Below are 65,433 nucleotides of genomic sequence, written 5' to 3' on the forward strand. Positions count from 1 at the left end.
TGAAGTGTGTTACTTCACTATGTTACTAATAACCATCTATGAGTTTGGAGGAAATCCTCCACAAGAAACACAGAAAGTAACTTCAGCTTGTGTCATATCACAAAATGTCACAAGTCTAATAAAAGTGATAATCATGTGCCATTAGTCCCAAACAATGGCTGAAAATGAAGTAATCTCCATGACTAAGAAAAGCTTTTCAATCTTACATTATTGCTACTCACCTACATGGAGTGCATCTGGATGTCTTCCTTTCAATCTTGAAAAGTCAGAGAGAGTGCAACTTTTCATTGCTATTCAGTAAATATGTGAAATGACAGATACCTGTTGCATGATGGAACTGTTGATGGCACAGTACTATAACACTGAAAAAAAGGAAATATATATTGTTTATACCACCTTCATTACAGCCTCTGATAGGGTCAAGAGGTGAAAAAGAAAAAAACCGAAGTAATTCAGATGGTTCACTTTAACGGAAGAGTCTTACTGTACAAAGCCTGAGTAAATAGAAGGTGAAAAGATAAAAAAACTGGCATCACTTAGCTACATTCCGGTTATCATTGCTGCTCTCTCTGATGTTTATGAATATAAACATCAGTATGTGCAGACTAATACAAACATATGAAAAGTGTAGCTGTTTGTGTACTTTTCTTGGACATCCTTTCCTTCATCCATCCTACCACAGACAGGATCATGCAAAGCACTGTGGATGAGTACTCTCCACTCTGTTTTGCTTTCAGTGTACAAGACTTTGGTTCTGTCCCGATAAATATCTATGAAGCAGGAAAGGAATTTGAATTTATAGTGACCCTAGAGATGGATACAATGGTACTATTAATCTACAGGAATTATTGCCCTACCTTGTAGCTGGTAGTTTCTAGGACTTGTCATTAGCCCGCTAAGCACCAGGCTAGCTCACTTGAACCTGACTAATATAAAACAGTGTGCATGACATGTTGAAGAGAGTGCAAGGTAAACCCTAGACTCCATGTTGGAATTTCTGTTTCTAACATACTCAAGAACCACAAAATGAAACAATCCAAAATAATTAACTGAAGTTTTAACACTGTAAGAAACAAGGCTGCATTGTGTGTTTATGTGTCCAACTTGGAATTGGTACTGTTCTCCTGAATGCCAGAGACCATAGACTGACAGCTTCAAATCTGAAGGAAATTCTTTGCTCAGGAAGTGGTGGCCCATGTCTATAGCAAAGTAATTCAACTTTCATTGCACTATTAAGTTCTACAGGTAGGTACGAGTATGGTTACAGCTATGACATCCCAGTTAGCCATCAACTTGTTACAGATATAAAATGTAGGGCAATTTTATAACACCTTACAAACAACAAACTCTGCCATTTTATAAATATTGTGCCTGTTCACACAGCCCCCTACAAGCTTGGTAGTATCCCTAGCCCCTTCTACAGAGAGCAACATTGAGATCCAGAAGCACACAAGGGATATTTACACAGGAAAAACGGCAGATAGCTGCCAAATTAATCAGAATTAGACCTTAATTAGATGGAAAATTCAGGTCAGGATGAGATAAGAATTCAAATCTCGTGGGCACCAACCAGTGCTTTATTTCTAAAGTTGTTGTGCATTTTTAAGATAGCAGTCAAGCTGATTTCCCTTTAAGAGAAATGACTTGGCCATCAAATAAGGATAAATTATTTTTTCAGATATGCATGATGGATCTTGGTTCTCTCTCCCATACTTCTAGATCTCCTATTGACGTCAGCATGGGATAGACAGAAAGATTTTTCCAAACAGGGAAATGGAGATTATTGTGGCAAATACTCTAATGGAGTCTTCGGTGACAAACCAAGTGACTATCAATAGGATACAGAAATAAAAGAACTCCTCTACCAAGCCAAACTGTGATCTCTTATAGTTACTGTCACTGAGATCAGAATCCGTCTCGCTGTCTCTTTTACACTACCAAGGCAGCAAGCAGCTGCTTTGTGCAGGAACAGTGATCCAGTTCTAGAAATCTCCCAGCGGCAACACTATCCTTTGTATTCACAGCCTCCCGGTCTCAGTGGAAGTCAAATTCTACCTGCTGCTGATACAGGAACACACATTGCCTAGGAATAAAAATGATTCAGAACAAACTCAGATTATCTTAATTATCAAAATTCAAACTCATTATTTTATTACTGATTTTTCTACTGGGTTTGTGTAACTGTTTCATCTCAGTATTTTTTGCATTTTGCTGTTTAAGCTATAAGCTTCTTAAAGGGGGACAGGGGAAAAAAAAAACCTTGACATAATACCATGAAATCAAAGAGCAAGCTGACTGGAAAAAACAGTTACTATATTTAAACTGCATTATCCTATGACAGAACTGCAGTTTTAAAACCTTTTCACTTTGATACAGCATTTTTGCAGTATTTTAATGTATCTTAGTAGATTTCAAGTGGCTGAAACATTTTAATAACTGTAATTTAAGAGGAATAAAATAGTACTGTAGGAGGAAGAAACAATGCCCCCATTTGTCACTCATGAAGACTTGTATTTGAAATCAGCTGGGGTAGTAAGAGCAATGAGTTTGGTGGTCTCAACCTAAGCCCCATTAGGCAATTAGCCAGTCTGCAAAAATCATGACATAATTTGGCACAGTTAAGCAGAATAGTATAACTTTGTCTATGACCACTGAAAGAGATCCAGGTCTGAAATAGGAAGGCTATTGCAGGTCAGCATTCAGGTGTATTGGCTCAACAAACTGGCATTTTCTGTAGTGCCTTTCTGTGCTGCGTTTAGCTCCAGTAAAAACTATTAATATTCTTTGAAAATTGAGCTACAAAACATATGTTTTTGTGTACAGCGAGGGACAATTCACATTATGACCAGTAACTACTGTGAATCTGCTTTGCAGCAATAGGGGTGACTTCATGTTACTGCAATTTGAAGGAAAGCATCCTGCAGTCCTTTCTCAGGCCAAATTCCCATTTACTTCAATTAGTAAGCATTACAGGAACCATTTTAATGCTGCTGCCTGATGTGTTGGCTGCTGCTTCTAATATATTACAGTGAAAAAAAGATAGTAGGCCAAATGTATGAATGGTATACTTCCATTATGTGAATGGAATTTCATCAAGGCGAAAGCTGGCCCATTTTGTCGTGTTTCTTTCCAAGGTACCGCTCTAAGGGGTTCCACTCTAACAACAAACTGCAACTTCACTTTGCAGCAGCAAAATAAATTGGTTTCCTTCTTCCTTAAAGATGGAGAATGTAAAGCTATCTGCATCTGCTGGAAGTATTAATCGCCTGGAAGCTTTCATGGGCTCGCACTGCTTAAGGCAGAGTTGAGGTGCCTTCATTCTGATTTGGGTCAAGATAACCATCTTCTTTAAGAGACAAGACAAATTTCACAGGTAACTTTATGAATCCTTGCATAGCGATGTGAAATAACACTGATTTCAATTCACAATTCTAAATTTGTATGATACCAAGTGATGCCAAAATTAGCAGGTACTGCTTCTGCTGCAGTATCTACATGGATATTTGTAGTTCATTCTGCGCTATGCTGTCTAGACCAAGCATTGTATCTGCAAATGTTTTTCGAATGTGCAGCTGTCAGAAGATCTTTAATGATTTGGAGGGTATCACCTGCAAAGAAATCCTCACTGGTCAGCTAGCATTGGTCTTGCACATCTGTGGAAAAACAGGGAAGCAATCGTGAAGGAAATGCAGAGTTTATTCTGCTCTGGAAGAGAAAGACCTGTAGAACAGTCCGTAATTCAGTCATTCTTCTCTCAAAATTCACCGAGCCATAACAGAACACAGGACAGAAATAAACACAGGCAGAGGACTATGCTTTCAGGTTCTTTCCAGATTTTATGTAGGGTCTATGTTCAAAAGATGGAAAAAAAGGGGAAGAATCCAGTCCTCTATTAATGGATGAGAGAGAAACAATGGAAGTGGAGTTGTCAAACTGTAGCTGAACTAGTAAATCCCAGAGAATGCCAAGAGTTCCCCAGGATTCGCTAGAATGCAAACTCTGTTCACTTTCCTAGTAGCATTTCTGACTGTTAACAAGTTAAGACTGAAAGGACACCATATCTACTTTATTATACACTCTGCCAAGCTCTAATTGCACATGCCACGGTTCTGGTATGCTTAAAATAATTTTCCATAAGTCTTTTTGGAAACAGGCACAAAAAGGAAACCAACAATGACATACAAAGTATATCACAGGGAGAAATAACTATGAAATATGACCCAGGTTTCTTTCTAATATCAGTTTGTTTTGAAAATTGCTACTGATGCTTAATTGTATTGCTCTTTTACAACATTTAAAAGTAATACTTAAAAATAGTAAGAAAATGAAATGCAGGACTTTCAGTCCTTTACAGGTGCTCTTGTATATGAAGGCTAGTAAAATATGCTTGTGTGTAAAAACATTGCTCTGGTAAATGTATTTTTACAAAAAGCTTACATATAATGCAGGCTGTGTTAACATGGTAGAAGGGAAGAAACTACTCATATAGACGTATTGTGCTGTTAGACAGTGAAATACGTTAATTCAAGTAACTAGCGTTATTCCATATATGATTGTGGAAATTATGTATTTTTTAATGTTGCATATGCACATAATACAGGGACTGACATTGAGTCTATCATGCAGAGGTGTCTGAAGACAGAGGTACGTATGTACATACTTGTGTGTTAGAGGATACTGAAAACTTAGGTGTGGGTTAGGTGGGCCTGTGACAGGCATCAATCAGCAGTTTTGTTGGCATTGAGTGCATATTTTTGAAGACATATTGTTTTGTAAGAGTATTAATTTCAGATGCATGTGCACTTTGTGACTTCAGTTATGTTTTGGAGATGATAGGATCACATGTTCATACAATATCAAGAAAAGTATTAAAACTATGTAAGAAATGTACAGTAAATTATATAAATGATATAAAACTGTCATGTTGACATTCTTTACCTCTGTAACAGTTAGGGTATGTCTATATACGTGCAGTGTGAGGTACTGGTATGAGAAGCAACATAACTGTATTCAAGCAACATTTGGCCATGCTGATTAATCCTGCTGATAAAATTAATACAGGCACGGCATAGAATAAGTAATTGTCACACCTGAACTAGATCATCAGATCTAGCTCATGAATTTTTATTCAGAACTGCCCTGTCAAGTGTAGACATGCTGTCAAGTTATCCTTATCTGGACATTGGCTAGTTACAGAAGAATCTCTTCTAGGGCAGTTGTACTTTTGCTAGAAAGGATATAGGGCCACACATAGCCTAGAACATTGTAATTTTATACTGGCTGTCCCCTCTCCTTACTCCTTTTGCTAATGCAGAGGTAAGACTAAGATATTTTCCTTCCAGATCGGACATACAGTTTCTTATAGTGTGGTACTGTGGGTGGATGGATATGCAGATTCTATGTAGGATCTGCATTTATGTAAGCCAGCACACATGTAGAGATCAGCTTTTATATTTGCACATGCATATACAAGAACATCACTTGGCACTGAGTCTTTTAAAGGAAGGTATTTATATTGTGTGCTCAGTTGCTTGCTGTGCGTCCTGTATGTGTTGCAGGTGTCATTAATGTCGGTGCTGATCTCTCTGTATTGTGTTCATTGAAGTTTCTGTGAATTATTGGGTGGGATGGCTAAATCAGTCAGTTTTCTGTGTTCTATATTGGTTTGAGAGTCTGTGTCAGTTATTGAGATACTGTGCCGAGGAAAGCTGGTATCTCACACCACACATGCTGCTGAAATCACACTGTGCAGTTTATACCTCCTTACGTTCTCTCTGTGCAAGCCAGGGCTGAGTGTGCGTGCCACTGTTATGCTGGCGGGGCAGCGTCCGATGGCTGCAACAGGAATTAGGGAAGTTGTGCGGAAGACGTTGCTCGGTGTCAGCGCAGGCCTCGTCAGAGCAGGGGCAGGACCTCTGGGGAACGAACCCCTTCAGTGCTAGCATGGAGGCACATAGCCCTCACTTCTCTCTCTCACCTCTGGCGCGCTCAGGGCTGGATGAGGCTCCTGTCACGACACAGGGGGGGGCAGCCCCACACTCACCCTTTAGCTGCATGAGGCTCCTGTCACGACAGAAGTGAGGGCAGCCCCCACAGGCAGGCTGACATTCCTGTCACGACACGCGCCGGAGCAGCTCCGCGCCAGCCCCCTGCGCTGAGGTGCCTATCGCGACAGCGCGCACTCCGGGCGGCGGGCAGCTCCCCTCAGCCGGCGCGCGCTGCCGCCAGGGCAGCCCCGCTCCCCCTCAGCCACCAGCCGCGGGTTGAGGCCGGGACAGAGGGCGGCCACGGCGGTTCACGCCGGGGCAGGGGGGCGGGAAAGCGGCCACCCCACCTGCGGGCCTCTCCCACGGCGGAGCGGAAGCGCTCCCGCCGCCGCATGAGGCCTGCATCACCCGCCTCCGCCTCCTCCTCCTCCTCCGAGCCGAGGGCGGGCGGGCGACCGCGCTGCGCAGGGCCGCGCCAGGCGCCGCTGCCACCGCCTCAGCGCCGCGGGCGGAGCCGCGCCTTCCTCCCGCCCCGCGCCGCGCGCCCCGCCAATGAGCGGCGTCCACATGCCGCGGCAGCGAGAGGGGCCCGGGCGGCCCAGCTCCCATAAGTTACATTAGAGCAGCCGCCGCCGGTGCGCGACCGGAGCGAGCGGGAGCCAGCGGCGAGGCCGGGCGAGCGAGCGAGCCCAAGCCGAGACGGGGGCAGCGGCCTGGGCCGGCGAAAGGAGGATCGGGCTGCTGGAGGAGGAGGAGGAGGGCGGAGGGGCGATTCCGACCCTTCCCGGCGGAGGCGAGGCGGGCAGCGGGGCAACTGCGCCTTTTTCTCCCGTCCCCACCTCTGGAGGCGAGCGGGGTGAGGCGTGCCGTTATCGCCCTCCGCGGGGGCGGCTCGGAGCCTGCTCAGGCGAACGGAGAGGCCGCTCGGCCACCTGGACGCGGCCCATCCCCGCGCAGGCACCCGCCGAGCCCCCCCGCACGCCCTCCCGCGCCCCTGAGGCGACAGCGGCTCCGGGGGCGCGCGCCGCTCTCCTCCCTCTCCTCAGCCGCCCGCCCGGGGCCGGGGTGCGCCTGAAGCCCCTCTCATCCCCGCCGGAGAGGCGGCTCGGCTCCCTCGGAGGGCGTGTGGGGTGGCAGGGGGGCGGTGGCTTTTTTTTTTCGGCGGCTTTCCCTTCTTTTTTTCTTTTTTTATCTTTTTTTTAATTTTATTTTTAATTTTTTTCCCCCCTCCCCCTCCTGCCTCCTTCGGGAAGAGTGAGGCGCTGAGGTGGGCTCGGGGGCTCCTCTCTGTTGCGGGAGGGGGTCTATGGTTATAGCACGGGGGCGGTGTGGGAGAGAGCGAAGGGCTGAGGAGGGGGCTCGTCGCCGCGCCCGCCGCCGCTGAGGAGGAGGAGGAGGAAGAGGCGAGGCACCATTTGCTGCTCCCTGCCCCAGCCATGGAGAACGCGCACACAAAGACTGTGGAGGAAGTTTTGGCTTATTTCGGCGTCAACGAAAGCACCGGGCTCAGCTTGGAGCAAGTCAAGAAGCTGAAGGAGAAATGGGGCTCCAACGGTAGGTGAAGCGGCCCCACTCCGCCCGCCTCCCTCCGCCGCGGGGATGCTGTCGCTGGCACTGGTCGTCTCCCCCCTCTCTCTGCTCCCTTTTCCACTCCTTTCTCTTTTTCGCTCATCCTTCTCGGGGCCCTGTTTTCAAGGCCTAACGTGTGTGTATTTGCAAAGCCGGCATCTCTTACAGGACCCGGAATAGGAGCGAGAGAGAGAAGATGGCTGACTTGAACTCCACCTCGTGGGTTTCTTTCATACCCCAAGCTCACAGGGCTGCTTTGGGAAGGAGGATGTCACCTCCGTTTCCTTTCACCTTAACGGTGGGAAATCTTCTTCCATTCTGAAATGAAGCACTGTGGGTGTTTTTTGGTTTTTTGGGTTTTTTTTTTGTCCGTCTTGACCTTCATTTTTTCCCCTGCTTTTTCGTGCCTTTCTATCCCTTATTTTACATTCTTCTCTCGAGTCGAGGCACAGAATTCAGCCGATAAGGTTTCATTTTTTTAATCCTTATTGCTTGGCCTACCTAGTCCCTCCTGAACTCCCATGCCGTTGAGTCAAAATGAAAAGCTATGAGAAGATTATACGGTGGTTTTTTTTTTTTTTAGCTTTAACACTGCTTTTGTGCCTCTTGAATTACTAAATCTAGTTGCAGGGAAATAAAAGGGATAGCAGAAATAAGAAAATAGCCTTAAAATGGAGGAAAGAATTTGAAATATTTTGAACCAAGTTTGGTGGTTTGGGGTTTTTTAAGTGAATGTGGAGGAAACCCTTTGTCGAAAGCGTTTGAAAAGCATTTTGAGCCTTTGACCCTTTGTGTGCAGCAACAGCAGAAGTCCCACAGCTGGCTGGAGTGATGACTTGGCTGAATTATAACCCTTAGCACGTTCCGGCTAACCTGTATGTATCTTAAAATGCAAAACATCGGGCCTATTCAGATGCTCTAATGAAAAGAGCCACCTTAATGGGGCTTTCAGTATGTCTGTCAAATCCAACCCAGTTGAGTGTGCAATTTGGAAACAATATCTGGTGGATGCCTTATAATGCTCTAATGTGTTTCTTCAATGATTTCTTCTCTTTGACATGATTCCTGGCAAAATCTTCGACTGACAGAGTTACCGGCTGAGGAAGGTAAGCATGTTCATGAAATCTTCTACTAATTCTTGTTGATAATTCATAATTTTTTTAATGTGCATAACTAAATGGCTTTGTTACATATTGCAGGAAAAACCTTACTCGAGCTTGTGATTGAACAATTTGAAGACTTACTAGTTAGAATTTTGTTGCTGGCAGCTTGCATATCTTTTGTAAGTACGAATTTTTTTTATTTCTTAGGCTTCTGTATCGCAGAATGACAGATGTTTCAATGTATAGGAACTGTACATACTGAAGTTATTCTCTTTCTCAAAAGGAAGAAGTCTAAGATGTGAAGTAAATTGCTCTCTCTTAAATTAGTTGCCTTGTGAAGAGGTTTCTGTATGCTAGAAAACAAAATTTCAGGGAATCTTTCATTGCATGAGTCATAAGTACGTAACTACACTAGACAGGTATTGTAAAAAGTGCTTCTCATTCAATCCAGTTTGCTTATTTGAGGTGGGATTTCCCAATGCTTTTGTTGGCTTTGAAAGCTAACCTTGAGTAAGTAAGTGTTTAACTGGACCGTTCTTCTTACCTTTGAGTTAATCGTTATCAAGCTCAATATATAATCATTGGAAGACATTTTTGGATGCAATGCAGACTGTAAATAGAATTTACATGGCGAATATTCCAGTTGCCTTCCCTTCCTGATAATAGCAAGGTGACAGTTGTTGCTTTTGACAGTGACAAGAATGATGACGGCTGTGATGGCACCATTGTTGACCAAATTTGGTAACTGACCTTTGGATAGTCTAGTCATTAAATGGACATCTTGCTTTGCATACAGGATTACAAGAAGAAGAACACTTTTAACTTTTTTTTTTAAAAGCATGTTTAGGCAATGTTTTTACATAAATGTGTAAAGGATATGTGTTTGCTGAAAAACTGGAAAACTGAGCAAAGGCTAAGTATAGAAGGAAGATGAAGGCTGTATGTCGTGGAGCTGGACAACAGAAACAAAAGTGTGCAGAATATTAAATTGGTTAGGTAGAAGTAAAAGTTTGTAGTAGACTTTGCCCTGGAGTTGTAATTAACTACTTTAAAAAAAAAAATGCAGCTCTTTGGGGGGAGTGGAAATTGTGGTGACTCTTTAGCTAAGGGCAAGCTAATTAGGATGGCCAAAGGAGAACGTACTCTGAAGCTGTTCTGCTTGATGGGGGAAGGGTTGCCCTGTTGCGGCTGCTGCAGTAGATACTGTATTGCTGATCCTCCACCAAGAGAGGCTTCAGCTATCCCCACACTGACACCTTTCAAAGTGCTTTGGGTTTTTGTATGCATATACCGTTACCAGCTGAGGAATGATTGGTGGCATTGATCTTGACCACGGAGACAAATGTGCCTTACTCGCTCTTCTGTTTCCTGGGGAGGAAATCAGGCTGGCTATAGAAAATTGAATGAACAGGTCATTCAATTTAAAAGCTTTTTTTTTCCCCTCTCTTCTTTCCCATTTTCCCTTCCCGGAGGGTGAGAAGGGGATGTATTTTTGTTCCTGAAAAGTCAGGAATGTTTCTCTCATTTCATGAGATAAATGACAGTACAGAAGTTTGTTAGCCTTTCATGCCAAGGTACACTATTTGTTTTTATTATAACCAAGTAAGTGAAAAATCAAATTCACCAAACTTTTAAGCTTTCATTGCTGAATCTGAGTAAGTATGATACCAGACTGACATATAACATACACTGCCAAGGCCTCTTTGAAAACTTGATTAGTAACTGGATTCAATTTTTTTTCAGTAAGCTTAATTTTGCTCTCTAATTAAGAGGAGACTGTAGTCTAATGGAGTATGGGATAGATCTGGGTTCTCTGCTTCTGTGCAGCTAGCATGATATATGACCTTGGGCTACTGCTCTGTCTTTTCTGTCTCCTATTTAGGAGTTAGAGACCCACTACAAACTGATGTTAGTAGTAAAGATTTTCTCTTTTTGATGAAATGTAAAAGAAAAAACTAGATACATTACAATTTTGGTACTTTAAAAGCACTTCCCCTTTGTGTTTGTTTCTCGCTTTTTCCCTGCTCAGAAGGTGATCATCTGTTGCCTGTTTTTCTTAGGATTTAACACTTGATGAAAGCCTATCAGAGAATTCTGTAGTAGCTGTAAAGAACTGTTGAGTATGTTGATATAAAGACTGTATTGCAGCAAAAATTGGATGTAATTAACATCACCTGAATTTTGGTGTTCCTGAAAATGTTTGAATAGAGTACGTAGCTGTGTTAGGCTTGTGGACAGTAATTGTTCCATGAGAACACTTGAAGATATTACATTAAAAACTGGAATTATGCATAATGCTGAGATGACAAATTATGCTAAGTCATTCTTCCGATAGAACAATTTAATGCTGTCAGTGTGTTTATAATGCTATCTTTTACAAGCCTTAGAAATTCAGTTTTTCCATTCGTACTGTTGCAAGGCATGCAAAACTCCAGTACCTTAGAGATCTTGAAATGGATAATTAAACTTAGAATGGAGTCAGTTAAATTTGCATTGGTTTTGGATGTTGAGTAATACTGTTGAGAGCTGCTCTTTAATGAATTAAGACTTCCAGCTTTCTTGGGGGCAGTGTCAGATCCCACAGAATCATACTGTGGAACTTAGGGAAGTGCTGATTCTCACTTCAATGACTGCTTTTTACTATGGTTTATTGTTTGATAGACTGTAAAATGTAGCACTTGAGTAGAAAGTAGGACATCGTATAGTGTACCAAGAGAAGTAAGGTTGGATAGTGGCTGCTGTTTGAAATAACTTTCAACTGAAGACTTCAAGGCCTGGTGTATGTCCCAAAGGGAGTTTTCTACAAGATGCTCAAATAAGTACTTTTCTTTGAATGACAAGGGGTGGGAAAAAATGGCTTACCAAGGACTTAAGAACCAATGACCCCGAAAGCTCCCAAGTCTTTCGAGTTACTAGTGTTGGAATTGGGCATGAATATATAGCACTGACTAATTTTTTTAAGAGTTTTTTTAGTGTGTCACTGAAAACTTACTCTAATTTGAATTTGGTTTTTCTGATGATCAAATGGAATATGTACTTTGTGCTAATGGCACAGCAGATATATGTGTGCTTTCAGGAAAGGCATAGGTGCTGTTAGGGCAGTGAATGTAGCAGTGTTCTTTACCAGCTATACATCATCAATTAAAAAAAAAAAAATGTTGAAGATTCAGGTATGAGAGAATGGATCTCGAGGTATATAGATTATTGTTTTGTGTCGTGAAAGCTTTTCTGGTAATTGTGTTGTGATCATAAATCATATTAGATTCTTACTATTATGACTGCACAGAAACAGCCATCATTAACATTGAGATCTGCATTACATTTTTGTGCAGAAACATCCCCTCTTACATACAATATAAACTTCTGTGTTCAAAGTGCCTTTTGTGTCCTCTACTTCCACACCCCCTGTCAGGTATGTGTCAGTAAAATAAATCAGACTAACAGCTGAATCTGTGTCACCCTGGCTGATTGTAGGGGTCATATGCTGCCTGTTTGTTGGCTGTAGATACTATGTCCTACATTCCAAGTCGGAACTGCTGTTACAGATGTGCCTAGTTAGTAACAGCTTAAATTCTTACACTGTTGTTTCTTCAGTATTTTTATTGGCCTTAAGTATGGCTTTTGCAGAGAAACAATATAAATAATTTTTGATGGTGAGTAAATGGATCTATGCATAGGCTTGGACTTTGTCTTGGTGTTGTGTTGAATCTGTGAACCCTATGCAGAAATAAACCTGTAGAGTGTATCTCAGCAGTTGAAGGGCCTTTATAGCCTGACTTTCTAGGTGCAAGCAAGAGGATGTTTAATTTTCCATGAGCTATGGCTTTTAATTCTTGCTGCTTCTGGAGCATGTACTCAAATCTACAGTATTTACATAAAAGAACAGCTTTGTTTGCCATATAAATGACTTTGACAAGTTGCAAGATGTTACCTGTGTATCTGATTTATAATAATTCTTCGGTAAAGTATATATGCTTTAAACAGTGATGTATGCTTAACCATGCAGTCTTATCTTTGCATCACACTTACAGTGAATTTTCTTCTACAAGATGCAACGTAGACTATAAACTCTACCAAAAACTTAAGTATTAAAAAGATGGTTAAATACAGCATCCTAAGAGCATTCCTCTTTTTTTCTTTGCTTTTTTTTTTTCCTTCCCCCAATTATTTCTTTGATCCTAAGCTGACTTAGAAGTTAATGTTCTGGGAATGTTTTCTACTAGCAGATATCCATGTTTAGATTAAAACGATATATTGTGATTTAGTCCAGAGGTTATTATAGCCTGTAAATTAGCATGAGTACAGCCTAATCTGTGTTAAAACGTGAGCAAAACTACTCTTGGAGTAAAAAGATGTGCCAGGAAAAATGTTGCAGGCTTTGTCCTGAAATCACCCCAAAAGCTACCTGTAAAGGTCAGTAGCAGTAAGTATGTGGCACAAGATAAGGATTTGTTGTAGCACATTACACTGGCATGCTTTTAGCTAAACTCAGATTACTCAATAGCACCCGAGATACCAACTGATGGTTAGGGGTGAATAAACTGTGAGAGGTAGTTGTGATTCCATTTTACTTTGTGGAAATTGAACTGTGGGTGCTATATATCTTTTTTTTTTTTCCTTATTGCTACACTAATCACAGGAATGTGTTTGTTTTCAGAAATACGGACGAGCATATCTGATGGGTGCTTACAATCTGCTAACCCAGCAAAATTCTTAATTTTGTACTTATATTTGTGGTCAAGATCCTACATCCACCCCCTTGGGTAGCAAATAAAAAAAAAATCTCTACTGAATAATGGAACTAAAATCAGGAAGTTTTTCTTTAGTCTGGTGTTCAGTATAACTGACATGGAACAAGTATCAGGACTACTAAAATAGTTTGCATCTGCTTAATTTTAAGCTAATTTGTATTGAAAAGAAAAATCACTAAAAGAGGGTTTTCTGAGCAGTAGTTAGTATACTCTCCAAAATACACTAAATCTTAATTCACAATATCCTGTGAGAAGAAAGCAGTGCGTAGTTTTATATGACCTGTTTTAATTAGTCCAGGGTTTCTTTTTGTTAGAATGAGACCGTACTCTCCCAGCTTGCTTCGAAGTTTCCATTGTCAAAATGAAAAACAAACAAAAAACCTTGTTAGGTTGCTGACAACAAACTGTTTGCTTTTCCTCTGTTAATGGTAAGCGGGTGCAGCCTGCTGGGCAACAGAATTCTATCTTGAATAGTCCATTATTTACTCTTAATTCTGGTTTTGTTACTTAATGATAAATAGTCAGCTGAGACAACTTGCCTCCATAACTTATCTTACAAAACGGAGATACTTAAGTTGTAGAAATGCAAAAAGCTGTAGGTACACTTCTGTTCTTCTAGCTGTTTTCATCAGTAGTCACTTCATTGCTGGCTAACTTCTGCATTGTACCTCTGCCCCCTTTTTACAAATAACCATGAAACCAAAGTGCTATTTGCCTATCACTGTATATTTTTTGGCTTAGTGTCCTGCAGGTCCACCCCATTAGGCTTTGATTAAAATAGGCTTCTGCAAGCTATTGCTCTAGCAGCTCTAAAGCAAATACGCTGAATGAAAGTTGTCCTTTAAGCTGCTTACGTTGGCTGTTGATATGGGACTTTTATGTCTTGCTATTAATTTCCCTTACATTTTCAGACTTGCAATTATCTTACTTCTTTTCCTACTCTTTTAAGTTTCTTAAATACATGGTAATTCTACTTATTGACCATACTGCCCCAACAGTACATTGGAGATCAATGACCTGGAAATTAAGCTGTTCTGCATGTGAGTCTTAAAGTGATTAGGGCTGAAATATTGTGGGGCCCTTCTGAGTAGTAATCAACTAAAAGGTCTCTCATTGTAAACCTCTCCAAGGTCTTAAAATTGTGCTAGTGGAACCTTTTTGACAAGGACTCAATGCCTTGGACAAGAATTGTCTAGTCTCTAACCAGGCTTCAGCATGTAATCTGTTGTTACTAGAAACGCCTGGTTAAATACTTGTATTCCTTGTTCTACTTTCTCTTTGTTTTTTACTGTGGTTTTGTTTTTACTTCAGGCTACTATCAAATAATAAACCTGATCTGTTACAGCAATATATGTTGTGTATCATGAGTGTCCTAAATGGAGTATTAATATAGCTGTAGTCTGCTGTAACAAAAACAAGAACTCACAATGTATTCTGTTATTTATATGTTTATAAAACATTCTAGAAATAAAGCTTAGATTGTTCCACTGTAAGTAATTGTGTGGAAACTTTTGTGTGTTGTTGGCTTTCTAGGATTAACTAGATACTTCATTTTAATCTGGTCACAGATTGATAATTTTGCCAAAAAAACGACAGTGAAGATCTAAAACATCAGATCTTTACTGTCAGGATCTCTAATTTGAGTTCATCTGCTCTTTTTGAAATAATGGCTTATTGAAAGAAAAGATCCCTTGAAAACTTAATTTTGGTTCTCCTTGACATACTTGGATCTTGCTCTCCTTGTAGCTACTTTCCTTACCTCTTAAAGTTGCAGGCTTTCTCAGTGTTATTTTACAACACATGTGGTCTTCAGTCTGAAAAGATCATGGTTTAGCATTGTGTAAAGCAGATGTTTTATTCCAGTTAACCTTGTAGTGCCTGCTCTGTTCAGAACATCACAAAATAATTGGATGTACTTGCTGCTTTGGAAGCAAAATGGGCTCTACAGAATTCCAATAAAGGGAGGGAAGAAACAGATACTAAGCAGCTTTTCTGATGGCAGCGTGTGACCTTGTTATATGCTAAGAAAACTGAGAATGTACCATTAGCCGTTTCTGTAGCTCCACTGGAGGCAGCAGTGCTGGTGCAGAGTAAAAGCTATCCATGATGTAAGGGGTAATGCGTGGAGTGAAGATTACAATGTCAACTGTGTGACTGCTCTAGCAGGTCAAATGGCAGTTGTTGTTACTGGGGATTGGAGATTAGTGGTGTGGGAGGAGGGAAGAAATACCAAGATGTAGAGAGCGTAAGAGGTCCTAACTAAATCTCTTCTCCAGAGGGATTACATAGACCCTCAAAATGTTGTGTTGCCAGTTGGAATGTTTCAGTCTTATTAACCATAACCTGGATCTTATAGATTTATCCTTTGTAATAAAATTTGTTGTTGCATTGAATTTGCTTGACAGTCTGTTTTCTGCTTGAGGCTTTCATGCTGCTGCTCCTTCCTTTTAACATCCTGGAGTGTTTCACAATTGAGCAATAGCTCTGAGCAGCGTGTTGGTGGAATTATGGCCCTTGCTTTAGTAACGGTTTGCTCGCTGCAGTCTTGTAGTGATTCAGAGTGCTGTTGCCTGACTACCAGCCCTAATTATCTCAACACGTTGTTCCTATTTACTGTCACTTTCCAGGCTTCCTGTTGCTCAACATGTTGACGAAAAAGCTCTTCCTCTCTGGTCATGTTAGCTTGACTTTTCTTCAGAAACTACAGAACTCTGCAGAGGCCCTGACATATACCCATTCAAGTCAAGTGAATGGCAGAAGCCCAAAAATAGAGTGTAATTCTAAACTGTGTGAATTAAAATAAAACCTATGTGGAGCCTTTTGTGCAAGTCCTCAAGTTGCTTTACTTTTAAAAATCCAGTTTTACTTTGAGTTTTATCAGCTACTCAGGTCAGAATTCAACTTCACATGTAACTATACAATTCACTTAGATGCTTCAATAAGACACTACTTGTATTTAAATAAGTAGATGCTTATTTTTCATATCTACTTACCGAAAACTTGTAGAGCTGTTTTAATTTGTGTCTCTTAAGTTATTGCTAAAGAACACTTAACTTGGTTAAAATTCAGATTCTGGCAAAGTTTTAGTGTTCGAAGTAGTCAAACTAATCGGTCTGCATCCTGGTTTAGACAGTAATGAAAAATTTTTTGAAACTTTTTACTGCCATAGCTGTTGTCACAACTTCTTCTTTCATTTGTGAAGCAAAAATAGCAATACGTTTCCCAAATAAATAGCTTGCCCCTTTAAAAGAAGAGCAGCCTTGGACATGAACTTTGTACTACTTCAGTAAAGATTCTTTTTCTCCTTTTCCATTGCATATTGCCAACTCATTCATGAACTACATCTTGGAAGATTGAGAGGTTTCAAAAATTGCTCAAGTCTAAGCAGTTGAACCTCAAGCTGAAATTTACTGGGTCTTAAGTTTGCAAGGTGTATGTGTAAATCAGTAATTTAAATCATTGTGTTTCTCTTACAGGTCCTGGCCTGGTTTGAAGAAGGTGAAGAAACAATCACAGCATTTGTAGAGCCTTTTGTAATCTTGCTTATATTAGTAGCCAATGCAATTGTGGGAGTGTGGCAGGTATGCAAATATTTTTGCAACATCAAATCACAAATGTTTTGGGTTTTTTTGGTTTAAGAGGTAAGACTGTACAGTGTAGTGTCAGGAGCTTCATACAATGCAAGTAATATGTGTGGCTAACTTTAGATTCCTGAGAGTCAACATACCATAAAACTTCTGGACAGAAAGTCTTGACTTAAAGGTAAAATGAAAGCTTCAGAAGTACTGCCAAAAAGGCAAAGTGCCCATCAGTGTGTTTGGCCACAGACTGGTGAATACATGAACTAGGCAGTCCAGAATGCAGGCCTGAATTCAGGAAATAAATCAAATCTTGCAAAGCTAAGAAACAATCCATTGGATTGGCTTGCAAAAAAAGGGGTTTTGCCCCAACTAAGGAACAAAGGATGGAACACTCGTAACCTAGTTTCTTGTCTGTTTCCTCTTGAGCCAAATGCTATGTTCTAGTACATTTATTAATACATTTAATACAGTATTAGTTCTTCCTATTCAATTACTGTAGTACCTATTAAGTGTACATCTAAAAACTGCATGTCTGTCAAAAGGCAGAAGTTTCTTCGGAAAACAACAGCTAAATACAATGAAATTTTTCCTGTGTTATCAGCTGTGAGATTAATTAGATGGCTTTTTATAAATTGCATTGGCAGTAACATATTCTAACACTTCTTGAGATGCCAAAACAAAATTACTCATAAAACTTTAGTTTACTAATTTGATCACTTCAGACAGCGCATGTTTTATTAGAATTGTTTTTCTGCAGATAAAAAGTATTCTAGGATTTTTAGGGTAACGTAAGTTCTTTGTAAGGCTGTTTTTGGTGGTGTTTTTTTTTTTTTTAAAGGGGTGGTGTTAATGTGACATAATTACTTGCTATCTTAGCAAATTAGGTTTTATGCTTTTTTAAAAAAAAAAACAACCCAAAAGTGCCCAAAATAACAACAAAAATTAAGAGGAGGAGCTCTATTAACAGGTTAAAACATGTTAGAGAGAAGCCTACACCCTGGAAGCCACCAGAATTGGCATTGAGTGGCATTGCTGCACATTCCTGTGCTCTGTTTTGTGCTAGGACAAGTAAACTGGTTGAAGACTAACCCTCAAAAAATTCCATTTTTAGCAGTATCTAGCTTGCTGTACAACTGGTAGTGCTGGTATGGAGGGAAGAGGTAATGTCAATCAAGGGATGATATAGCATTGCCCCCTTAAGTGTAATTTTCTATTCAAATCTTCGTAAAGCAATTGTGCAAGAATTAATCTTTAACTTGAAACTTTGAGTTAGAATTCTGCATGTAGTAGTAGTAATTGTAAGTATGAAATGTAAAGCTATCTGTATAGTTTGGGGATTTTCTTGTGTAGTTGTATACCCTGTTGTAGGAAATAACCAGATTTTTTTGGACATGATAGTGTGCAAAGAATTCTCTCTCTCTCCATGCAGTGAACTCAATTGTGAAACAGAATTGCTGTACAGATTAAATGACTCATTCCCTTGTTTTAATGGACATGGAAAATAAGTCACAGTACCCAGTCTCCACCCATGAATGTATCTGTTTCTGCAGGTACTAGATGTGAGCCACTGAGTCATTGCCTTAGCTCTGCCCTCCTCAACCTTTCCTCTCACGTGCCCTTTTCCCAAAGTGCCGTCTGCTAGTACTTCAGTGGTTGGCAAGACAGTCTAACTACCATAGCTTCAAGCAAACTGGGAACAAAAAGATAGAGCCTAACACACTGAGCTGGCTGTCCTAGCTGAATCTTGTTTAATTCTTTCTTATTTCTCCTTTTGAAGGAAAAGTTCCATTTAACTAACCTTCCATTTGTGGGACTTTCTTTTGTACCTTTAAGGTTTTGCCTAATGTTAACTCTTAGTTAATCCACAGAAAAGCAGTATCAGCATTATTGTGCTGAGAAGCAGAATTAATTTACCTGGTGGAATATGAGGCTATTATTAATTATAGATTTATAGGTCTGCGCTGGTATCTCTGCATTGCCTGGCACTGAGCTGTGCCATGTAAACATTAGTCCTTCAAGGTAGTTTTGGTAATGCTGATTTTCAGCTGCATTGTTATGTGGAAGTACCTAGTACCTCAGCCTTTGAATTTCTGAAGATTAGGTTTCTGCTTTGACACATGCAGGAGGAATTTTTTATTGTCTGGAAAAGCTGGTACATATTTGAAGCACAGACATTCTAAAAACTATGTGCACCCTTACCATTATCTGTAATCATCAGGACTATATGACGTTTGTACTTGTCAATGGGCTGGAAAATGGAAAATAAGTTACTTCTCAAAGAGCTAGAGAAGGAGTGCTGATAAGCTGTTGGTTTCTTATGTTATCCTTTATCTAGGTGGCATCATGATATTGATCTCAATCTCTGGTAGGGCTTAGCTGAGAGAACTGCACTTGGATAGGAAAGCTGTTGTGCTAGTGTTAATGGAAATAAAAAGGTGTCATGTGTGGGGATTCATCTAAGTTTGTAAACTGTTAAGAAGCTCTGGGGAAGTTTCTAGTCTGTTTGATTTCTATCAGTAAGTGAAAATCAGTAGTGCTAGTCCACTCCGGTCTGAGTCAGCTGCTCCAGCTGGTGAGGTACAACTGAGACAAGACTATATCCCTGAGTCTTAAATCTGTTTGGTGCTTTTTTAATGTCAAAAAGCATCCATATGTTACATAGAACTCTGTGTGGCCTCCCTGTAACAAGACACAGTGAATTTTCTTGATGGGAAGTGCTGCAGGGTTTGAGTAAACAACTTGTACGTTCTAAATGCCCACTAATATCTGAATTATGTTGTAATGATTTCCAGTCAGCAACCTCATAATGGGAGGGGGTCACATAATTTTCTGTATTAATAAATGTAGCTGAGCTGAGTCAGTAGTATTCATATGATAATGCATTTGAAAAATCAGGTCTGACATATGTATTTTTACTTGAGGGCTTTTGAAATTACATATTTTTGCTCTTTTAGGAAAGAAATGCTGAAAATGCTATTGAAGCTCTTAAAGAATATGAACCAGAAATGGGTAAAGTATATCGACAAGACCGAAAAAGCGTACAGAGGATTAAAGCAAGAGACATTGTCCCAGGTGATATTGTGGAAGTGGCAGGTAAGACTCATTTATGTAGTACACACATGTATTAGCATATTATTGTAAAATTGTTGTGGGGGCCTTGTCTTAATGATCTGAGGCCCTGGGGGGAGTTTTCAAAGACGCCTAAGTACATGCTTCACTTACGAACAATCTTGCTTCTATTCATCTGTAATTATCTTAAATGTGCATTTGCACTGAGAGGATTGTTTTTCAAATTGCTACTTAGTTTAATTGGTAGGTCTAAAAGCAAAGCATCTTAATTGGAGTACAGGTTTTAACACTTGTCATGACTCTAAAATTTTATTTTCTAAGGTCTGGTTTCAGTGTCTTACAACTTCTCTGTTTTCTATCACAGAATACTTTTCCTTGCTTTTAAATGTGTTCAGTTTCCTTAGGTTCTGGGATGCAGAGATTTTTTTTTTTAGTCATGCTCTGTTCTTTATCTAAGGAAAGATAATTTCATCTGAAGTTTTTTTCCAACTCTTAACACTTGTAATAGCAGTGCCTTTCAACTTCTCTTCGCAAATGTCTTCCTCTGTCCTCTCAGCTAGTATGACTAGCATGTGACGTCATTTTCTCATCTTTCATAATTCTTTATTGCTTCTTTTGCCTATTGCTGTATAGGAGACCACAAATAGAGATAACTATACAAAGTAGAGGTTCCTATTTCTCTGGTGTAAGCATTTGAAGTACCATTTAAAAGATTGGACTTTTGCATCAAGCTTTCTAATAACTTAGATTTGCCCTAAAAGTTGTATCTTTATTTGGAAGGAGTGCAAAGACAGAAGTATCGTATATTATAGGTAAAACTCCTTCATTTTGGTGATAATGCCATACCAATAACTTTTTTCTCTAAACTGGACTTGTCAGTGACTTTAATGTTTCCTACTCCTTCCCAGATAAAACTAGGTGGTTCTTGTTAAATGTCAGGCGTGATTACATACTCATGTTTTGTAGGTCATTATCAACTGTTAACTGAGTGATTGTTCCTTTGGGAACAATTTAGGGTGTACATCAAACTTTCTTTCCACTAGTGTCACTTTGCTTTTAGAGGTGGTAGCTGTCTCAAGAGGAGATAAATATATACCCTTAAATTTGACTATCCTCCTCTTTTAATTAGCAGGCAGAGAGAGTATGCACTCAAAATGAAGTTGGTGTTGGCTGTCTGCCCAGCTTTCATTCCTTGAGAAACTTTAACATTTGCTGAGCCCTGTCTCCAGCTCCGTTTTGTGCATAGGATGATTCAGCTACAGCAGCCCTGGCTAGGGTAATTCAGAGTGTGAATCTCATGAAGGCTGAAGCTAATTTCCTCTTAGCATCCGCTGGTGACGAACAAGTACAAATACAAAGTGCTGATAGCTGAAATGAAGGGTGAATTATGATACCTTGTCACTTACTCTGCTGTTTTGACTCACTATTACTGCATTGTACAGTCAAATCCCTGAGTTCTGCAATGAGATTTTGTTTCAGCAGTTGATGTTTTCTGCGTCCTTTTGAGGCAAACAGAACTGTATAAATTACAGATTCTGCAGTAGATGTCTAGTCTAAATCTTTATCCTGTTTTAAATGTCAGCAATAGAATGGTAGTTTTGGAAGCAGTTTATATCATGGGAATACATTGGGGTTGTGGTTTTTGGTACTTTAAAACAGTATTAGTAGAATTGCAAGTTGATGACTGTGTTTTGTACTGGTTTGGGGTATCTCTCACTAAGGAAAAAGGCTGGATTTTGCTGCTCTGCCAGGTGTCTAGAGCACAGAAAATTTTCTGCTTGATTCTTTGCAATTTCGGAAGAGGTAGAGATTGCATTTTCATCTTACAAATTTAGCTTTGTCTTTTTCTGTATGTGAGACACCTGGGGGATGTGTGGGCTTTTGCTTACCTTGCTGTATATTGTCAGTATCAATAAAATCAACTGCTTGTGCCATCTCTTTAAAAGGCCTGTGTCTGAAGGAGGGAAATGAATTGGAAATAAACTGCTGACTAGCATACCTGTAACACTAGGCTGTCTTTAACAAACGTAGTATCCTATTTTTTATAAGATTACAATTGCATTATTTTAAAATCTGCTTGTAGAACAGTGTCTGATAGTCCAACATCTGTAGAACTGAGTTTTATTTTCCTTTTTTTTGAAAAAGGACAAACTTATGCTTGTGTAGAGAAACAAAAATTGTCCAACTTTTATGACCGTCCTTTAAGATAGGTGGTGTAGCTTGTTGACTGGCTGTAGAAGCTCATGCTGGTTAAAATACTCACTTAAACTGGTGGGTCAAACAGTCCCAAGCTAGTCTTAAGCGCTCATCATATTTTTCTTATATTGACAAATATAATAGCTTCAAGTGAAGGTAACTAAGTGTAAATCATGTGGATGTTTAATACACAAATATGTGCTTCAGTGCAGTACGAACTCTGATACTGAAACAATAAATTCTAACTTGTAGATAGATAGACAATTATGAAATTTTAATTGTAATCAAATTCAGAAAAGCTACTGAGCAAGAAGAGAAGAGCAATACACTGTGTACCAGTGTTAGTGTCAAGACCTGGAGGTGAGAGAGACTCTGTGCATGCCTGTGCCTCAAGTGTAAGAGTACTGTGATGGCCTTTGACATGGTGTTTTCAAAAAGATGACCATGTAGGGAAGTGACAGAGCACTTCATACTAGGATACATATCTGGGTATGGAATTCTAGGCAAAGTGCCAATGACATTTGTGTGTCCAGGCAAATATCTTTCAACCGAGCGGCATAAATAGCCAGGTGATAGGTTTCTCCCCTATGCTGATATCTAATTTTGAACAACTTTCTACAGGTCTTCCATTACAAAATAATTGTATTTAATGCTATAACAGCTTTGTTAATTTGAAATAGCTATATGTGGTCTGACGCAGAGATAACTCTTCGTTGTAGGAACTGGTAGATTGGTATTGCAGTTCGGGGTAAGTGGGAGAATGTATTTGCCTCTTTACATTGCAAGAGTTCCCTGAGAATAAGTAGTATTGAACCATTTCCAAAATAATTTGGTATTTTCAGTAGTTTTGAATCCATTAAAGATAACCTGATCGGCTTAGCGTAACCCAAAGACAGTGCGATAATGGTTTATGTTACTACTTTTTATTCTGGCTCCTTAGGCTATTTGTAGAGTTTGACTGCGTTCATTAGATAGACTATTCAGTCTGCCTTGTGGCCTTCTAAAATAAAGCTTCTGAAAGATACTTTCTTTAATTGATCTGTCAAGAGAGGAAACAGATTATTTGACTTGAAGTAATAGGGGGAAACTGCAGGTCTGCACTGTCACCTTGCAGTAAATACGGAGTAACCTGAATGAGATTATCCCTCAAGTGGTAGATAACCTACTGTCTTGTGTGTCTCTTAGGAATCAGTGTGCATACAGATACTGCAGAACACTTGATGAGCAATTGCTCGTTCTTATGCTTAGTAGCTAACAAATTCAGCATAAATGCTACACTAACACTTTGCAGGTGTACTAGCAGACACTGTAGTCTGTGTTTTCTCAGAGACTCTACAGACATGAATTTCTTAACTGTATATGTTAGGAAGACTTTCTTCCATGTCCACTTAAGCAGAGATGGTGGAAAAGATACTGTACAATCAACAGGAACTCTTTGGGATGAAGTTGGGGTTACAGGTTTAGGATGTATGCCTTAAATTTGCTTGCAGACCTCTGAGCGTAGTTCTCAGAACTGTAGTGTATACGGGTTACTAAGCTGCACTGTTTGTTTCTTAGAATTGATGAACTGAAAAAAATCCAGATGCTGTCCTCAAATGGCTCTTCAGTTTGCCTGTCTTAAAATGGATTATCGTGCTGCTATAAAAGCTTAAATTTATTGGAGGATGCACTCTATATTTGTCACTAGTGGCTATCTTAATAGATTAAATATGTCCTTTGTTTTAGTTGTGGTTTTGTTTGCCTTGGTTAAAGTAACATTTTAAAGAGAAACTTAAAACAGCATCGCCTTAGTTCTTAGAAGTTTTGTACGAAGTCCAGTCTGACAAGTTGGAGTAAACTGGTTGCAAATCATTTACTTTTAAAGAAGCACATTTGGGAACAGAAATGAGCTTTGTTCATTTCCATTCTATTTTCCTGTCTAAAATGTTCTATTCTAGATACAGCATATCTGACTTTCTATAATGTAATAAGTGAATGTTCATTTGTTGCAATCTGTAAGTGACCAAACTGGAGTCACAGTAGTTCCTCTTTTCTCTAGAGTGCTGAATGATGGTTCTTGTCATCCATTATTATATCTGTAAGTACTCAACAGCTTAAAAATACACACAGAGTTCCCAGAAGCTGTTGCTTATTAAAGGAGTGTGTATTCCAGAAGACTTAGTTTGAAGTTTATACCTGGCATAAAGTATGCAAGAACTACTTTCCAAGGCTTTTAATTCTAACTGCAGAGCACTTGAAGACTCTTCCTAAAGCATAGATGCCTTATAATTAAGGGAAGATAAATTTTGGAGTGAAGAAGATTGGGAAGGATAATTCTTAAGGTGAATTATGTCAAACTCCGGTGTGGTTATGAAGAGCTACAGGTTCTCCCTGATAGTATAAGCAACAAACATTGGTGTTGCAGATCTTACTCTAAAACATTTGGGTCCTTGTGCCCGTGTTACTTTTCTAAAAACTAGAATTGATTTTCAGACTCATTGCTAGAGATGCAGGTTTACATTTTTGGAAAAGTATTGAGTTTGGGAAAAAAAAAAAAAATGAAAAGGATGGAGTAAGACTGAAGTCCAGAATGTTGACCTACTGTCCTAAAAGCATACTGCTGAGAGCATCTCTTGATATGGAAAAAGTTGACTGCAACTATTTTTTTCTTACCTAGTGCAAGTTGTTGGGTTTGGTTTTTAAAGGTTAAGCACATAATTTGCTTTTTCCTTGAAGTACTGCTTTTGAACCAGAAAAAATATGGAAGTAACATCAGTGGTTAATAAATACACGTACGAGTAGTGCATAAATCTGTAGGCTTCAGTGAGCATTTTGGCTGTCAAACTCTAACACATCAGGCAGTTTTGAGATAACCAGACACAATCCAAACTCCATTCCATAATCTACTGAAGTCTGGAGTTATGTGAAGTTCAAGTGAGGACACAGCCTAAACTTGTGTCACTTCCAACACACGTTTGAAAACTTACGAAACACATGTCCAATTTCTTCCCAATTCTTGTAGCATTTTCCTCCAGAGTTGCCAAACTGTTAAGTAAAAATAGTGAAACTAATTCTGTTTTAATTGTTTGAATTCAGAACATATCTGATGTTCTATACTCTTATTAGAACCGATATTGCAGAAGGGTTTTATTATAAGCACAAATAGTACTGAACAAAATGCTTGAACATCAAGATAACATTCTGTTAATACCATATCACTCTGGTAAAGCAAGCATTTTTTAAGGCTGCACTTCGAGTTATGCTGCACTTCCAGAATTCTTACTGTTTGTTATTGTGTTACCCAAATGCAGCCTAACTTGGGAACAGCTTTGGTGTGAAGATGTTGTTCTCTACCTGATCTGGCAAAAGTTGAAGCTTAGCTTACCAGTTTGTTCTTTCTGCTATTAGATATTTTTATAGGCTGACCACAAGGGTTTTCAATCTAGAAGACAGTGATATAAATAGATCCACTGATTAAAAGCTAACCACTGATTAAAAGCTAAAGCTAGACAAATTCAGATTAGAAATAAGTGCAGACTTACAGACAGGGTACCTGTCCATTGGCACATCTTATTTAATGTTCTGGTGCCCTCTTCAGAGAGAATGACACTTAGAAGTATGTTTTTACAGAACGAGAAGAAATAGAATACGAATAATTCAAGTCTTATGTACTGTTTAATACAGTATATCAATTTTTCTCAATATAACCCTCAGTTCTGACCTTAAAATATCTTGCTCCCAGAAAGCTAAGCTTTTTCTGTACTTCTGGTTTTCATTGATAAGAATGCAACATGTGTAAGTGTTCTATCTGAATTTTTTTTAACTTCTACCTCTTAACAGTTCTTAGGGTAGGATCACACTTCCGCATACGCTGCATAGTAGGCTCCATGGATATTTTCTGTCTGTCCAGAATGTAGAATGGTGTATGATAGAGAAGGCTATTTCATGAACGTTGTCTAATCTGTAGCATGTATCCTAAATGCAAAGGATGGATGTATTCAAATGTATTGTTCTGTCATCTTGGCAGTAAAAGCAAATGCTGTTTTACTAGGATGGTTAAAACTGAATGGACTAGTGCTATTATAATCTTCGTCTTGTTGGAAAATAAATCTATCTTACTGGTTTGGAGTGGAAACTCAGACTTAAAATGTATTTCATAGTCACTCTTCTAATTTTGACAGTTTGACACTCTTGGCCTTGTATGAAAGTGTAGATGGACTCAATAATCTTCCTGTTTGGTAGAGCTTTTGATTTTTGGTAGCATTTTATTATACCCTGTACAGGAAGTGTTAAATACTTAAAACTCATTATTATGGAAGAAGAATTAAGTTTCTGATGGTTTAAGGAAATCAAACACAATAGGAAGACTAGATTGTATGCATGCAAGGGGGGAAGAGGAGCTAAGCTGAGCTTGTGTTAAGGAAGTTTAATATAAAAAACAATTGTGCTGCAACAGCTATATGTCTAAATAGAGGCAGTTCATTCGTGTTCAGGTGTAAGTTTTAACTATTACTGTCCCACAGCGTTCAGTTCTGGTTGATCAAAGTATGTAGCATCCCATATGTGTTATTTAAGCCTACTCATTTCAATTAAACCTTATGGTGATACCGACACTTCATGTAGGAAGTTTCAGTTGCCTCAGTGTATTAGTAAATATTCACACAATGGTGTGTCCTCTAATTTAGAGGATAAGAAACTTATTTTTGGGCAAGAGAGGGGACTTTGAAATAACTGACTCTTTAAGAGGCCAAAGATCTCATTAGGAAAAGTGGTTTAAATAACTGTGCCCATAATAATATGTAACGTTGAAACAGTTAAAGAAAATAGTTGCTAATGCTTAATGTTTTTTGGCAAAAGAATTAATACTTATTCCTTTTTCCTTTTGATGGTAAAAAAACATGCATAGTGTATTTTGTATCAGAGATGTTTTAATAGCAGCGTGGCAAGTTACATCTGTTGAACTTGATAGTATTTCTACCCTAGCCTGATGAAATTAGACCATCCTAATAAAACAGGAGAAAGACTATGTCTTAAAAATCAAAATACATGGAATGTTTCAACAATGAACCTTAATTGATTAAGACACTTAAAAGGGCAGAAGTTTTTTTGCAATTTTACACCTTTTTTTTTTGTCCTCTTAATTTGGTGTTTTATGGAAGTTGTTTTTGGGATGTTGTTACTCACTTTCAGGAACTGTTGTTTGTGTTCCCAAATGGTTCAACCATATGTTGAAAAAGTATCCCAGTTCTTCAGAACTTGTCTAAAAAAATGTTACAAAATCAGATAACAGTGGCAGAATAGTTTAGAGCTGTACTGCTAATCTTTATTGCAAAAGTCCCGTTCCAACCCTAACCAGCTGATAGCAGATATAGGTCGACACTAGCTTTGGTTAATGATAAACATAAATAGGAAGGTGTTAGGTACATGTTGTATATGAAGAACCATTCTGACTTCTACAGGAAAAATTACTTTCGTTTTACTGTGATCACTTAGATGGGCTTTTTGCAAACAGATCACTTACTTTGCTAAGATGAATTGTTCCTGTAACATGTATATAAACATAAAAAGGAAGCAAGACTTTTCACTTTTCGTAATGTACCGGTCTGTAAACCTCCCCTTAGCAAGTCTTCAGTTGTGGGAGGGATCAGAGGCAGTTAACAGAGCTGATAACAGTGTTCAAAGTACACATTTAAAATAGTAGTTTTGTTTTGAGGACTCCTGTATATCATAGTGGCTTTTTGGGGGTAAAGTTAATATTGCTTCCTGAGCCTGCCGTCATCAACAATTTTGATTAGAAGATCTAGAATATCGTTCGAGGCTTGAAAGATACGTACAGTCCTGTTGTAGTCTGAAGTTCTTTGTTGATACCCAGATGCAGCTGAAAATACAACAGGGACTGAAATCCACGCAGGTTTAATAGTTTATTTTCCCTCCAGCTTCATTGTTCAAAGAACATGTGCCCCATCACTTCTGCCCATCTTCCTGGGCTGCTTAAATTACAGGCTGATCTAGCATACAACATGCTAATAATGCATTTTGGCTGTAGAAGTCTCTCAGTGAGTGTCTCAAGCCGTATTCTGACAGAATTCTGAAGATAAATGTTTAGTATTACTGCTGTCTTGGAAACTGGTGAAGTAAAAGGGGGAACCTGGTAAAAGTAAAAGGGGTATCAGTGCCCAAAAGAAATATCAGAGTAGTAAGTCCATCATTTCAGTCCAGGACTTGGTCACTGCTGAGTATTAAATTGGGACTAACATTGCTTATATATTCTATATTTGAAGTCGATTTGGAGACTTCAATCATCTTCTTTTTCAAGTTAACTTTGCAAATTGAATAGGGCAGTGTGTATGCTGGATTGTCCTTTAAAGACTCGGTCATGAGGAAGCCCCTTCATGGGGAAATGCAATAATTTCTTCAAATGCACACCTGTATTACGGGATGTGCTCTGTTGATATGTAGGGTTGTACTGCGCTTAAAATTGAACATATATGTAATGACTGTGCATAGAGAGTGGAAATTGATCTATAACATTGCAACAACACTGGGAGGAGTAAGATAAAATGGGGGGAACTTTGAACTTGAGAAGAAAGGCTAGAGTGTTGGATATAATCGGTGGGAATCTTTGCAAGATAACATTGCTAGTTACTTATAGGTGGCTGAAGAACCCAGCGTTTTCAGATATTAAATTGTCTGTATTTTCAGTGAAGGCACATGGCTTGTTTAAAACAATTGATGTAAACTTTAAATTCATATCGCAACTAAATGCCACTCCAGTGTCTATCAAGGAGTGGTAACTGTAAATTGTCTGCTTTGTATAGACTCATGCACAGTTAAATAAAATGGGTTGTTTTTTTTTTTTTTAACCCCCTTACAGGGGCCAGGTTGTTTTTAAATAGATTCCTTCATCTTGTGCTGCAGTTCAGCAGCACAAAATATTCTGAAATAGTATTCTATGCATGACTAAAAGGATTCTACGAATAAAGCTGTCATGATTTGAACCAAATCCTGTTCTCGCTCTTCTGAGCAGCAGTCAATTTTATAGTTAGAAGGGCTGTTTTAATCAGTAGTTACGTATTTGGCTAAACTATGCTTTAAGAACATGTATTTGGGCAGTTTTGAAAGCAGTTTTGGGCAGTTTGTAGAAATCAAATGACTATTTAGGATTAAAAACTTTGGTTAAAATAATGAATGAAAACACTTCTGCAGCTGACTTCTTATTTTAGACTTAAAACTATGGGGTTGTATCCATTTAGACTGTAGCAGCTCTTTGTTGAGCCACACAAATACATATTCACCTTCTAATTTCTTGTTTTTCAAGCCTTGGGTAATACTTTTACTGATTCTGTGGTCTGAAATGTAATTGAATTTAAAAAGCCCCCCCCAAAAAGCAACAAAACCCCCCAGTTTCTTTCCTGTGTTAAAGTGTATAGAAAAAAAGCCTTCTTGTAGATGAGATCTGCACTAGACTGCTCACTAAAAATTTCCTGTGGGTTCCTATCTATCATAGGATGATTTCCTATCTATATTCAGTTTCAGTTATGCTCATGAAAATATATTCAAGACTATAAATGACTTAGTGTCATAGCTTTTATTTTGCAAAGAGCTGCTTAAAATAGTTCTGTAATTGACCCTGATGCACAGCTTTCCTGCCTATTGGAAATGACTTGAATATTTTACTACAGCCTTCTGAAATGGAGATAGTGAGTGAATAATGTGTCTTATCTTAAATTTTTCAGGTAAACTTAGAAAGTTGCAGTATCATAATAAATTTAACACTTCAGTTCTGGTGATTCGGGCAATTGATAATGATAGTAGTAGTTTTCATGGAAATACTGATGCTCGAATATCAATTATCTACTAGAACGTGTCTCTCCTAGTACTTTTAGATCTTGTGAATATTCTGTTTGGGTTTGAATAACTTAGAGCTGTTCAGAAGAAGTAGGTTGGAAAATGACTTGGAAACTTTGCCATATGTTCTGTCCAGTTACTTGAATGTTTTAAGATTTTTTTTTTTTTTAACAGTTTCTTTTTTGTCTTATGGAGTGATTAAGTCTTTAAGAGTGTTGTCAAATGTGGTAGTGTATTTGAGTTGGCTGTAGTTTTCCAGCTGCTTTAAGTACTTTGAAAATGTTTATGCAGATTGACAGGCATTATGCCACATTGCACTGAGGTATTAGCCTGTTGTTCAGTGATATCTGAAAACCAGCTGCTATTATATGTCTGTGTGTAAACCTCCTCATGACATCAGGAGAGCATATTGAATAGTTTTGCCATTTTTGGCCTAGGTCACTGTTTGTCTAATGCTATTTTCTCTTGCTGCTCAAGGGCATTGTGGCTTAAATTAGTTTTCACATGCTATAATGATACAAAAAGGGAATTTGTGGCTATTTATTGGATCCCTTAATATACAGAGTCTTAAAAACACACTTCTAAGTCTACAAGCAAAACTACGCAATCTTTTGCTGGTTTTAATGGTTGGGGTTTCTTTGACCTTACAAAAAATCACGTGGTGCAACTTTACTTAACGTTTGAAGTAGCACTTAATTCTCCTCGGCAGCATTTTGTTCCATAGTGGTTGTACATCCTAAGGCTGTAACATCACTGCGGAGTTTTTCGTGGTATTATGTGTTAATGTGCATTATTGCTGTTAGTTGCATAAGCAGTTCCTGCAGGAATTGCAGCTTGTCTTAATTTTACTGCAGGGACACAGAGTCCATCTACTGAGAAGATTAGCTCTTTTTAGCTAGTTATTCTCCTTTCTTTGTTTCTTTGCATTATTTTATAATAAAAAGGAAGTTGACACTTGAATGCTTGCAGTGTTAAATTACGTTAGGAATAAGTTTGATTATATGCATTCATTAGCAATATTGATATGCAGAATGTAGAAACCTCCCCATATGAGTCAGAAACGTGACTCTCATTAATATATTTCAGCAAGTTAATTTGCATGCAGCCATTTATTTGCAGTAGTCACAAAATGGTGGAGCTTTAGTTCTTTTCTTAAAAACTAGGAAAAGCTAGATGAGAGAAAGTAGGAAGGTGGAAGAATTAATTTTGGGATTGTAGAGATGCTGGAGCTAAACTGGCCATGCAGCTCTAGCAACTGACTTCATGACTCTTTGCCATCTTTGAGTGTACAGTTAACTTCTTGTATCCTCCGCTGCCTTACTGTCTCAAACACTTGATGGAGGTTTTTGGTTTGTTTGTGAGTTGTTTTTTTGTTTTTCTCCAGTGTTGTCTTCTGCAGAGTAGAAATATATATGACAAAATAAACATAGCATGGAGTTCTGCAAAAATTTTAACTGGGATATGGATTGTGGTATATTTAATAGAGTAGTGTTACTGAAAAATAAAGCTAGTGAATGATCTGAAATTAACTTCCAACTCTGAAACATCTGGCAGTATTCAAAGTATAACACTGAAAGAGCAGATTTGCAGAAGCATGTTATTCTCACAATTTGTGCCAAAGAAAAGGAAAGTACAACTTCTTGTGGTTTCTAAATAAGTAAATGAGGATAACATCCTGATCGTTGGAGAGCAGAAGACTGACTTTGGGCATAGAGAAAACAACCAGAAGACTTTCCAGGACAGTTGTTCTGAAAAGGAAACTTGATTCACCTTAGCTAAGGGTTTTGGTATAAATACATATTCTGAAATTGATATCTTTCTCTTGAGAATGTTTTCCCTTTTCTGTCAAGTGGTAGTCATGTGATTAGAAAAACAATCCAGTGATTTACAACTTCTTTCTTTGAAGTTAGGTAGGGGTAGCGATCTTGAAGGCAAATCTAAATTGCCAAAGTGTATTGGATACTCAGAAAATTGGAGTATTGCAAACCACAGAAGCAGTAATAAGCTGTTAGTAATCTTAGTCATCTGAACAGTTACTGGAAAATTGTTTTCCTGGCTGATAGAGGTAATAGTATGCTTGGTTAGAAATCTCTCAAATAACAAAATTCTAACTTTGTCTTGTTCATTTCTTTGTAGTTGGAGACAAGGTTCCTGCTGACATAAGAATTACTTCTATCAAGTCTACAACTCTAAGGGTAGACCAGTCAATTCTCACAGGTATAATTTCTGTGAATTTTGGATAATTGTGTGCATAATTGAAAGTGCCTTTTCACCATTTGTTTAGAATAATCCATTAGAAACAAGCCTGTATCTATTCAAGTACTATGTTGCATTCAAGTGCAGTAAATTTCTGATCTAGTAACTTAGCTCTTAGAGTGGCTGAATGCGTTGCTTCATCATTGGCTCTACATGTTCGCTTTAGTGGGATGAGCATTCTTACCGAGACTCCTAATGCTTTTTTGGGGCCCCCCGCCCCCAAGAGACACACACTGGTAACTTGTGGGAAACTAAAATAAAAAATTAAGAATTTCTATTTGAGTTTATACAGTCTTCTAGGTTTGAACATGTTGTCACTGCTCAAATATGAAAGTACGGAAATATTACTAAATGTCTTCTGTAATAGTTATCCATCTTCTCTCACAAGAGAGAATGATTTTTTTAAATATAGGCAGCTTTTAAACTGCTGTTACTAAAGACTCAGTATACTAAAGCCTTATTTGCTGAAATTCTGTGCATCCGCATTCATGTGTTTTCTGGTACTGGCTCTCAAGTGCAGGAGCTATATTTAGAGCACTTTTCAGATTTGTTGAAAACAAAACAAAGTAGCAGTACTTCTGAATATAGGAAAGAAGCTAGGAATCAACCAAGCATGCTATAACATTTTTCCCTCAGCTGGAACATGAAGATCTGTCTGCCTGTTTTGGTAGCATAAATTAATGTTAACTAGCCCTGAATTTTAAAACAGTGAAGTATTCATAAGAAACCTATTTTTTTTATCCTCGAAACTGTCTTGAAGCAGGCCCCAAAGTTTCTCAGTACAGATCCTGAATAGCACAGAACTGATCAAGCTTACTTATGTTTAGCGTAAGAAAATGTAGGCACTCCATGTTTGTCAAGCTATCAGAACTGAAATAAGTAGAAGAAGAAATCCACTGGAAGTCTATATAAAGGGAATACTTCCTTGCTTTTGTTTAAATAACAGATTTATTTTTTTAAAGAAAACCTTTTCTGTTTTCAGACTATTTTAAATGGATGCCTGAGTCTCCTAACTAATAAAGTAGGACTGATGTTGTAAAATGCTACTTAACAAAGCTTTTAAAGGTAGGAAGCTTTGGCTCTGTTGAGCTTGCAAAAAGTAATGTGCTCTTAGCTTCAGACACCGAGATACCACCTGTGAAATCTGATGTAGTAATTAGCATCCGTTTTTATAGAAAAGAAACCTTTCTATACCTGTGTGACATGTTTATGGAAGTTGATATATTTAAGGTTTTTATGGAAGAGTTCTCTGAAGACTTCCAGTTAAAGGAGTTAACTTACAGATGGCTGCATGACACTTGAATTTTTTTTTAAAGTCTGCCAGTGTAACTGTGATGTATACCATCACAGATGTATAACTGTGGTAGCATCTAATTTCTTAAATGAGAACGTACCTCTTACAGTGCATAGAGAACAGAAATGCTCTTTGCTACATGAGAAGCACACACAATATCTAATTCATGCAGTAGATCTTGCTACATTAAAAGGTGGAGTGGAGTACCAGCTGCTTATTTGACCACTTTTCATGTTCGTTAAAAGACATGGTGTATGCATCATTAAATCTAAATCTAACTATATAAAATGTTTACTTAAATCCTTTACTATTTTCATTAAAAGCCAGCCATTCAGTTTTTTTGGTCAGCTGAAATATTTCCTGTTTCACTTAAGCAATTAAATAAAATCATTTGAGGAAAGAAGTTTGACATCTTAAAAAAAAAAAAGTTTCAGGACTGAGGATTATAACTTTTCGATTCCCTACTGGAACTCAAGATGATACCTGTTTAATCTCTTTTTAAGACTATTATCTTTATTTTAGGTGAATCTGTGTCTGTTATTAAGCACACTGACCCTGTGCCTGATCCTCGTGCTGTAAACCAAGACAAGAAGAACATGCTTTTTTCTGTAAGTTATTTGTTTTGAAATTTTCAAAACTTTTATAAAATAATACTGAAGCTGGTAAACAAAAATATGCAGAACTTCAGGTCTTCACCTAAAAGCTGTATGACTTCTTTGCTGTATTCTCTATACGCATCTGTATGCATGTCTCCATATACATCGGACTAAATCAATTAAAAATTAGAAGTAACTTTTAATAAAAGCTGTCCTCAGGAAAGATGCTTGTTGAAACCAGCTTATATGAGGAAACTGATTTTTGTCCTTCACAAGAAAGTCTTGAAGGCGGGAGCACATGCACTTTTAAAGTGCTTCTACACTACTTTTCTAAAGTAATAGTTCTTAACACTGATAAGAATGCCCACACAAATTGTGGTATTGTGTGGCTAAAATTGAGAACCAGCTTTCTATGTAGGAGAGAAACAATTTATTTAAATTTGTTTAAAGGAAGCATTGAATGCCTTTCAGATAACAAAATAATAATTCTCTTATTGTTGGTAGGCTCCTTGTAGAAAATCTAACTTTTTTCTTACGTTAAGTATGTTTACACAGGGACCCCCACAGAACACATCTGTTACTCACAGTAAATAACATTAAATCTGGCAAAATACAATCCTAATAAAAAGAGAAAGGAAAAACACACTTAAGATTCCAGGTGAAATACGTACTGCTTACTCAGCAGCTGGGTTTGACTATGCTGCTTATAATAGATCAATACTGCTTCATTTTGAGCCCATTCTGTAAGCAGAAATTGTACATTGGCGTATTCTCGTACAGATACTGGGGGAATGTCATTCTCTTCCTTTTCACCTTTTTTCCATATCCTAGCTGAAACACAGTCTGGACTTGTATATAAGCTGGGTTTTTTTAAATTAAAAAAAAAAAGGGGGTGGGGCAACAAAAACAAACAAAAAACCCACCACCAAAACCTGTTTATAGATTGACTACAAGTTTTCTCTTTTGTTTTCTTCATTTACATTAGGGTACTAATATTGCTGCTGGTAAAGCTATGGGAGTGGTTATTGCAACAGGGGTAAACACTGAAATTGGCAAAATTCGTGATGAGATGGTGGCTACTGAGCAAGAGAGAACCCCGCTCCAACAGAAACTGGATGAGTTTGGAGAGCAGCTGTCTAAAGTCATCTCGCTTATCTGCATCGCTGTTTGGATAATAAACATTGGTCACTTCAATGATCCGGTTCACGGTGGCTCCTGGATTCGAGGTGCTATCTATTACTTTAAAATTGCTGTTGCTCTTGCTGTTGCTGCTATTCCTGAGGGTCTGCCTGCTGTCATTACCACCTGCTTGGCTCTTGGAACCCGGAGAATGGCCAAGAAGAATGCTATTGTTAGAAGTCTTCCCTCTGTGGAAACCTTGGGTTGCACCTCAGTTATTTGTTCTGACAAGACTGGTACTCTGACCACGAATCAGATGTCAGTCTGCAGGGTATGTTGAAATAGCTTCTTCTATTTTTCTTTTTCTTCTCAGCCACTCTGTATGAATAGTCAGCATTGCTTGAATTCTTTTGATCGTGAGTCTTTTGGTTCTCATATCATCAAAATCTTGCTTTGTTTTCCTAAGATAAGCTTCCACTTTTAATTCAGTTTTCCACTATGTAGTGTTTAAGGCTTTATCTCTTCCCTTATTTAGTCATGGCCAAAAATAGCTGTACCCGCGCTTGATGGCAGAGAAAGTTGTTTGCAAGCAGCTTTCCATTGACTTGTCTGTAAGCCATTCAGTCTGCTGGTAATCGCTTAGTATGATTTATCCCGTTTCAGAAAGGTAGGATAGTTACACTGTAGAATCAGGATGTGTGTAAGTGTAAAACACTTAGGTCTTTAATTTAGCAAGATGACAATGGTGGAGGAACTTAGGAGGGAGGAAAAGGTGGAAGATTTACTACAGTAACTTGGATAGTCTAAGGTATTTTCACTACTGAGTGGTTCTACCTTTATTTGGTTATCTTATCTTCAATAGCTCCTATTGGTCTGATGTAGATCACTCTAGTGTTTTCAGCGTGCAATATTATATGACTAATCTGGCAACTTGGAGGTGCAGTTGACCCTGTCACCAGCATTGCTAGGGTCATCTTCAACGTATGGCATATTTTTAGGTAAGCATAAGTTATGTGCCCCTCCTCCCTTCTCCCCAATATTCTTTCTAGTGTTGATTAATTTGGAACTTTCATAGCTAGTCAGTTAACATAATGCATGTTAAGTTGCCAGTTCTCTGTGCTTCCCATATGCTTGATATTCTGTGTAGGAATTTTATGGCAAAAAAACATTTTCTTCTTTTTAATAATTGTAGATGTTCAGTGGCATAGCAACTCTATGACATCAAATGTTCAGAGTCATTACATTGGGTTAAATTCCAAATCTGTAAATGTTGAGTACTGCACACCAGTATTTTTTTGACAAAAGTTTGTAAGCCTTAAGTACTTTATTCTTATGCCATTGATGGCTTTTTCTTTTTAATTGGTGGTTGACTTGTTCTACTTCCTTAAGTATTGTAGTATTTATACCTAAGAGACACAAAGCAGCTGCTCATCAGTATTCCAGAGGAGGTTACTTGCAGTAGAGTTGCATAACTGCCCTAGTCTTTGCAGGGACTTTTTCATCATGCAGATGCCAAAACCAGAAGACTTCCTGGTTAACTCATCATTCAAGTTGTGTTTATTTAAAAGCTCAAAATGCTCTACTCCTTATATTTAGAGGTCTAAATGTTTTAGATCTTGTGCAGTACTTGGTTCCTTATTAACCTCTGACAGCTACAGAATAACCTTAATTGCAAGATTTTGCAAAACATAGCGAAATCCTAATACCTGTAAACAATACGCTTATTCTTGGTTTCACTCTAAGCGGAGAGATTGCTTAGCTTTTTAAGAAGTCTGGTTTACAACATTAATTCCACTTGTAGTTTTAGTTTTCATGTTAAGTAGTAACTCCTGAGTGTCCAAAGGAACCCTATACTAAAATGTTTCAGTCAGAAATTATACTGCTTTAGGAGGAGACTTGAGAGATTGTTTTAATGTCCTCCTGCGGTATCTCCCTCTGAGAATGCAGTTACTCTGCTTTGTGGACTTTTTAATTTATCAGCTTGTCTAGCTTTTTGATTTTTAAAATAACTTTGCAGATTATAGGGTCTTCAGACACTGATGCAGATCAGTTGCAGAACACCTAACTATTAGGCTGTATTTTGTGAAGATGCTTGCCTAAAACATAAGGCAGCACAATGAGGGGAGGTTAAGACATTAGCAAAATGGTTTATACTAACCAACAGGTAAGAAGTTCCATTAAGATATACTATCAGTCAGTGAGAAATTATTTTCTTCTCTACTACCACTCCAGCAAGTCATGGTAAGAGTATGATAGCTTCAGGCACTGTGTTTTTTATCTCCATCTTCCCAGATTTGGTTCTGCCTGCAGCTCTCCTAGAAAGGAAACAGAAACAAAGAAAGGCTGAGATGCAGGTGTCTTAAAGGGTACAACTGCATCCTTCAAATTGATGTCTTCATTTGAAAATAACATTTCAGCCTGTGCTAGAAGGGCACTTGAGCTGTCTGAATGTTTTTAAGCTACCAGTGTACTGGGTGGCAGAGTGACTTATAACTAGAAAACCAGGACAGGAAACACTTTCACTTAGTGGCTGGTATTAAGGGAAACTGGCCATAGTCTGGCTCTTGCCTAAAACCTCACCTCTTAGATCTAGAAGCTTCTCCTATTTGTAGATTCTTTCATTTTTACTTTGGGAAGAATTGTCAGTTTCCAAGCTGCCCTATGCTGCTTTTGATTGGAACTGCTGTTTCAAACATATACATGAGAATTAATTTACAAGTCTGAAGCCTTGGAGGAGCTTACGTGTAGTCAGGATCGTCAAGTGGATGCATGAGTAGTCTTCACAGCTTAAGTTAAGTGTACATAGTTTATGTGTTTTTCAACTCTTTGATGTACTTGTGCGACAATTCAGTTTTCAAATGAGTTCTGTTAAGCAGAAGTGCTGTTTTTTGTACTTCATGCTTCAATATAGGGAGCTGTTCAAACATATATGGGATCGAAGTTCAGAGTATCATATCTGGTTTTGTCTAGTTTATTTATTCAACCTGAACTTGCCTCTTGTACCTGCTTGCTTAAGGCCTGTTTAAATCTCTTGCATTAATTATTGTTCAACAGTAGTAACACTTGTAACTCTAATTTCAGATGTTTGTCCTGGACAGAGTAGAAGGAGATAGCTGTTCTCTGAATGAATTTACTGTAACTGGTTCAACATATGCTCCCATGGGAGAAGTGTAAGTGTTCTGTTGATGTTTAAATATTTGTCTGTTTATACATTGACTGCATAGGCTTGAAAAGTGGTGCATGTAATACTCAATAGGGATTGTTAATAAATGAAAGCTCAACCAGTGAGAATGCAAACTGAAGGGCTGGGCGCGGGGGAGAAATTAACAGTAAAAGGAGGTTAAATTCTAGAAAAGTAAACCTTCATGAAACTTACTTAATACAGTCTCCAATATTGCAGTGTTCCTTTGATAATCTAAAAATAAATTAGAGGTAGGTTGAGAGGATTTATTTTACTGAAATCTTACTGGACTAAGATTAGCTATCCCAATGCTTCAAAACAAGGTTTACTTTTTTATTTTTAAAAAAACTGCATAAATCTGAAGAGGTGAGCCTCTGTTAATCTGTGAACTCAATGTTTCCAATTCCTCTGCCTAAGAGAAAGTTTTTTCTAAAGCATCTTATGAATGTGTTGGAGTTAATTCTTAAATTTACTGTAAATTCCTGTCCCCTACCCTCAGTAGTTCATTGGACTTGGTGCATCTGTACTTGAATAGATGTGTGTGTTTGTCTCAGCCTTTGGGATTTGGGATCCCGCTCCCTTAGGAAAGGAATGATGCGTTTGGTTTACTTTATCAGTTGCAAGTCTCTACTAGTGGGATAGGTGGTTCATCCTGGCAACTCTTGGAATTTTTAGGGTTCTGCTTCCAGAAGAGCTGCTTCTTACTGGATTGTTACAGCTCCTTTTACTTGGCCAGTCTTTCATGTGTTTTTTAATCTTATCACTTCAGTTTTACTTGCAGAATAGTATGTATGAAGTAGAATTGAGATTCAGTTATTGTAAACATCTCAACCTTGTGGAGTTTCACATGCATGCCTCTGACTCCATGCAATCTTCACTGATGTCTGTTTAATTTTCATAGCAGTTAAGACTATAGTGTTCTCAGCAGCTGGAAATCTTAATTCCTCAACTCTCTTTTGTTTCAAAGCTAATTGCTGTCAATAGCTTATGCTTTCATTTCAGGAGACAGCATTTACTTGGGCAAGGTGACATTCTAGATCTTGTAAAGCATTCAGCTGTTATGCTTTAGCTGGTGTTGCAAGAGCTCTAGATAAACAAAATAATAAAATATAGTGTGGTGACAGATGTCGAGTATAATAAGACAGTCATCAATGTATGTTAATGTTCTATTTTTACTTGCTGAAATTGGGGAAATGTGAATAAGTATGTTAATCGTGCTGCATTCACGTACATAAAGAACATTCTGTGAAAGGGAAATTACCACAGAAAGGCTGTTATTGGAGCATAAGGAAACAACAGCTAAATTCTCAAACCTTTAGGGCTGATTTATTTCTGCATTTATGGACAGCTTTTTTTAAGATCGGTGACTTTAAAGTAAGGTGAATTGCAGACTGTCACTGAAGACAAAATTTGATGCAGACCTTAAGAGGCAGTCTAATCCATGGCACTGCCCCAAAGCAGGACATGCTCTAGATATGAACCATTCCAGACAGATGTTTCTTTGTTGTACTTAATTTCAGATACTGTTGTCTTCCACAGCTCTATAGGCAGCCTACTCTATTTCATAGCCATTAAACATTTTTGCAATAAATCAGTAATTTTTCATTTACTCTTAAAGTATTTGATACATAACTTTCCCCGAAGATGCATTCAGAATATAAAATTACAAGTATTTCTTAGTGAAAAACTAAAATTTCATATTGACTGATTTCCCAGGGATGTTAGGGGATTGTCAAACAGTTTAGAGTAGTTTTGTCGTATCTCAGCATGAACATTGTGCGTGCATACTTGCAAACTGGGAGCATAAAACTAACAACAATTAAGAACTGCGGCAAAAGCTAGCAGATTGCATTTCACCTTCAAATGAGTTCATCTTTAGCTAATCAAAAAGCCTGAAGTTTTAAGAAAGAAAAACTTTTATCCATGTGCATTTGCCATTCTTCAGAAATTGTTGATAAGGAACACACAGGCAAGGGGAAAAAAAAACCCTTGTATAACAAGTTATGGATATTCCAGTATGCTAGTTTTCTTGAAGTTCAGAACAGGTGAAAACAGGAAGTATTAGCTGTGATAGACGAGGTGACAAACTGAGAGCTGCTGGGAACTGTTTAAAGCCACTGCTTATGGCTGTAGAGTTATATGCAAAATGAAACTTCAAAAACATATTTGTTTTTTTAAGATGCATTTTGTTCACATGCTGTGTTATACAACATTGGAATTTGTTTGCAGTACTACAAGAGACTGAACAAAAGCTTATGTAATCAGACATCGTTTATGTTATAAATTCTTATGGAATAGTGATCCATGCCTTTCTACCACCAGACCTTTTTTTTCCTTGAGAGCTTTAATGAAAGATACTATGTATGAGTTACGTCTTGCTAATTTTGGTAGGGGGGGAAAAAACAGTTCTGAACACTGTCTTGGTTCTTTTATGCTTACTCCAGAAGTATGCTAATGTTCCAGAAAAGAGATTCATTTACTGTCTATTTCCAAATGTGAAAGCAAAGAAGTTGCTTCTTATTTGCAATGTCTAAATAGTGCGTTACTTTAGGAAAATGTACCTTCCCTCTTTCTAAAGAGACTTCAGATATTCATCATTAACTGTATATGACTACTAGAAAAGAGTATTTCTTTGGAATTTGTATTGTGAAATGACTTAGCTTTTCATTGGTTTAGGAGGTTCACATGCAGTACAGATTAATTTTTAAGAAATTAGAGGCCACATCTGCTTTTATGCCTGCCCAGTGCATACATTTCATGCATGGCAGTAAATCTGCAGAATATGCAGTAAGACTAAGGAAGCTAAGGTACCCAACAGTATCCCTCTCCTAATTAGAACTCCCCTCCAAGTCCTGCGCATTCTCTAATACTGCTTTCCTATGCCTCTTCACGGAGCTCTTTACTTCTCTTCTACGTTGCTGTACGACTGTCACTGAGGAAATAAGGTTTTGTGATTCAGGAAGTGATTTCTTTGATAATCATGTCATTCTGTTCATTACTGTTTGATCTAAAGTTCAGAACTCACCTTTATCAAATCTGCTCTTCTCAACTATTTCTGGTTCTGTAGTTCCAAGTCCATAACTAATAAACATTGTACTAAATGGAAATACAGTAAAGGGATTAAAGAAGGGAAAAAGGTAAGATGCTAATACTAAATAACTAACTTAAATCTCCCCCTTTTCTTCCTTTGGAAAGGCATAAAGATGACAAACTTATTAAATGTAGCCAGTACGATGGCCTTGTGGAACTTGCAACCATCTGTGCGCTCTGTAATGATTCCTCTTTGGATTACAATGAAGTAAGTATATATCCTTGTACAGAGGAGAGTGTGAGAATGAGGATAAATGTTTGTTCTCATCTGTCTGTGTAATACCTTTCAGTGGTAAATCCCCTTCTAGTCAAGGGGCAGAGTATTTAGGTCCTCGTAAGTATTAATTCTGGGAATGACTTGTTGAACACTGAGAAAACTAAAGCCGGGCAGCAAGTGTAATCTGGAACTTGGAGATCTCTTGGTGTGTAGAATGCACTGCTACTTCCTTGCTTTGCCTTGCCTCCTTAAGGTTGCTACATCTCGTAATGACTTAAATGCTTGATGATAAAGTATGACATGTTTCTCTGCTGGTCTTGAGAGGAAAGGCTTGAAATTTCCTACGAATCGTACTCTTCCAAGTTGCTTTTTAAAAATAGTTTTGCTTGTTTCATAAGCCATAGTAAGTTGTTACGCTTTTTTCCATTGTGAAACTTGAACTTTTGTCTCTGGTAGGTTCCAGTTGAGGTTTAAAGTAAACTCCTGTGTTTTTGTTTGCTTTGTGTTAACTAAAGGCTAAGGGAGTATATGAAAAAGTTGGTGAAGCCACAGAAACGGCGCTTACCTGTCTGGTTGAAAAGATGAATGTATTTGATACAGACTTGAAAGGACTTTCTAGAATTGAACGTGCAAATGCTTGCAACTCGGTCAGTACTCTTTTATCTGGAATTTCATTGGGGAGTGAGTTTTGTAGATGTATTATCTAAATGCGTTTTTATGCTGTTGTTTTTTTATAAGGTGATAAAACAACTCATGAAGAAAGAATTCACTTTGGAATTCTCGAGAGACAGAAAGTCTATGTCTGTCTATTGTACACCGAACAAACCAAGCCGCACATCCATGAGTAAGATGTTTGTTAAGGTCAGTTCCTCACTTGAGAAAGTGTAGTTATGTAGGCTGCAAAGGTAGCATAGTACTTAAAAAATTACGGCACAACTAACTGCAGCTTGAAGGAATTACTTTGTAATTTTAGCAAACGTTGTAATGGAAAGGGATTCATTAAGCTAAATTACTTTTTTTTTTGTCTCTGCAGGGTGCTCCCGAAGGTGTAATTGACAGATGTACACATGTCCGTGTTGGAAATGCTAAAATACCATTAACCTCAGGAATTAAGCAGAAAATCATGTCTGTCATTAGAGAATGGGGAACTGGCAGAGACACATTGCGTTGCTTGGCTCTGGCGACCCATGACAATCCACCCAGAAAAGAGGAAATGAATCTTGAGGACTCCTCAAATTTCATTAACTATGAGGTAAGTTTAGTAAAATATCCTTTTAACACTTCTCCTTCTCCTTATGTTTGATTTTTCCTTGAGGAGGTTACGTCTGAGAGCTTTCTCTTTCTGAGTATTTTTGATGTCAGACACGATAGTTAGCCACATGTGTGGAGGTAATGCTCCATTTAAGAAGAGACTATGTCTCTTTGAAGAAACCTAAGGGGTAAAACTTCAAGTATTCTGTGGTTTATGATATCTGTCACTCCTATTTCATTCCTCCGGTTTATTTTGGGTTTAAAAGAAAAACACTTCATGTGTGTTCTTGGTGGCTGGTATACATGCTGCTGCTTGGATAAAAGTATTTTTTTAAAAAAAAAAAAAAATCAGTTAAACAGCCACCTGCAAATTGTATTATTTTTGTGTATACATAAGGTCCTCAGGAACATAATACCTTAAACTGTTTTCAGAGACTGAAAAATACTGCAAAAATTGCATTGTGGTTTCAGCGTTAATGGTTTTCAGTTTGACATTGCTCAACTGCAAGATCTCTTTGGGGATTTTATGATGAAACATACCTGCCATTTTGTGCTCTGAGGGTCAAGTTCACTTCCCTTCCTCCATACTGTCAGCTGCAAAAGCTCTGTCCCTGATGATCATCCTAGCTACTCTGTAATTTCCCAATGAAACCTGTATCTAGGATTTAGAGAGGGGGCAATGACAACAGTTGCATGAGGGTTTTTGGCCTGTGCCCTGTCCTCCTGGCACTGATTACGAAAAAGACAGACTTGACTGCTTGCAGGTTGAATTTGCAAGGCTGACAACTAGAGCACATTTTAACTAATAAAACGAGTGCATTTGGAGCAAGATATGTTTGGAAAGGTAGGATCCCATTTCAGAGTGTGGTCATGCTCTGGGAATTAACTGTGTCGTCCCATACGCTCATCATGTAGATAGTACTATGTAGCATTGTGATTCCAAAAGCATTAAATTCTTATTTACCTCATCTTACTTGTTAATGTGCGTATAGATTTGTGACTTCTCAGTTCTTCTCCAGCTGTCTGAATTCGGTGTCAGAGCTAAAGTGCTGTGAAGACTTTGTATGGCGAAACAGATAACTGCTCTGAAATAACCCTTTCAGGAAAAAAATCTAACATAAGAGCAAGTATATCATGCATAATACGCTGGTTTTGACCAAATGGCAGGATTACATAGCTCTCAGTGTCTTAATTGCTCAATGTAGAACCACAGAATATTGTGGACAAGGAGTAAAAACAAATGTCACTACACTGAGAGATATTTAGCATGCAAGCAAAATGATTGTTTTGCTAATGGCCCATGAGAAGTCTACAGGATCTTGCACTAAAACTTGGTGCTATCTTGTTTCAGACCAACTTGACCTTTGTCGGCTGTGTGGGTATGTTGGATCCCCCAAGAATTGAAGTAGCTTCATCTATAAAGTTGTGCAAACAAGCTGGTATTAGAGTTATTATGATTACTGGTGATAATAAAGGCACAGCAGTAGCTATTTGCCGTCGCATCGGTATCTTTGTGGAAGATGAAGATGTTTCTACAAAAGCCTTTACTGGTCGTGAATTTGATGAACTCACACTCGCTGCCCAAAGAGATGCTTGCCACCATGCCCGTTGCTTTGCTCGCGTAGAACCCTCCCACAAATCTAAAATTGTTGAGTTTCTTCAGTCTTTTGATGAGATTACAGCTATGGTGAGTAATTGAATTTTTACTTGGTTTGAAAGGCAGATACTGTGTTTAAACCCAAATTATGCCTTGTCAGACTAATGCCTCATTCTGGAAAACACTTCTTCCACATTTTCCTGAACTCAAAGCCTCAGAATAGTTCTGCACTTAAAGTGATTTTTAAAGATCCAAAACCACACCCAGTGCAAAATTCCTTTCTAGTCGTATATGTAAGTGCCCACCTTTTTTCTTTTTTTTCTTTTTTTTTAAACTTTAAATTCTTGTTTTAGACTGGTGATGGTGTCAATGATGCCCCTGCATTGAAGAAAGCGGAAATTGGAATTGCTATGGGTTCTGGTACTGCAGTGGCTAAAACTGCTTCTGAAATGGTTTTAGCGGATGATAATTTCTCAACTATTGTAGCTGCTGTGGAAGAAGGACGTGCAATTTATAACAATATGAAACAGTTCATCCGTTACTTGATCTCCTCCAATGTTGGAGAAGTTGTTTGGTAGGTTTAAGATTTTTTTTTTTCTTTGAACTAGAGTAGTGATGATGCAGTCTTTTGTTAGTTATTTATCTACTTCCAGTATTTCTCACTAAAACCAGAGAAACAGGTTCTCCAGGTAATTGATCATTGTGATTGTGCGGAAGTCTGTGTACTTCTAGCCTAGTCTTTACTGGAGAATTTTAGTGTACCACAAAAGATTCACATTGCATTGCATATAATATTCTAGCTCAGTAGGTGGCTAAATGCTTTACAATTATTTCTATGATTGGAATAATTCTCTAGAATAGGAAAATAAAAAACCTCAATCAAATATTACAAGATCTGGTATTTCAGATAATTTAGCCACAGATACAACTTAGATGTTTGTTTAACCTCAAGTTACAGAAGAATGTGTCTTCTGTGTCTTTGGAAGGAATGGTGACCCAATGCCACAGACTGCATTTCTGGTAACAGAATGTAAATATTGATCTCCTAACCCTTGCTTATATCACAGCATACTTTCTCCCAGAGTGGAGTATAACACAGCAATTGTCTTGCCTTGTTTCTTGTAAAATTTAAAGCTGTCTTTCATCTGGCTCTTGCTGCAGCCCCTGTTTCTATTCTATTTATTCACACAGGCTTGGAGCCATGAAAGCTACATGCTTATTAAATTTTTGCAGGGACTGGCAATAATGAAGCTTAGTCATTTGAGCTAAAATGCTATTATGTCTGCAAAAGTTTTAGTGTCTTTTAGAAGTGGCTTGCAAGTCTTTATGCATGTATGTATATATTTACCTATACAGACAAGTAGAGTGGGGGAAAAAACAAGGCTAAAGCAAAAACTCTTCAATTCCTGAAGTTACCAGAAGAAGATAATGCTTCAAAACTTATATGCCAGTGGTTAGAAGTGTTTGCTATTGGATATGTTTTTAATTTTCTGAATGTGAATATTCAGCTTGTGATATTAAATGGGTAACTCCGTACGAGAGAACAGAAGTGATGCTACAGGCTTAGGCTTAAGTGTTAAAAGGATTTATCTACATGCACAAGAATAAGCTTATGACTGGTGGGTTTTTTTATAGTATCTTCTTGACTGCTGCCCTGGGTTTTCCTGAAGCTCTAATTCCTGTCCAACTCTTATGGGTAAACCTTGTGACGGATGGTCTCCCTGCTACTGCTCTGGGCTTTAATCCTCCTGATCTTGATATCATGAATAAGCCACCACGCAACCCTAAAGAGCCATTGATCAGTGGATGGCTCTTCTTCCGTTACCTAGCTATTGGATGTAAGTAATAATAGCTTTTTTTTTAAGTAAACTTAGGCAGGTAAATTTTTTTGAGATCTGTTTGAAAGCAGTTTGTCTTATCTCCTTGTATGCTGAAATCTTGAAAGCTAGGAATAGATGTTCTGTGGAACTGGTATTCTTCCTTTATTTTGTTTCGAGATTCACACTTTGTTTTGCACATTTGCCAGCAATGCTGTGATCGGAACAGTAAAGTTGTGATTTTCCCCCCCCCACCACCATTGGTAGCAACTGAGGCACCAAAAGCCCTAGTTGCATAACATCAGTATGACATTCACCACTTTGTCAGAATCTTTTGATTTCGACAACTCGGAAACCATTAGAAAATTTATATACTGCCATACTGGATTAGACCTTCAAAATTGTCTGATAGTGGATGGTGTTACAGTCCCCATAAAGAGAGAAGCCCTTCAGGAATAGATGAACTTGAGGCCAAGTGTGACCTCTGTTCTCAAGCAGCCACCTACTTGCCTTTTCCCGCTTGACTCATTCCAGGCTGAAACACTTTGAGCTCAAGGCATTGAGACGGCAGATTTTAGCTTGTCCATGCAATAACTGTCAGCCTTAGGAAGAGGAGCCTGTTGTGGGATTGGGATTGAAGAACCAAGACCAGTGATTAGTGAATGTGCACCTGCATTAGCTGTTGAGGTCGTACATAGAACTACTTCTAAATCTGAAAATTACAACTGTCATGTATCTAACCTACCATTTTTGTACTTAAGTAGAAGAACACAACAGGTTTGCTGGCCTGGCTATAATCAGGGAAAATAAAGGAGTATCAATTTGTGGAATCAATGGATATAGATTTAAACTTTAAATAAAGCTATAGTACTGTAAAGCTAGAGTAAGTATATATGAGGATACTTAACACACACTGTCTTCATGCCAGAAGTTGTGACCTTAATTTTCCTAACTGACTTCATAGCTTTTAAAGTAAGTAAGCCTCAGTATTAGTTAACTGAAGTACAGACACACTGGGTTCTGAGAGGAAAAAAGAAAAATTGCAGGTTGATTATTCCAAGTGATATCCTTGTTTGCCTTAAGTTCTAGCTGTCAGCTTCCATAAGCAGATACTAGTACAGTATTTAATGGTTATTTAAGTTACAACTGGTGGATCAGATTTCTTGCACAGGAGATAGATGAATTACATTCTATTTTTTTACAGTACTGGAGGTCTTGAGGTAGAAGTTCAAGCGTGGCAAGTGAGATCTTCTCTTGCATACAGTTTACAAAACTGAAAAAAGCACTTTGTTTTCTTTAAGGTTATGTTGGTGCTGCCACAGTGGGTGCTGCTGCTTGGTGGTTTATCGCTGCTGATGGTGGTCCAAGAGTTACCTTTTATCAGCTGGTATTTGCTCAGTTTAATATCTTTGGGGGGAGAGGGGAGGTACATGCTTCTTTCATACTTGTTGCTTGAAATGACTGTAGGAAAACAGTAGGTTACAGAAACTTATATAACAAGATGTTTTCAGACTTGTTACTGTAAAACTTGATCATGATTAATTGGTCTTAATACTAAAGTTCAAAGGTGGGATACCTGAGCTTCTAAACAATTTGAAGGACTGATTGTTTTAAGTAAAAGACTAATGGGGACGTTTTCTAAAGCTGGCAAAAATTTAAAACCAGTGTTTATAGGAGTCATATTAGAAAGTTTTGTTTTTATAATACTCACTGCTTATTTCATAATTGCCTATTTTACATTTTAAAAGTTAATAAGCTGTGGAAGTGAGTTCACAATGTTCTGTTCTAGAGCCATTTTCTGCAGTGCAAAGAGGACAATCCAGACTTCTCTGGTGTCGACTGTGTGGTTTTTGAGTCTCCATATCCAATGACAATGGCTCTTTCTGTGCTTGTCACCATAGAGATGTGCAATGCTCTCAACAGGTTCGTATGTCCAAATAGGAAAGTAAAGTTTCTGCATAGCTTATCCAAAGTCCTGCCTTTTGTGCAATTTGATTCTTAGTGTATGGACAGCTCAACTAATGAAGAATGAGTCATATTTCCTTCCTGAATCCTGGTAGTGCAAACAAAATGACTCTCCTAGATAACATTTGAAATCTCTTATCATAAGGTATATTTTTAAGTCTGCCAATTCACTCTGGTATTTTGCTAAGCATGAGCAACTGAAATGTTTTCCATTATTTCTAATCTAAGCTTAATCAATCAGATTATCTCTCCTATGTTGGTATAAAGTGATATCAAGGAGAACTAAAATAAGAATGCTGAAGATATGGAAAATAGTTTTTCCTGCCCTAAGGGAGTGTGGGTTTAGCCAATTAATATGAGATTATAAATGGAAACCACTAAATAGCACAATGTCAAGGGTATTTTTCTTGAAATAGCCTAGAGGTCAGTTAATTTAAAAACAAATAAACTTTAAATACAAGTGTACTGCGGTAGTCCTACATAGTAAGATACTGCTCTACATCTGATGTTCTGGATCTCAGCCTCTTCTGCAGCATAGCCCAAATACAGATTGAATCTGAAGAGCAGAACTGAAAGAACAAGCGTTAAGAAGGTGCAAGTACTTGACCCTCTGTATATCCAGTCGTTAAGTGAACTTCAGAAGAAGTGGGTGCACTAGGTCCCCAGGCATACAATAGACTGGGGAGAATTCTGTCTTACGCTGTCATGCCTGTTTTTCCCTTACGCCTCCCATGGAGAGGATGTCGGGGTCTTAACGAAAAAGGTAGAGCAGATCAGGAATGAGCAGAACACACAAAGGCTTTCAAAAATAAATGTGCGGCTGAACTGTGACTGCACTGCTAAGCAGACTTCCAAGGTAGTTTAAAGTTGCAACATGTATAAACCATATCTTGGTGTCTTCCTTTTCTTCATGACTGCGATAATTGTGACTTGCTATACTGCTCCTTTTTCTAGCTAGTTTTCTGATTTATTGAATTTCCTATTGGTATCTTATGTACACATATGTACCATGTTTCTATTGCAGTCTATCAGAAAATCAATCCTTGATGAGGATGCCCCCGTGGGAAAATATCTGGCTGGTGGGCGCTATTTGCTTGTCCATGTCACTCCATTTCCTTATCCTTTATGTGGAACCGCTGCCAGTAAGTGCATGTGTCTTACACCCATCCCTGCACTTGGAGATAGAGCAAAAACTTGTCTGGAGCTTAAGGCAAGGAATGGAAGGGGAGAAAAGATGTAATGCTTGGCTTTTCTTTCAGATTATCTTCCAGATCACACCTTTGAATGTGACGCAATGGCTGATGGTATTGAAAATCTCACTACCTGTCATTCTGCTGGATGAAACACTTAAATATGTGGCCCGTAACTACCTGGAACCTGGTAAAGATAGTGTGCGGCCTGCTACCAAACCATGTTCTTTGTCAGCATGCACCGAAGGAGTTTCCTGGCCGTTTGTGTTCATTACTATGCCCTTGGTTATCTGGCTTTACAGCACAGACACTAACTTTAGTGATATGTTCTGGTCTTGACTGACATGGTGACAAGTTTTACATTCAAAGAAAAAGTTTAACTTAATTTTTTTATTGTTTAGAGCAACTGTCTATTTCTGCTGAATTTTCACATGAACATATTTGCCGGTGATGGAGGTTTCATAATCTAGATTTTGGTTTTTTGCTTTTTCTGACTTCAGTGGGGGCAATATATTCCTCTTTTATACACAGTTAAAGTGTCCATTGACATGTACAGAGAACTAACACTATTTTATGCAAATATTTTTTTGTAGATGAAAAGCATGTACAGTGTTCTGTTCAATAGTCTATTCATCATGTAAAAAAAGTAAATTTTTTTTGAGCCAGCGGACACTATCAAACTAAATTGGCAGCAGATTTTAGGGAATGAGTGTGTGTCGTCTAAAACTAAAAAAGCATGTAACTGTTTGTCTTTTGCATGATCATCCAAACTTAATTTGTCATAAAGTCAGGTTTTATTCCTAAGCAGAATTTTCTGCACGGGGTAGAGAGTACTGCTACCTCGGTCAGGATTTCTTCTCGGTTTCCCCTCTTCCTGTTCCCTCACTCTCAGTTCTTGACTGTCCTTGTTTACACCAGTTTCTGTATGAGGTATGCCTAATCTTGCTCGTGCAGAAAATATCATTCCAGGTGCAGCCTGCTGGGGTTCTTCCATACTCTCAACACACATAGGGTTGTTTTTTTAAGATTATTTATTTAAGTGTCTATTGTATTTTATTGTAACAGACCTTATTTTGCCAGTGTTGCCCATTATGGAGGGATAGGGAGGGCTACTTCTGTCTACTTAAATCTAAAACAAGCCTTTTTAACAAACATAATCTGTTTTAATTCAAAAGAGGGTTTAAGTTGGGTTTTAATACCTTATTTACATGTGTCAGATCACTTCTTTTTCTCCCCCCCCCCCCCCCGCCCTTCTCCCCAATACCCAAGATCAAAACTTGTAATGAGACCTGGAAAAATAACTTGCACTGCATAGCTAGAAATTGGATTTCCTACACTTAGGGCACTAATGATCAGTTGTATACATGGAGTTACTCTGCTGGCCTGTTGTTAGCCTGACTTGAAGTAACAAGCTCGTGTGTGTTTTTTGTAAAATCTGTAAATAGCACATGACCAAATTGAACATATTGTATAGAACTATTTTTATTTTAATGTGGCACTAACCACCTTCATTATTACGGTAAATGTTAAAGCATGTTTTCAGATTCAGTCCTGTACCAACAATGTGTAAGTCATTAACAGTCCTAACTGTGGTGTTTTTCTCCAATGCCTTCCAACTTTCATCGACTAAAGTGAGTATTTCTCTTCCATTTCACCATGCCAGTGGTGACTTGCTGTAAAATAGCATATGCTGTATACATGTTGAAGAATAAATAGTAATTTCCTTCATTCCCATGCCGTGTTTTGTCAAACTCTGCTGTGCTACATTATTATCACCACTTTAGACTTTGTTTCGTGGTCTGAAGCTCAAATTACTGATTCCAAAGGCAAAGCACTTGCTTTTGGTGTAGTGTATTTTAGGTCTTGTTTTATAGCACTCAGGAGCCTTAGTGCCCAAGGTCTTACAGCTTTTGGTCTTAAGTTTGAGATAAAATTGGACAAATCTGTAACTTAAGACAGTGACAGCTGTTCACATGAATGTTTAGTGTCCAAAACACTCTGGTACTTGTGGTCAGGTGCTGGTTTACTCCAAAGCTTTTTCCTACTCTGAAATAGGGGATGCCCCTCTGAGCTGACCACCCTTCCCTAGACTCTGGTATCTGCAGTGCTCAAAGTGCAGGTGCTCCTCTTTGCAAAAACAGCTTACTGTGTCCAGTGAGTGGAAACACTTTGTACAGTGGTTATATGAAAAGACAAAAGAACAGTCTCAGCTTAACAGGATAGTCTTTGAAAATTGTACTGGGGTCACTATGTCTTTGTAGGCATAGTGTTATCTTCTGCTGGCTCAGTCTGCTCTAATAACCAAATTCAAACAGCTTTCTGATTCCCCATAGAGGAAAATGATAGTTTAAAAACTATGTTCTGTTGGTGCCAGCTGGAATTCAGTGAGCACAGAAAATTTACTAGGTTTCAAGCTTTCAGATATAGATGCTAACCTCAAAATACACAGACCCTATCGAAATTCCACTGCATTGTGAGTACTCACTGTTTATATAGACTTTGACTTGTTTAAATTGATGCTGAAGTGACTCAAAGGAGCTGGACCTGATGATTTAGTAGATGTGTTGCCGAACTGTAAGCATTTAAATCCTGTTGAATGCCTTCTTTAGTGTGGAAGAACCTGTCTTTGCCAAACTAAGGTCTTGCATACCACAAAACCAATGGCCATTTGCTGTATCAATAGTAAATGAGCAATATGAGACTTGTCCCCATTTCTTGAAACAGAAAAATAATAGGTCATGTGATTTAGGATTCCCTGAGATAGAAATACGTACAGCTATGTTATTTGTTGGAAACAAATACTAGCAAGTTAGTTCTGTGTGCTCCCAACTTCATTGACAAATATTTTCCAGGGCAGGAACGCCACTGAATCTTTGAACACTGGTTCTGTGTGAACCTCCAGAGCACCGTGTTGGTGGGCGTTTTAAAGCCTCGTATCTGACTGTCACCATGAACGATTCTGATTCTTGTACAGTCCTATTCCTGTCTATTATGCCAAATAATCCTGCTATACACCCCCTTTTTCCCTGCCTCTAAGAAGCTGAAGGGGAAAAAGACTGTCGATAAGTAGAATTCAGTCTTCAACAATTTCTTTGTTGGATCTTTGTCTGTGTTGAAGATGAATCTTCCTGCTTGTGTCACGGATTTCCATACTGACATCCGAGAGCTCACTTATATCGCATGTCTTGGAGGAACTTGCATTAGGGCCTTGTGTTCCTTGGAGTTTGCCTTTGAAAGCTGGATGACTGGTGGGTAAATGGAGTGGCATTCATCCCTACAGGTTCCTGAGGTTATGGGAACAGTCAGGTTTTATAAGATGCTCCTAAAGAGCCCAAGCAACCTTAATCTACCCTCGTTTTCTTTTATTTCTCCCACTCTTGCTGTCCAAATTTTCCTGTAGAAATGGAGCAATAGAGTTCCCCAAGATCAGCACTTACTTATCTCAGGTTCAATGGCAGCTGTTGCTATGCTTTCAGTACTTCTGTTTTCCAAGTGTTGCCACTACCTGGTAAATACCAGCCTTGTGTTGTCTGAACTGGCCAAATGTTAAGACCTACCATGAGCTTCCTCTCAGGCAGTGAAGCACCCTGCCCTGAAGTCACTGTCTGCTGCAAGCTTCCTTGTGACCTTGGAGCTGGAGTGCTGCGGATCTGGTCTTACCCCTTCAGTTGAGTAGGCTGTGGGAGGTTACCCAAGTGTGCTTCTGGCATTAGTATAAGGCAGCTGATGGCTTGGCTTTTCAATTATAGAAACTATAGAAATACAGTGCAAGGTTAGTAATGCACTGCAGGAAAATGTGTTAACTAAAATGCTTATCCTTAATTGTGTAGGTCCTGTCATTCTTCAGCTATCAGTCCTTTTTTTCTAGAGAAGCCAAGAAGGGAGGACTTTTCAATTGAGAATAGACTGACTTGCCAACATCTCAAAATTGAAACTCTCGCTTGATTTCTTTATTCCCTACATATTTCCTCTCCAGCCCCGTCACTGTACTAGTGTAATCACTAGTGTAATCTGGGGCTAGAAATAGGTAACTCCTATTTTAATGTGTTAGCCCTGTGAATATATAAACGGAAGCACTTACTTAAGCAGAAATAAAGCCTGGATGACTTTGAGTTATCTCCCACCCTGTTTTTAGAAAATAACTTCACACTTTTTGTTTCCTTTTGCTCTCATCTCACCGAGCTTTTTCATCTCTGCTGTTTTCTGGATTCCTTAGTGTCCTCACATATTGCTACTTACTTTCTAGTGAGAGAGGTGTAAGACTTGTATCAATCGTGATTGATGCTGCCTTATGCTAGGAACACCAGGAAGGATATCGGCTTATGCTGGGAAACCAGTGGGGTTTGGTATGAGAGCAGCTCCTCCTGAATTCAGTGTTCTGTAGCCTGGTCCGAATCAGAGCAAAGAAAACGGTCAGGCAGCTGCAGTCATACGTCAAATATTTAGACAGGGGCTTTTATCTTCGTAGTGCCTCGGGCCCTTTCTTCTTTCAGATGCGAGTGATTCAAAGTACTGTTTGAGCTACACAACGAGCTGCTCCTTTTTGCTGGCATCCAAGCAATAAAAATAGTTCATACTTGGTTTCCCAAAGTATTACTGCAAATAAATAAGTATGAGAGATGCTGCAGAAAAATATATATCAGTCTGTCAAAATGCTATGAGGCTTATGTTTGTAGGGAGGCTATTTTGGAGAAGGCTAATGGTAAGAAAATGAGTTTTTAATCTGATGATAAAATGCAGTACAGCAGTCCTCTGTCACTGTTCCAAGAACACAGCCAATGCATAGAATATACACGGTAAACAGCTTAAAGATGGTTCAATTTGCTGAGATGAAGGGAGGTAATACTGATACAAAGTTGTCTGTCTCTTGCACCTGTCTTGTTTACTTTTTTGCACTTCTAACCATTAACTGTTTCCCTAATCTCTGCTAATTACATCCTTAATTACATTAATATGCATTTTCAAATCTTAGCAGGAGAGCCTAAATTTTATAGTGTTGAAGCAGTGTTTTGAAGAACCACCATCAAGTTCTAGGGATCAGAGTACTGTTCTTCTCTGCTAGACACAAGGCTAACCTTACGCTGTATTTTAGGAGTAAAGTACAATAGTAGCTTTATTATGTTGTACTCTACCCTTTGCCTACGCATTAATCTGTGTAGTTTAATGACTTCTTCAAAGCTTTCCTACTGCTTCCCAGAATAAGCTGCATAACTTGGAAAAGGGACATTGTTAGGTCACTTTGGGGCCAAACTTGCAATATAATGCCTCGATTAGAAAAACACCCTTAAAGTTCTTAAAAACTTGAGCTCAAATTGTGTAGTATGGAACTTGAAAGTAAAAATTACCAGTGAGACTTGTCTGTTGCCACTAGTCAGGCAGAGAAAGGCAAAAGCTATCTGAGTGCGTCTCAATTCTTTTTCACTGCAGTCTTCTGTAGGAAGCGCTGGCTTTGCTGATGATAAAGGGAGCTCTGCTGCATTCAGAAGAGCTGAGCCATAATCCAGAGGGTTCTCGGCTTCGAGAACAAAGTAACCTGAGAGTGTCCCTTCAATGACAGAGCTGCCAGTTATCAAACTTAACATTCTTTCTTCTGTCACTGTTGATCTTAGTCTTGCTTGTATAATGATACTTAGCATTCATCCTTTCATTAACTGATGCCTTTTCTTTCTTTCCTTTTCAGCAATACTGGAGTAATCGCTTCCTAAACAATTTTGCAGAAATGTAAGGTTGTTTTGTTGCGTGCATGTGTTTTTAGCAACACATCTACCAAAACTTCTGCATGTATCATGTGTAAAGATTCTTTGCTTTCCCTAAAACAAAACTCATTGTGTTCTCTGTGGAAGAAATGTGTGGTACCATTAGGACTTCATTATACAGATGTACAAATGTGCAATATAGCTTACCGAATGGGAAACTCTCTCCAGAGAAGTTTGGTTTCTGTGCTGCATGGAGAAGAGTTTGTTTATCCTTGAACAAGAATCGTGGAGCTGTCAGCCAATTTTCCACATTTCTGTATGTAAAATGTCAGTTTATAAAATGTACAATATCAAAATAATGCATGCCTTTGGTTGTAGACAAATCTTTCTCTGTATTGTATCATCCAAACATACTACTCTGTAACAGCTTATGTACAATGCTATCCTATTTATAAAATTCATTGAGAAGATTACAGGTGAATGTTAAACTGTAAGCCTCCAGTTCATAACTTTGGATTTTTTATCATGTGTGCAAATCAACCTATTTTGCACTGTAATGTAACTTATTTAAATCTAAGGCAGTAAGACAGATGTTGGTGCAATACAAAATATTGTGATGCATTTATCTAAAAAGCAACAACCGACTTAGCCAGTTACGACAACTGCATGTATGACTTTAGAAGTTGTAAATAAGATCAATTGTCTATTTACATGCTGACAGTAAGAAGCATCACACCTAGTTTCATTTGTATCAGGTAAATAAATTTATTCTACAATACGTACTTTGCGTGTTATTTGATGCACTTTGTTTTCTGCAGGTACATGCATACATACTTCAGCCTCTCTCATATTAATGCCAGGATGACACTTACTAGCACCAACACCATTGCAATCTTTCCTCCTAGAACTATGCAGATGCCAGCTGCTCTCCGGCAGCATTGACCTCCTCGCTGGTGTGATTTCCTCTGTCCAGGGGCTTGTGCGTGTGTTGAAGGGACACTGTCAAGTACTTTGATCACTCAGTTTTTTTAAAATGCTCCATTGTTTGTAAAATCCCTCTGAGAAACTTAAAATAAACATGTCTTTCCCAACTACATCTTTATTTTTTGTCCTTTTCTATTTTCTAAATTGCCCCAGCCTGAAGTAGCTGCTAGTCTCTTCCGTAGGCAAAAGGAAGATTAATCAAATGTGTTTGCTACGAACACGCCAGGAGCAGCCTGCTGGGAGTGCTGCTCTCAGATACGGCTTAATCTGTTCCTCAAAACATGGGCTGTTCTGCCACGAGTCTGTGTTAGGTGTTACGCAAGGTATAGCACTCCAAGGGTGATAGCTGGATTTTCCAAGTGTCCTGTAACGCTCTGCTCCAAAGCCTGTAAACTAAGTTTTGTTTGGAGTAAGAGGGGGAGACTCTCTAAATACGCAACTTCAGCGATGTGTTTTAAATTAAATGTAATGCCTCTCAACCTCCAGCCCCTGGTACCAGCACAGCGCTAGCAAACAGCGTTATCCAAATGAGGTGACATGTCTGAGACCCTTCAAACACAACAGCGTGAGGTTTAAAAATACTGGGGTTGAATTCCATTGTTCGGCTGAACTATAAGATGGTGGAGGATCATTAATACATCGGTCTGAGCTGTCTGTGGCTGCTTCCTACTATGGTAGTGTTGCTCCAAGCAAGCTGAGCTCTGCTCCTAACCTCTGGGCTGAGGCTGTCAGAACCGAGTTCAGCACTCAGCTGTTATCTACAACTGCAGCTCTTCCCCCCGCCTTATTTATAGCCCGTCTTCAGCCCACACCAACAGCGCTGTCGCCAGCAAACCTTCCGAGCTGTCCACTGCAGACAGTACAGCCCAAGGCCGTTAACGCTTTACACAGGCACCTGAGCTAAATGAGTAGTCATTTGTTCAGAACACAGTGGAAGAAACTATGCCATTAGCACCTCTTCCCGTATAACCCCTAGCCTTGCTTTTATTAGGAAGCAACGAGGAAAAAATGAGACTCGCTTCTGTCTCAGCAGAAGGCGGCTGAAGTCCAGTTTCTCGGACCTGCGCACTCACCTGTTGTACCAACACTTCTGTGTGAAAGCTACCCCTGCTGCCCCCTTTTTTTCAACTTGCAGAAATACATGTCACCAGCACTGGTACCAAACGTAAAGATTAGTGACGATACGAAGTCATTATTCAGAAAACAGCTCTCGCGCCGTCTGCATTGCTGTCACGGCGAGTTACATTCCACGGATGGTTTCAGCATTTCTGCATCCAGACAGCGCCTCACTGGTGAGCAAACTGAGCCCAAACTCTTCACTTATTTTTAAACATTTTTTTAAATTATGATCTGCAAGATTAACTCATAACTCGTCACCCAAATGAACTGCAAGCAGCACTTTGGAGTACAGCCATATGAAGAAAACGTGACACTCAGTGGGTTGCTAGGTACTTGAGTGCAGGAGTACGTGGCAAGAGATGTTGAGATAAAAAGCTTCATCTTCCTCCTCCTCCTCCTCCTCACGGCAACCCCCTGCTCTAAAGCGTTGTATGGATGAGCCCACTGATAGCTACAGAGGAAGAAAACAGTTCCCCATTATCTATAATGCCTAATAACTTGAGCTATTACATCAAACCCTAAATACAGAGGGCAGAAAATAGCCCTATTTTTACATTGGGGTGAATTTGCGAACGATTAGAACCCACATCCACCCCCAGGAGGGTGAGCGAGAAAGGAAAAAAGCCTCTGGGGGAGGAGACAGCAAATTTCCTTTGCAACCTCAGCTAGGAAAAAGCCACAGGAGAAGTCACGGGGCTGTAGAAGACAGGCCAGCAATCCACCCTCTGCTCAGTCTGCAGAGCTCTGAGCACCTGAAGTGTTCTTCTAAAATATTTCATCCCAACAATTTAACCACGTGGAAGTGCAGAGAAGCCTTCGGCCATCAGTTGAGCAGGCTCGGGCTATTTGCCTAATCAGGTCAAGTCCCTGTTATTTGTGTAAATAGAGACAATAGGAACTGAATCTATAAGGATTATCTCTTTACAATGGAATCTATAAGAGTTATCCTCTTCCAGCTCCTGGAGCTGCTGGCCAAGAACGTGCAGTGCGATGGGACCACTTTGATGCTTCCCTTTGAATTAGTGCTTTTGGGGCGGTGCCAACTTGCTCATAAACCAGACACGGGATTTTGCTGACATCACCAACTTTATGAGAAGAGGTAAAATTTACCAGTCTGGCTCTTCAGGCATGGCAAAGGAAAGGACTTTTAGGCCAATTTTACACGTGTAGGTTGAGGAGCCCCAGGAAAGCAGCTGAGAGGCCGGGAGCTTTCAGCACGTGCAGCGTGAGCTGCCCTTCACACGTCGCTCAGCCCAAAGGGACTGTTCGTGTCCCTGCAGACCCAGAGAGCGACTCTGAACGGCGGCCCGCCTCCAGGAACCGCTTGGTGTGTCCCATTCAGCCTCTGAGGCAGAGAGGCTACCATAATTAACTGAAATAAAGTTCAGAAACAACAACAAACGCCCAAAACCCGCTAAATCCAGGCTGCTACAAACCCCCTATTTATGCAGGTGGCAGAGTCAATTTTTCCTACAGAGGCAGGCATTGGAACACCGCTTTACTGCTGCCGTAAGATAACATCAGTGGCTAACAACAATCAAGCTGCACCCAGCTCATGCCTTCGTAACCAAGTCACGCAGCTCCAGCGCACCGTGATTGCAAAACACCGAGCATTTTGATCTTGTGCTTGCTGCTGCCCCGCGTGCAGCGAGGCAGGACACCCCGGACAGAAGTCGTGGCTTAAAAGAGGTTTCTCCTGTCACTGCCCTTCGCTGTGACTTAAGCACTAATGCGGACCTTCTGTTTAGGTACGAGACTGACCTGCACCAGGCAAACTACGGGCAGGAAAGCTCCCACCACCCCTTAATTCATCAAATGTGTGTCCTTTCCCTTCCTGGAAGAACAATCTCACTGTCCATGGCCAGGCTGACTCGGGGCTGCCATGCCAACAACTATTCATGGTGGAGCTCTTCGGCTTTCCAGGGATTCCTGCCAAATATTCATCATCTCGCCATGCTGCAATCAGCAGTTCCAGTCCTGTTTTGCAGTGGCCGCAGTTCACCTCTGGCTGTAAGTTATGGGTACCAAATCCTGTAGCATTATAAAATCTAAGCCTCTGGTTTGTGGGCACTGTCAGCTTCTCGGGACATCCCACCGAGGGGCTTTATACCTTCAGTGAACTGATAGTACAAGAACCCAAGCCACAGCCACCCAGCCGTGCTCACAAACCAGCCGTCAGGTGCTGGAAGTCTCAACCCCAACCAGAAAGTACGGACTCACGATGGGCTGCTTTCCAAACGCCACGCTGCTCTTGCTCACAGCTCCCAAACCTCTCATAGATCAAAAAGAAAGCCAGAAGGAAATCGCTATAGCATCGACTCAATCTCCCGTCCTTCAGAGGAGGCACGCAAACCGCAGGTGGCCTGTCAGAAACTAAGGCCAAGTTTCCAAAGCACCCAGAACTTGCTTTAACAAGTTCTCTGCCTCCCAACGTTACAGAACCTCCCCAAGCAGCACCGCCGACGTTTCTACCCACATCCCAGCATTGTGTCAAACAGATTCCGCAACAGAACAGCAAAAAGCTGTACGCGACGTGCCGAAACTAGCCTGAAGAACGAACGCGCACTGCACAGCACCACACGTAACTAAACCAGAGAAAGGCTACTGCTGCCGGTGGCTGCCTGCCACAGCGAGGAACAAGGTGCTCGTTCCCTTAGTCCAGGTTGAAGGACAGAGCTAATAAAGGTGTTGAAGTGAAATTCAAGCACCTAAAATTGAAGTCCTGGATTCCTTTCTCAAGTTGACGCTGACGCTGGAGCACACAGACTTCCCAGGTTACCTCCCTCCTCTTCTTGGAAATAGCTCTAACTCCTGAAGTCACTTTTCTGTGACTCAGGGCGAGACCAGCTCAGCATTTACCTCTTCCCTACGCCTCACCAGGTCCCACATGCTCATTAGGGAGGTCTCTACCTAAACCAGAAGGGCTTTTATCCGACAGATGTACTTTGAAAGACTAACAACATCCGACCTTTCACAAAACGGAGCTCCTGACTTAAAGCCTAATGGGATTAAGAGCTCCCCTCACCAGCTGCACTGCAGGCGTTGGTCTTTGAAGTCTTCACCAAGACTCTTCCATCCCAGTGAAAGCCCCGCTGGCAGTGTCCCACCACGCTACTCGGTTCCTCTTTTACCTGTCGCTAACAGCCCAGTGGAAAGGCAATCCTCACTGGGTTGGCACTGGGACTAGACTGGGGTTAGGAGCGGGCCATAGGCTTTCCCCTCTCCTCAGGGCAGGGGAGAGGAACGGCCGAGTTCTGCCTCCGATAGGCAACGCTTCCCTTCGTGCCACGGCTGCACGCCCAGCAGCCCGGTGTCCTACCCCAGGAATCCCGGTAGCAGGTTGTAAATGTCTCTACACCTATTTAAGGCCAGATGATGGATGTTCTTCCTTCCACCATGTAAAGCCTCTGAATTCATGGCATGGATGGTAAATCATAGCACAAAAGGAGATGACACCGATCTGTTTCCTAATCACCCTTTTCGGGCGATAGAGGCAGCAAGAACAAAAGCAGAAATCAAAGCACAGCGCAGGAAGGGTTAAACACCTCTTGCAAAAACTCAAATATTTCCAGGGCTGGAGCGTTACTGGGTGGAGGGTCCTTAAAACTTCTCAGAGCCCAGTATTTCCATAAGGGGAGCAAACACTCGACAGAATCCTCCAGCCTTATCGAATTGGCCGAGTTTCGGTGTGACATTATCCTCCGCAGAACAGACACCGAGAGGTTAGCTGGAGCCACCTCCCTTCCCACCTATTAAAAGCTGTCCTGGTGAGCTGAGGAAATGTTAAAGCCTGTCCCCGTACCCTGTTCCTCCTCTTGTAACAGCCAGCAGCAACGCCAGGACGCAGTAGTTACCCCGGCCAGCTAGACCTCAGGCTAATGCAAGAATTATTGGTTTTTTCAGAGTAATGCCAAACTTTCCCTGTGCTAGTTAAGCAGATACCTGCATTCCAGGCCCCGTGGGACTACCAGATCAACAGGGACAATTTAATCCATACAAACATTGCCTCCAGCTCACTTTCACTACGGACCTCAGCAGGAAAACCAGAAACTGAGGTTATGCAGTCTTCCCACTCCGTCGCTGGCTAACTAGGAGCCCGTCAAGTTTTACAAGGCAAAAAAGTTCCTCGGTCACAGACCGCAGCTTTTTGCGGGCTTCCCGACAGACAAACATTTATCTCAAGAACCATACGGACGGCAGCTCACACAGACCAGTCTAAGGAAGACGCGTATCCGCAGACTGCTGTTCTTGCTCTGCTGATGTCATCACGCTAAAGTTTCCTGAGAAACTATTTAGTATTCCAAGAGGATGAAGCCAAGTTACCAGCTTCAACTCATCAAACCGTACTGCACGTCAAGGAGTAACACAATATACTATACACTAAATGTTACGAAAAAAGCAGGAACAACAAAAATTGAGGGAACTTTTAAATAGTGAAATAGTTCCGGGAAGGAGCTGGCATCTTAGCAGCCTTTATAGCAAAGCGCAGGGCAACGCGTCGCCTCTCCAGCACAGGAACAGGCCCTTTTGTGCTGCCAGATCAACCCAAGTTCTTGCATCAACTGCCAATCTAAGTAGCTCACTTCTGCCAACCATTAAACTCTCCCAGCCCAGGGAGCCCAACTGGGAGAAGTTCCAAATCACCGAATCCCCCATTAGCCAAGCAGAGTGTGCCGCTGCTGCCTGCCCGACCAGCCACTTCCATTTAATTGGACTTTTTGTCCTCTGTAAATATTTAAGAAATTTATATCAAGTCCAAGTCTCAGGATGTGGGATTTTTCACCCCTCTCTGTCCTCTAGACAAGGCTCACAGCGCTCCGGAACGTACAGCTGAAAAAAAGATAGCTGAAGTGTCCACAGGCAAACGTTCAGAATGCAAGATCAGTGCTCCCGGCGACGCCACGTCTGGTCAAACACACGCCGCCAGGCAGGCCGTTCAGTAGATGGCATCCGTCGTCCTTTAAGAAATGGTACTGTCTGTGAAAGGCCAGATGGAGAAAATTCAATCCCTTTTAAAATTCGTAAGTCAGGAACTGTATTGCTCTTGTTAGATCCCCAAACCATCACTCTATTTGCATGCATCGGTGTTTTGACGGGATGATAAAGGAGGAAAAGGAATCTGATCTCCAAACTTACAAAGTCCTTGGCCTTTCTGGGGAAGCGATCTGAAAGGGAGGCTTTCACAGCGTAAACATCCGTCAGCGACCCACCGCAGCGGAGGCTTCCCCTCCACATTCCATACCCAGCATTGCACAACCACTGAGGTTCACAAAGTAAGCGCAAGGCTCAAGACAGTAAGTGAAAACATACATTTTTCTATTTTCTTGTTGTCATCAACAGTGATATACGTGGACTAGCCGAATGGCTTTACTTAATATATAAATTGTTACGTTGAAGCTCCCCACATGAAAGTTTTATTCTTCCCTGAGCTGTGTTTGCACCAGAATAATTTTTTTTTCCCCTCACCCGAACACCCGGCCCCAGGCATCTCCCTACCTCCTCTCCATCAGCTTCCAAATGACATCTTAACCAGCCCGCCGGTCCCAGGAATGCTGCAGGAATTGCAGCGGCAGCCCCTCCTCCCCCTTTCCAGGCCAGCGTTCCCCCTGCCCTGTCACCCTTCCCTCCGACATCTGGTCACCGGCCCGGCACAAACGTTAATTATCACCAGGGCCTTAGGCCAGAGCTCCAGCAATTCAGCAACAGCTTCGCAGTTCTTGCCCCAGCTTCTCAACACGCTTCAACCAACCGACCTTTTCAGGGCCATGAAGTGAACAGATAAAGGATTTTAAAAAAAAGTAAAAAAAAAAAAAGGCAGCAAAAAGGTTTGCAGAGTTAAGAAGGAAAAGAAGGATGGGAGAGGAGTGGGAATATTTTGGAGGTAGGTTCAGGCATGAATTCACAGGATTACTTTTCAAACTGTCACCCTGGCAGCACAGGAATGTAACAGGTAGAGGAATCATTCTTTAGGCCCACATGGGATCCTTTTGATGAAGAAACTACAACAAAATTGACTGCAATGTACTTGAGTTTTGCTGGGTACTACATAAAGTTGTATCAATTTACTGATGGGCTGTACTGGACACACATTATCTAGAATATGCTACTTTAAGCCCTGCCTAAGGCTATTTAGTTTGAAATCCTAGGTTTATACTGAGTTTAAGCCCACCTAAGGTCACTAAATTTAAGACCCCTGGAGACTGCGCTAATTTAGATCTGTTTTTTAAAAGGTATTTGGTTATGGTATATTTGTGTAACTTGAAATTACAGTGGCAGACACAGCCTTTGAGATTTCCTTACAGCTGAGATCGAAGCTGTGAGGAAATAAGGTTTGCTGAATAAGAAATACTCCCTGCTTCTGCCCTGGATGCATCAGGTTCCACATCACTGAGCTCCTGAAAAGCAAGGAGGGAAGAATCACCACACAAAAACAGGCCTAATGAGGAAGACAGTTATTGAAAGGAGAAGAAAAAAATAGAAGTCCTAATTAATCGGAAATCTCTCTGTAATCAGCAATAACAGAAAAAGCAGCAGCAGCTCAGTTAGAAAGCATATTGGCCAGCAGTCCTCACTTCCTTCTATTATCTCTGCTTCACAATTCCTGGAGTCCCAAGATCTGGAAATCAGAATTAGAAATACTGCCAATATTTCAGGTGTTATCAGCACATTACAGAATAAAGCATGGGCACACCTCCTGCTTCGGACCACGCATTAGTTAGGTAATTCCTAGCCACATCATGAATGTGCACTGCTTTTAGACTCTGGTAAATTAAGACTTTTAGCCCTTACCCAAGTCTATGTAAGGTTAGAAGAAATTCTGTCCCTTTGCGTCTCTTCTGTCTTTCCTATCGCCAAGTAGGAAAAATTTAAAACTTACTAACGACATCTGTGATTTAAAGCCAAGGATTTCAAGCAAACACATCACTCCATCCTCATCCAGCCCCAGAGACTAGCACTTGATGGCAATGGCTTTCTTGCCTCACCTACAAATTGCTTCACTTTGGGGAGCTTACCTCACGGATTTGACACAGTCTGAACTTCAGGTTTTGGCTTTATGATCTTTTCTTCTAGGGTGCACAGCACATGATTAAGGGGCGGAATGAGGTCAGCTGCTTATTACAGGCTAATTGTTATATTCTCTGAACTAGAATACCAGTAACTGAATTTGAGAGTACGAGATCTCTGCAAAACCAGAGATCACATTCTAAAATTAGAGCACTAATGAAGGCTCATTAAGAGGCAAGAATCCCTCTAGAATTCTGAAGCTCGTGCTAAATATATCTATCTATATAATCTCAAATGCACTCGACATGTATGGCATCTTAAAGTTCTTTACTCACTTACCGTACAACGATTAGCCAAGACTACACACAAGCTATATAACCCCAACACATCAGGTACTTACAGAGCTATTGCTTGCAGGATCTGGCTGAACTTTTCACTTTCAATAAGGAGCCAAGTTCTCAGAAAAACAAAGCAGCAAGGACACAACTCTATTTTGACAGCTATCTTAAGGCGTTTTTAGGTGTACCTGGACTTGTTTGCTAAAGCTGCACGTAAGCACGCTGATGTTTTCTTTACAGCGCACTCATCTTGAAGTAGTTTTAGTTTCCCGTCTGTTCTAAAAGGAAAGATTATCAGATTATCTACAAACATACTACAGATGGGGTTTAGTAAAACTGTGGTTCTCCGACTTCCTGTTCAATATAAATGTTCAGAGAAATGCGTAAGGCCAGTGGTTTCCATCTGCGAGTAACGACCTATTTAAAGGAACCACTAGAATAAAATGGCTGAGCAGCCTGCAAAATATACATCACATACCTCACATACTTCTCTCATCAAAATTAAACGTGTCCTTCCTTTAGTTTAATAACATCAAGAACTCCATTCTTTCGTCCACAACAGAGGCTTGGAATACAACTAGAAAGCTAATGAAGCTACCCAACTTTCAGATGCAGAACACAATCTGATGAATGCT

At 39.6% G+C, this 65,433-nt stretch overlaps 1 protein-coding gene across 4 annotated transcripts; it reads left to right on the plus strand.

The window, feature by feature from the left end:
- The first annotated feature begins 6,624 nt into the window (after positions 1-6,624).
- ATP2A2 (ATPase sarcoplasmic/endoplasmic reticulum Ca2+ transporting 2) lies at positions 6,625-56,446 on the plus strand. 4 transcript variants are annotated; one of them, XR_012676462.1, is made up of 21 exons: positions 6,625-7,541; positions 8,645-8,662; positions 8,756-8,838; positions 16,887-16,991; positions 19,946-20,084; positions 32,220-32,300; positions 34,156-34,241; positions 35,215-35,679; positions 38,430-38,518; positions 41,725-41,827; positions 42,352-42,483; positions 42,575-42,697; positions 42,870-43,088; positions 44,439-44,774; positions 45,038-45,258; positions 46,320-46,522; positions 47,803-47,888; positions 48,291-48,424; positions 49,491-49,608; positions 49,726-51,287; positions 55,337-56,446. XR_012676462.1 is itself a non-coding variant. In XM_075167744.1 (21 exons), exons 1-21 carry the CDS (start codon positions 7,424-7,426, stop codon positions 55,348-55,350), a joined length of 2,994 nt encoding a protein of 997 aa, XP_075023845.1. In that variant the 5' UTR covers positions 7,046-7,423; the 3' UTR covers positions 55,351-56,446. The 4 variants fall into 4 exon arrangements, 3 of the variants coding, with proteins under 3 accessions (XP_075023843.1, XP_075023845.1, XP_075023844.1); XM_075167744.1 differs by having other exon boundaries at positions 7,046-7,541; positions 49,726-49,846; XM_075167742.1 differs by lacking the exon at positions 55,337-56,446 and having other exon boundaries at positions 6,633-7,541; positions 49,726-51,384.
- Positions 56,447-65,433: the final 8,987 nt, after the last annotated feature.

Source organism: Calonectris borealis, chromosome 18 (assembly GCF_964195595.1).
Source record: "Calonectris borealis chromosome 18, bCalBor7.hap1.2, whole genome shotgun sequence".
In the NCBI taxonomy this organism is placed as follows: domain Eukaryota; kingdom Metazoa; phylum Chordata; class Aves; order Procellariiformes; family Procellariidae; genus Calonectris; species Calonectris borealis.

What these genes read in the sequence shown, in the direction of transcription:
- ATP2A2 (XM_075167742.1), top strand. Translation starts at nt 7,424, where the DNA reads ATGGAGAACGCGCACACAAAGACTGTGGAGGAAGTTTTGGCTTATTTC. An exon ending in CCTCTTTGGATTACAATGAA is followed by an intron (nt 41,828 to 42,351) that starts GTAAGTATATAT and finishes TGTTAACTAAAG; the next exon opens with GCTAAGGGAGTATATGAAAA. An exon ending in GAGTTACCTTTTATCAGCTG is followed by an intron (nt 47,889 to 48,290) that starts GTATTTGCTCAG and finishes GTTCTGTTCTAG; the next exon opens with AGCCATTTTCTGCAGTGCAA.